General features: G+C 43.9%; 1 protein-coding gene across 1 annotated transcript; it reads right to left on the minus strand.

Moving 5' to 3' along the window:
- Nucleotides 1–27,315: 27,315 nt before the first annotated feature.
- On the minus strand, nt 27,316–58,799 carry PDGFRA (platelet derived growth factor receptor alpha). The gene is made up of 23 exons (XM_058023973.1): nt 58,627–58,799; nt 51,274–51,334; nt 49,526–49,840; nt 46,500–46,763; nt 45,693–45,823; nt 44,198–44,369; nt 43,906–44,095; nt 43,289–43,404; nt 42,690–42,816; nt 41,995–42,188; nt 41,447–41,541; nt 41,205–41,337; nt 37,050–37,154; nt 36,266–36,376; nt 35,370–35,523; nt 34,193–34,359; nt 32,920–33,035; nt 32,243–32,365; nt 31,542–31,653; nt 29,856–29,955; nt 29,629–29,734; nt 28,679–28,914; nt 27,316–27,596 (listed from the first exon to the last, which is right to left on the minus strand). Exons 2-23 carry the CDS (start codon nt 51,320–51,322, stop codon nt 27,449–27,451), a joined length of 3,264 nt encoding a protein of 1,087 aa, XP_057879956.1. The 5' UTR covers nt 51,323–51,334; nt 58,627–58,799; the 3' UTR covers nt 27,316–27,448.
- Between the last annotated feature and the right edge of the window lie 13,290 nt (nt 58,800–72,089).

Below are 72,089 nucleotides of genomic sequence, written 5' to 3' on the forward strand. Positions count from 1 at the left end.
TTATAAAATTACAAAATTGCATTCTGACACCATGAAAAGCCACTGATACTCTCTTGGAAGGTGAATTTTCAATAAAAATGTCCTCAGAGACTTTCAAGTAGAGTATTTCAATTTTACCTGAAGTGTGTGTGGTAAAATATTATCACTCTCAGGAACATAGGATCTTTCTATTTTAAGTAAATAGAAAATATAGCTGGTTTGCTTAGCATGCAATACTATATATATCCTTTTCATCTCTAATTAATTCCTTTAATGCCTTTCATTTTCGAGAAGCGCTGCCTGTAGACCTGAATGCTGAGTTAAGCTGGGTGGTTCTCATGGAAGCAGGAGTTAGATTTACCTGTACAGGAATGTTTTGAAACTACATGTGTAGGCCATCTACATATGAAGGCCATATAAGTCTGGCCCTTTCAAGCTTTGCCTAAAAGCCACTCAAGGTGCGCCTCTCTTTTCAGTGGCACTGACTATTCATGCAGTATATGATGTGTTCTAGTGGATGCCTATAGAGGCTAAGATCCTGTGCAGGAGCCTCAGTGCTTACACTGAGTGTTTTTGCCATGTGCAACATGACACAGCATCCGAAATCCTTTGGCTTCTGCTGACAAAGGGAAAGCTTTGCCAGTAGGTGAATGCTGCGTGAAGCACCAGAGCTGTTAGCGTGCACAATTCCGTGGTAGATCCTGCCCTACGGTGTAACCCTCCAAAGAGGAGTAGCTGTGAAAGGAGAGGACACACAGCCTCCATTATCCAGCCTCCCCAGCCCTGCTGGGCCCTCCAAGGCCCTGGCCTCCCACCCTCTGAAGGGCCTGGGCCCCAGGCCATGCAGGGACCTGCTGCATCTCCTGCCTAGGAGGGGGCACAGGAGGGAGGTTTCTGATTGAGCAAAGGGACACCCCACTGCAGAGATGGGGGCACCACCAGCCCTTCTTGGATCACATTGATCACTACACCAGGTTAAGCTGCACCTGCTGTGGGAAGAGTACACGCGGTTAAACAAAAGGCAGAGAAGCAGGCCAGCAACCCAAAAGCAGGAGTGTTTGCCATAAATCCCAGGGCTAGTTTCTGGAACTCAAAAAAAAAAAAAAAAAAAAAAAAAGAAAAAAGGAAAAAAAAAGGAAAAAAGGAAAAAAAAAATAAAATAAACATTTTTGTCTGAAATAAGCCTGCTGCAATACACTCCAGGCTGAGTGGAAGTGAACACAAAGTGACAAAGTGCCTTGTGTACACTCACCCTTACTACTTTTTCTAATCTGAGCAATGTCAACAGTGAGATATTATTATCAGAAGACTGTCATTGTCAAGACAAGCAACCAAAATTCACAAATGTTTAATTTGTTTTAATTAACACAAAAGCTGGTATGTAGAGATCATCTTGTGACAAGCCAGAAGCTTTGTGCTGAGAGAGTGCAGCAGTTGAGCCAGTGTGCTCTTATTGCAGTGTCCAGTGTGAAAACGTGACCGAGACTTCCTGGCCGTAAGTGAGAGGTGTATTATTATTATTATTGGTGCACAGAATGCATTTTAATATTGGTCCACATCAAAGGGCCTTGGCTAGATATTTGCTACTTGACCATGAAGATTCAGAAATGAGCAGAACATGCAAGATTATTAACTCCAGTGAACCCTGAAATGAGAAGATATTACCTAGTTTACAATCTCTTTCTGAGATGGTAGCACGGCTTTCTCTTATAACACTTTCCTTTTCCTTTTGAATGTCCTTTTCTTTTTCCTTTTTTCCCCCTAAGGTTTTTCTCATTTTAGTAATATCATTGTGCCAGTAATTAACAGTGTACTTGACAAAGGTATTTCCTTATCAATGTGGAATTATTGATTTTAAATGTCTGCATTCATATTTTTGTACTTGTCACAATAGGATGCTTTGAAGCAGAAACAAGAAAGTCATTCACATTAACACCTGGACTTCCTGAAATGTCTGTTTGTCTCCCAGTTCAAAACCATTGCTTTCTGGGAAGGGGAAAAAAACTTTTTTTTTCCTCATTTGTGTTTTTAATGGACTAGAAAACCCAATGGATTTATTGTAATTACAGTGCATTTAGTTTCACAAAATTAATGCTAATGCTACAAAGGATAAAGCTAATTTAAATTAGAGCTGTATGACTGGGCTTTTTATGCATTTCAGACCAGGATTGTATGCAGGTAGAGTCCCATCAGAACTGCTAAAACACTTTAAATTCTAAGTTAATTTGACTGTGAGGAGAAATATTGGACTATAATATGTTTTACAGATTTCCTGAGCTGGTTTGCGTGTACCTGAGTGTGTTGCTGGCTATCTTTACCAGAAGATTTGACAATGAAGTCAGAGAGCAGCTAACACTGTCATTAACTTGTGCATTTGCTGTGATTTCTTCATTGACAAACATGTTTGTTGGAATACATATCAGGCAGTGTCATCCTAGGAGGGAAGCAAGAACAAGGAAATTAAGACAGTTTGCTTGACATGCAAATTATCATCTCAACTCCAACCAGCTTGTGAAAAAGATACACTTTACAAGAGTGACACGCACAAGAGAATACACATCAGCCTCATTTTATTTTCAGGAAACTGCTGTTCCTTTTTTTCACAGTATTTAAGGTAAACCCCCTCCTTTCCTAAGCATATTATTCTGGATTCCCTTTAGAGAGAGAAGCTTTTTGCTCTGGCTGCAAGTTTCCGTCTTATTCACCTTTCTTCTCTCAGGCTGTAATTGAATCTGTAAGGCATGCTGCTTATGGTTCCCTAATCCAGTGTCATGGAAACTTTGGAGTCAGCCAAAAGGAGAGCAATTCAGAGGCTGGCAATCATTAAATGGTGCACAGGATATTCGCTGGAAACAAAGGAAACAAATTTTAGACTTCCATAAAGACAGAGAAACAAGTCTCTTTTGAGTAACACCCAGCACATGCACAAGCTCATATACTGACATTTTTTTAGAGTATTGCAATAATGGACACCTGGACCAAAACTACCAGCACTGGTAAAAGGGTTCTCATGAACTGAATTTTTCTAATACCTAACATTTAAGCAACTTAAAAAGTATCCAGGCCTAACAACAATAGTCTGGAAAAAAATATTAGTTTGGGGCTAAACTCTTCATTACTAAAAAAAAAAAAAAAAAAAAAAAAATAAAAACAAAAACAAATTGAAGAAGCCTAGAAGTTGAATTTTTAAGGTAAATCTATACCTTTTATGAACTGGAGCTGTAATAAAAATGCTGCACACATGTGTAAAAGCTATTGTTTTACAAAGAAAATGATTTGATTAGCATTAATGCAATAGATGAGACTACAGCAGAAGAAAAGGATCACAAATCAATGGCTGTGCTTCTCAAGAAATTGAATCTTCCAGAGCAGCACTTTTCATACATACATGTATTAGGAATAGAGACTTCAAGAAGTGAAACTGAACACAGAGAAGGAAAGCTCCTTTGCACTATGATCTTAGTATGACATTGTTACAACTGAACTGCTCAAATAAGGCAGCAAACTTGTCCCTTCAAGAGTAAGAATAAATATCACCAATTGCAAGTGTGACATTATTACAAAAGAAATATATTTTTTTCATTAATAAAGTACACTGAAAGTTAGGAGATCAAAGCTAGACTGATCTGCACTGAATAAAATATCTGTTAAAGGCCTTTTCTAGCTAACAAAAAGTATTCCCAGTTCTCTGTTCTGGAGACAGCTGGGCCCAGAAGTACAACTCAGAAATACATCTTAAAGCAGCATTTCAACTGCTGGACCTACAACTTAGTAAAAAAACCTTCATCAGTCTACAATGAGGTAACAGGGTGAGAGTGACCCAGATTTACTCTGGAAATGGCCTTATCTTCACCTATTTCCAACACACTGGACCACTGAAATGGCACCATGGCTTAACAGCTGAGGAATAAAAGGGCAGAAGGAAATTTTTGTTTTTCTCGCTTTGCCTTAAACAAAAATTATGCATTTAATACAAATTTATATATACTCATTTAATATAAATTTTGCATTTAATAACTGGAAAGACATTGCAGAGAGATGGGAATCAACTCTGAATAGTTTGTTAGTGCTAATACAGTCTGCTGGATAGCCTGTATCTACCCCTGTGGTTCTGGTTTTTTTAAAGCCTACTTTTGTTTGTGAGTAAAATGAAAAGCCAGTTATTCAAACTAGCATGGCACAGGCAGTCTCATGAAAATAGGGCTAGCCCAGCAGATGAGCAAAGATGAGCAGATGAGCCCTGATAATCAGAGCCAGCCCTCCTGAACAAGGACACTGCTCCCAGCTGGGAGTGGGGGCACGTTGAGGACTGGGAGAGCATCCCTAGATCGAAGAGCTCACTCTTTACAACATTCAAATTGCCATCACTACCTGTGGAGGCATTTTTTTGAGCTGATCCTTCCCTCAGTGACCTTAGTGTGACCTTTAACCACATCACAGGGAAAGTTTCAGGCTTTATGTGATTTTTTTTCAGCAAATATCCCTTTAAAATGCCAGCTTGCATTTGGATGCTTCCATTTACAGTGTTTATCCTCTTGGTGATGATCTGACCCAAGTCCATTGCAAGCCAGAACATTGGCACTGATGGGGCTTTTCTCACTTGTAATTCTTTGAAAGAAATAAGGCATGCTATTTGGGGTGCCCTGATGTTAGCATCTGATTTGCTTTTGGGCTTTTAAGCACTGAGATACAATTTTCACAGCCAGTATTTATGACCTGGTGTGATTGATATAAGTAACCATCAATCATCTGGCAGTACCCACATATCAAGCACTGAAGAACCTAAATGAAATTAACTCCCTAACACTTAATTGTGGACAGGACATTTTTGTCTGCAACTTGCTTACCTGCAAATACTGTGCAGGAGGTATATTCTAGGACTTGAAGGTCTGGCCTTCAGGTTTTTGTCTTTTTCTTCCTGTTGTTGTTTCTTTTCCTTCTCTCAGCTTTTAATTCTGCCTTTTTCTGTTCACGTTCAGTAGTGTTTTCTTAAGAGCAAAACTGACTTTTCAATCTTTGCTCAAGTTAGTAATTTCTATGCAGTATCCCATTATTTGAGTAACTATTACTCACAGGTTGGAGACCTTGCTGGTTTGGACTCCTTTCAAGAGAAGAGAGGGTACCAGACAGCAGCAATCTGCTTTCCAGCACATGGCAAACACCAAACACTGTGAGGAAGAATGTGTTTACTTTGGAATATGAAAAACAACTAAATGAAATGAATAGGCATGAGGCATCCATGAGACAACAGCAGGTGAATGTTGTTTTCTTCTCCCCTCTTTCAAAACAAAAGGATGATGTCCAGGAGAAACAAAATCATGATGCCAAATGGTGTCTCAGGAAGCTGTACTTGCCTGATGCTGTGGTCAGCATGAAGGATGACCTGCTATAGCAATGGCCTACGTTTTCCCACTGATGTTTTAGTATAAGCACTCATATAAAAGAAGAAAAATACCTGTAGCATTTTTTTTTTATAAAATAAGGATTTCTCTCTCTTACTTCCACTATTAAACATGCTATCTTTTTTCTAAGAAAAACACAGTAGCATACTTTGTATTTTTGACATGTATAAAATGTAAATATTTTAACCAAATTGACACAGCTGCATGGCAGAGATATGCTTGGTATGGTTACCTTGCTTGTCAGTGGATTCACAGCTTCTTTTTAATTTGTTTTCTGCTGTGGCACCATGCACATCCTCCCTCATTTCCCTGGCAAGCAAAACAGAGCTCTTAGGGCTCTCAGGGATGGTCCCAGTTCCATGGAACCTGGGCTGACTTTCCTGTCCACGTGTGCCTGCTGAAAGTTGTTCTGATAACACTGCTGTGGAGAGTTTCTGCCAGAACAATGGCACCCTATCACTGCATTTGAAAGTAACTGGAGCTGCCAAGAGAAGCCTCTGCAACATGCAAGCTAAAGCATACTTCATTTAATATATTTTCTTTAATTACTCTTCATGGTCAAAACTGAGTTACAGATGCTGAAAAGTCTGTGTTCATTCCTGCAGTCCATCCACAAACAAAACTAACCATTCACTGCTGAGGATGGAATTATTCAGTGCAAATAAATTTAGTGTGTGCAAGAAATTCCAGCTTAAATAAGTTAATAGCTTGCAAACTGATTCCCTGCTATTCTTGAAGACATTCTGGCACATAAGGATTTGCTGGGCACAGCATCTTGGCTGGTGGGCAGCAGCCACAGACCCCTCCCAACACCCACCAACTCTGCCAAGCTACCAGCACCTCAGCTCCTGGTGCCTGGAGTGTGAAAGCTGCAAATGGCAAACTGCAATGACAGCCATGAACCTTCAGCACCTGCAAGGGCAAAGGACCCAAGGGCTCTACCCATGCCCCACACCCAAGGTCAGACATGAGGGGCTGCCCTAATTTTCTCCTCTGCCCATGGAAAATATTCACAAATTGGCACATCTGCTACTTGATTAGCTGATCTGCTTCACATGTGCATGTGTGGGGAAACAGGGAGGAAAGGAATAGCAGCCAGGTCATTGAGGAGCTGAAATTATTGAAAGCAAATTTGTCCCTGCAAGGCTCTGCACTTAGCCATGTCCTGCAGGCCACTAGCCACCCCAGCACTCATCTGTCTTTTAGGTAATTACAAACACTCACTATCACCTTTTTGATTAAGTTCTCAGTCCTCAGTATAACACTAAAAGTAGCAACATTCTATTATTTTTAGAAGATTTTTCATCCATGAATAAGGAATCTCTGATATTTGCTTCTTAACCAGTAACTCATCCCAAAGGTTAACTAGCTGCCCACTTTCCTTGGACTTCCTGTTGTCAGTGATAATTCTGTATTCTAAATGATAATGGCTTCAGATTGACTGTGTTAGAGGCAGAAATGTTGCTGGGGACACGGGTGCAGAATGAATATGTTTGTATTTTGTGTATGCTTGGAGAATTAGCTGAAAAATAACTGAAAAATAAGTGAGGAATAACAAACCACCTACTCAAGTCAGCCTCTCTAGATGTATCCAACTAACTTTAAAAAGTGCAGTGTGGAAAAAAAAGTTAAACACAAAATACACTTTCCAAGTGAGTCTCTCTGGTATATCTGGCTTTTTTGCATACACTAAATCATTTGGGGTTTGTTAGGCAGTATTATTTTTATTAAAATGATACTTTGCATTCCACAGCTTCCCATTTCCTGTAAAGGAAAACAGTCTTAAAATACATGGCTAAGCCACAGGAAGACAGGAACAAGCTAATGCATAGATTGGCTCCACCTGTATAAGCCAGAATTAAGAAAAAAAGAAAAAAATACCACCATCACAGCAAACAAATTAAAATTACAAAGGTGAAACTAAAGCAGGCAGCCTACCTTAAATGTTGCAATTGTATTCAATTCCAAGTATCAAGAAGCACAGAACAATACACTGTATAGGCTTCTGAGCTCACACCATATTAGAAGCAGCCTCTTATTCCTTCCACAGGCTTCCTGACTCTGAAATAACTTCTTGCAGAAAAGTGGTGTCTCTCACAAGGGTTCAAGACTCAGGGAAGCTGCTGATTGCAGGTTACCAGGCAGCTGCTCCAGGAAAGCAACCTGCAGGGATATAGAGCTGACCTGGTCTGGACTTTGAATAAACACTACAAGTGACCTTGCTTCACCCCAGTTTTCACAACAAGGTTTTACCTCTTCCCCTGCTGACACACATTTGTTAGCTCCTCCATGCATCACAGACTTTGTGTGGGCACAAGCAGATAAGAAGGCAGAGAAAAACTTTTTGCCAGAGTCTGCAGTCACAGGACAAGGGACAACAGTTTTAAACTAAAAGAGGATAATTTTTGATTGGATATAAGGAAGAAAAGTTGACAATGAGGGTGGGGAGACACTGGAGTAAATTGCCCAGAGAAATTGTGGATGCCTTATTCCTGTAAGTGTTCAAGGCCAGGCTGAACAGGGCTTTAAACAACCTGGTCCCGTGAAAGTGTTCCTGTCCACAGCAGGAAGTTGGATTAGATGATTTAAGGTCCCTTCCAAACTGAAAACCAAACTATTACATGATTCTATGTAGGATGAAGGACAAAGGCCACCCTGACAATGAAACCAGTGCAAATGTCTCTCAATGTTGTGACTGTGCTTGCAGGCTCCTACTTCCCAGTTGGGTAGATACTCAGTGCAAAAATGTCAACAATCCTGCCTAAAATTAAAAATACTGTCACTGCACCTCTAATTCCCTGGAAGAACTATGGGCAAAGCCTCACCAGCTCATGGAGGAACTAGGCTGTGATGTGGCAAAGCCTTGAAGCCAGACTGTGGCTCCCAACACACTTGGCAGAATCTGGAGGACGTGCATCTCGTGATGGAGGCACCTCGGAGCCTTCCCCGGCTGTGCTCAGTGAGTCACACTCGTCTCCAGCTGCTGCCGACATCCCTGCACACATGAGCAGCATCTGAAAGATTGCTTCTGACTTCTGCTGGTGCTTTGGGTTTATTAGTGTTGAATTGAAAGTCCTTCCAAGGCTGGAGCTGGAGTATGTCAGACATCCCCTCCCCACCTGGGATAACTGGGCTCGTCAATGCTGTCATCCACACTGATTACCAGGAGAAAGGTATTTTCAGGGCTAGATTGTAAGGAAGGAGAAGTCCTAGTAGAGAAACTGAGAAGCTAGAAGGAAAAAAACCAACTTGAGAACAGGCAAACCCAGAGCACAGGAATCTAGTTTTGTCTCATACCTTTGACTTTGCTGTGTCTTTTGCCTTCATTGATTATGGAATCAGCCTCTTGGTTTTTCTGACATTTAGTTGTTATTTTCCTTGTTTGAGAATTCTTAAACATGGTTTCCAGGTCTGAACTTGTCAAGCAAAGCATCTCAGAATGCTTTTTTAATGTCAGTTTCAATTGCTTTTTTGTTGACCATTCTCTTCCAGGTTTCCTTACTCACAGCTTTTGCCCACGTCCCAGGATGACAAGAATCTGCAGTGTTCTCATTTCCCTTCTCTCAGATACTCATTCATGAGGGATCTATCTAGTTGGTAACTTTTTTTTTTTCTCATAACAGCATAATAAAAATGTAGCATTATGTTTTCAGAAAGCTGTGAATGCAACAAAAGGCTTCCATATGAATTGAACATCCAGACCAGTAGATCTGTGTGTGAGGTGTCCAAGCCTTTTATTGTGAGGACAGTTACCTCTGTAACTGCTGTGCTGGGACTGCAGCTTGCATGAGGTGTGAGAAGAACAACTGGAATCCCTAGAAACACATGAAACCCAGAAAGCAAGTAGCCCTACAACTCTGTTTAATCCAGTGTCCTCCAAAGTCAGTGAGGAATATGAAAAATCAGCTGGCTTTGGGTCAGCCCCCTGGTACCTTCCTGCTGGTTTGTAAGAGACAGCGAGGGCCAAGCGGTTACATGGAGCCCATTGTTCTTGGTGGGGATCTACATACAAGAAACAGAGCTGCACATGGGTCTGTGTGTGTGTGAAAGTACTGTTCTGCCATGGGAAATTAGCTTAAACTCTTGGGTTTTTTCTAACAGAAATAAAACCAGAAGGTTTTTCAAACTTCAAATATTTATATGAACAGGAGTACTGTACTATATCAATCAAACATTTGTGGACTAAAGACACATTGAAACCTATGTACCTGCTCTCTGAGAGAGCTCTGTAAGCTGCTTGGAGCTCGTTTATGTTAAAAAAAGAAAAAAATCCCTAGCCCAAATGACAATACCAGAGCTTGTTAGTTCTCTGTTTACACTGTGTGAACTTAAGTTACCAGCACGACAGGAGAGGATGTATATTTTAGATAACACAATCTGGTTTCTATCTTTTGTATTTTTAGGTTTTAATCCTATCAGTCTCTTAGTCAAGCAAGTGAGTATCAGATGTAACTATTGTTGTATGGAGGGAAAAATCACAGCTTATCTTAAAAAAACAATAGTTTTGAGCATATATATATTTTTCAAAAAGTTAAACCTAATAATTCCCCCTGGAAACTGAGTCAAATTGCTCAGGCTCTTCTTTTAGTTCATGAACTTAGCAGCGATAAAACAAAAGGAAATGGATTTGCAGAATTTCTGATTCTGGTGCACGCCTTTCACGAACAGAAATAGATTCTGAGAACTGCCTTCTGCAGGCATTATTTCTGAACGATTTCCATAACATTTCAAGTAAAACATTCATTTTTCCTCTGCCTGCCTTGTAAACACCAATCTGAGAGTCAAGCCAGATACTCTGCTCTTTCCATGCAGTCGCAGAGCCCAGCCGCACACGCAGAGCAGTTCCAGGAGCCCGTGGAGCTCCTGGGAACATCTGTGCTGCATGAACAGGCCACCTTCCTTTCCTGCTCAGTTACTGCTGCCTCACCTCACTCTCCTGGCCCCTGAAAGAACATTTCAAGTTGAGGGGGAATATTTTGCAAAGATCTGACTGCTGTCCCAGAAGAATGGACGGGTCCTGACGATGGCCTTACCCAGCTGCGCCTGAGGTTCAGGAAATGGCTGTGTCCCAGTGGTTTGTCCAAACCCTCCCTCACTGTTAGGTCCATATCTGTTGTGATAACATATCTGCCTGCACAGGATGACCAAGGATGCCTTGGTCAAAGAAGGTTAGTGTCCAACTATATGTGTAGGTCAGGGTATCACACAAGTTGATTTCTACTAAAGCAAGCAAAGCCAGGACGCAACAGGAGCCAAAGCCCTGGCGAAAATAAAGTTTTGTCTGAGTAAGGTTTGTAGCTCAGGACTTTAATACAAACCAAGTCAAGAAAAATATGTTTGACTCAGCACCAGGCTAGCTATTTTAAAAGCTTTGAATAAAACCTCTGATGTGAGTGACCTTGAAGAAATTTTGAATTCCTACCGTGGCTTTGCAGGGTGGTTTCCTAGGAAATTTATAGCAGTGGTAGCAAAAGCAGCAAAAGTAATTCAGATAAGCAAATAAGTAGATACAGACCTGCTTTTTTAGAGAGAGTAAAATGTAGAGACAGAGAATGAACAGAATTCTGTGTTACCTACATTATAGTACTTATTAATAGACAAGGTAGCATTAACACATTATTAATTCCTGAGGGACAATAGGTGTAACTATTGTTATCTATCATAACTGTAGTGTATAACAACCATAGCAGCTTCTACTGATGGGCTTCAACTTGCCACAAGGACAGACTAGGTAACCAGCTGCTGTGTATTTTCTCCCTTTGCAAGCACATTCTCCTAGGGTTTTTCTACTTCCCACAGGAAGGCTGCTGCCCTCCCTCCCAGCCACTGCAGCCACCCACTCTGCTCCCCAGCCACATCACCACAAGGTTTGGGTTTCTCTGATCTTTCTGCTCATCCCTCACTTCACAGCTCTGTTAAAAAATGCCCAAATATATCATCTTGCAGCCACTTGATAACCTTTTCAAAATGGTATCTTAAACATACCTTTGTATAAAGAAAAGCAAAGAAATATTCAGGGTCGGCTCCACCTCCAAAGCAATTTTGGAAGAAGTATCTGCAAACCCTGGCAATGTTCACTTAATGGGATTTTTTTTTTTACTCATTGCCACCAAAGTATTTCTTCCAGATACTCCCGCATGGAGTCAAACTTTGGTAATGCCTTAGAAAGTGCAGACATATTTCTGAAGGTTTGCTTTATCCCTGCCTTCATCCTCCTCCTCCTCCCATGCCCTGTGAGCCGTGGCACATATGCCCCCGATGCCAGGGGTTCCTGACAGTCTGATAGGCAGTGCAGGGGCCCTGGGGGGCTGAGCTCATGCCCATTCTGGGGCTTCTGGGCAGCTCACATAACCTCACCACAAGCTCAAGATGACTTTTCTTTGGTGGTGCTCAGCAGCCCCCATTGCTCAGCTGTTTTCAGGTCTGTTACTTGATTTGCAGGGTGATTTACAGCATGAGGAGCATGACCAATAAAAGGATGGGGTCAAGGGTCTTTTTAAGAGGCAGATGATTACAGCCCTGAAGACTTCTGAAGACTCTGAGGTATGTCATCCCAGGAACACATTGACCTATTCATTTCAAGAGATGTTGTCAAAGAAAATTAACTACCTGATGTTTTTCCTTGTTCAGTGCTGTAAATATTTCATATTCATGTTTCATATTTTCCTGTGACCACATATAGTTATACCTCCTTAACACTAATGAACAGCTCTTGTTGCATCCACAGCTACAGGGCCTCAAAGTTTTTTCTAAGAGTGATATTTTGGTTGATCTTCAAAACCCTCTAGGTACAGGATCTGTCTGTGGCACCCTTTAGTTTAACACTTCAAATATGAGGTAAGAGGCAAGGCACTGACTGGAAACTGGAAACACAAATATCTGGGTGCCTCATTTCCCTTTATAAAGAGGTTTAAACACCTTTTGGTGTCTGCAGAGGTTTACGGACCCCATCACCTCTCTTTGCAAAGCCTGAATGTGGCAGGATGCCTGCTATGGGATGGTGTGCCGGCCTCAGAGAGAGCCATCTCCTGGGAAGGCTCAGCTCCAACCCTACAGCAGGGGAGCAAAGGGGCTCCTCTTAGTGTCCTTTACATACTAATGCTGGCCTTTGTGTGCACTGGGTGCCACAGCCCCTCCCCAGGCTGCAGCAGGGCCTGAGGGCCAGCACATCCCTGACACCCTGCTCAGGGCAGTGACCAAAGGCAAGCTGGACATCTTTGAGTGCAAATGTGCCCAAAACATGGGAAAGAGAAAGTCAGGAGGAATGCCTGAGACACAGATAGGTTGAAATTCAGATACAGAGGGGTCTAGAAGCGGGGGAAAGCAAGTCAGATGAATCACTGAATGAATAGCAGCACACAGCAGTCTCTCCTGCCATACCCCATTTACAAAACAATGTGATTTTCTAGTGAGAGATCATGGGACGGACCAGAGGCGAGCCAACAAGTGACTTACATAATAAGTTTACATTAAAGGATGAGATGCCAAAACACACTGTAAGAAGGATACTAGAGAACAGTTTTAATAACATATTCCAAACTTCCTGAGGTTGTTTATACCTTACTTCAGACTGATGAAATACTTTTTCTTACGTGTGGACTGATGTGAAATACCTTTCAACTACTGCTAAAAGACCTGGGTGTAGAACTCATACTTAAGCACCTCAAGAAAACAGCAAGTCACTTAATTACAAGATTCAGGGTATATTCCAAAATATTTCCTTCTATAAATTAACATCTCAAATAGGACATTAACTGTTACTTTTAGAGTAATTTTATGGCATATTTGCAACATGTCCATTCTTCTGCAACACTCTTTCTCAGACATTAGAAGTGCTCTGGAGATCAATGAAGACCTGTGAAACATTGCATGAAAATAATTAGTCTGACCAGAAAGAAGGACAGATTCAATGCTACACCCATGTATGTTCATGCAAACCCCACTGACAGTGGCACAAAGTTTAGGAGTTACAACCAATAGTCATTACAACCCAAAGTCATTAAAATGAAAACTAATTACTAATGAATGACTTGTTTGGTAAGCTATATGAAAAAGGATGGTGTTTTCAGTACAGATCCTAGAAGACAGATGTCCACATTTCAGAAATTACTTCAAAACTGGTGCTACTTGGCACTCTCAGAAGAGCGAAAAAAAGATTTGAAAGAACACTCTTCATCTAAAAACATATTTGTGTCTGAACTATATTTACCTACTAGGGCCTGTGAAATTTTGAAGGAAAGAATCAGTTCTGCAGTTGTGTTGTTGATTGGGGCAATTTTTAGACCTCAGCAATATTTAAATGGATCTCACCTGAACTGATAAAAGCCAAAAGATAATGCAGCTTGTCTTAGTTTTAATTCTTCTGCAGGGTGTGGCAGCCCTTTACTTCAGCATCTCTCCACTTGTTTCCAGCTCTTCTGATTAGCTGAATTTCCCCAAAGTTGCCAGGTGAGGATGCTAGTACAAAGCATTTAAAATGTTGCCTGCAGGCTCAGGCTTCTTGAGCACTTTTCATGGTCCTTTGCACAGCTTAGAGACTGGAGAGGTTTCCACACCCAAAGGGGAACTCCACAGAGCCTCAAGCTTGGCACACATTCAGAGTGAAGGAAAACCCAATTCTGCCCTGCTTTCCTCTGTACAAGGAGATTCATAACTGCATCCCTTCCCCAGGAGACTGTCTTATCCCTGCAAACTCTTGCACAGCACTGGAAGGCTTTAGCCACCTCTCCCCTTGGTGTGCTCTCGTTTTGCACGTTACATTGAACACAAATTGCTCCAAAGGGAGCTTTACAGCGCAGGGATTGGGGCACCCACGTGGGAGCTGGGACACAGAGAACCATCAGCACTAATAAATATTTAATCTTTGTATGCAAAGTGTAACAGCTTCATTGAGAGAGACTCTGCACCTGCCAGCTCTGCTCAGCCCAGAGCCTGCTCAGCAAGGGCTGCAGGAAGACGAGGCTTGAAGCAGATGGTGGAGTTGAACTTGGATCACCCAAACCATAAGCATGTGCTTTAGTCAATCTGTACATTCAGCCCAATTAGTGAACAGTGCCAGATCTGCCAAAGCCACGTTTTTCTCACGCTAAACGATTGATCAAAACAAAAGCAAACATCTCACCCAGGCTCACCAGTCAGCCTTGCTGCTGATCACGGCCCCACAGGCAGTGCCAGTGTTGCACAACAGCCGCTTTCTTCAGCTGTCAGCGCGCATCCTTTAGACATCAGCAGGAAATAAAGCACAAAACTGGAGACAGGAAATTGTTTAATGATAGAAATTGGCAAAGACAGGTGTAATCCTCAAGCTACATTTAGCTCATTTTAGGAAATACGCAGGTATCATTTTGACAGCACACTTATAACAAAAAAAGGTAGAGATTTACAAGGTAAGATGTGCTTTTCTTAGAGGACCTAACCTTCATTCTGTTGGTAAATTGACTGCCAGTCAGAGCTGGAATGTGAATTTTTGTGAAATCAGTCTAGAAAAGGATATTTTAAATTCAGCTTTCAGTGCCTTTTAATGCTGTTGTTGAATGAGATCTTTGGTGTAATACAGATTGAAGGAAGTCTATTAGTACCTGCCCTTGGTTTCACAGCCTCTGTATAAACACCACCTTTGCCTCTGGTACTGGCCTTTCCTCATCTACAGCTGCTCCTTTGCTGCAAACTTTGAGCCAGGTTTAACTTTGGTTCATTTAATCTGTAACACCTTCCCTAGCTGTGGACTTGTCTCTGCTCTTTTCCTGCCTCTTCTCATTAACCCAAGACACCCAGCTTTTTTTCTCAGTTCCCCATTTCTCATTAATTTATTTTCCAAGAAGCAAAAAGGGAAAATAATTATACATCGAAAACCCCAGGAAGTACCAAATTAAAACCAGGGAGCTGATTTGTGTCCTGAGAAGACTCCAAGGTCACAGTCCTCTACTGTTCCTCATTGTGACCAAGAAGCCTCCTTGACAGCTTCGACACACACAGAGCAGCTGTAGGAAAAAAAAGGACAAACATCACCCCTCTCCAGCTGTGCCTTCACATACACAGACAAATCCTGCTAGGAAATGACAAGGAGCAGCTAAGGGAAATGGACTTCAGAGATACAAAACACTCCTCACTGCCTGGCTTGGAATGGATGGGATGAAAGAGGAAGTGTCAGATCCAAACCAGAGCGTGCACGTACACCTGTGGCTGTGTACACACAGCCATCTCAACCTGCAGAAGATGAAAAGCAGACCAACAACTCCCTTTGATAAGGGAATTTAGCTATCTATGTTATTACATGCTAATGACTGCACAGGACACAGTTTAAACCTGACTTTTTTGGAAATGGGAGAGATAAATAGAAATTAATCATGGCTTTCTTACAGTTCTGCTTTATGGGTGTGAATATCTGAGACTGAAGGCAGTGCCTGAATATCCTATTCAGTATAGCTCCTGAACTTTCTTTCAGTTTTATTCAGACTGCTGCTAGTTATTAAAGCTCAACAGACAATTTCTAGAACTATTGAGCAGATTCCAGGATTCTCATTGTTTAAGTTACTTGCAAATTGAAAAAGACAAGAGAAAGGATTTTTTTTCCCCTGACAAACCATTTAACCAAGTATACAACTCTACTTAATCAGCTGAATGCTGGTGGTTTTCCCACAGAGAGAATTTGTGGAGAAGCCCTGTAATCTGTGAGCTCCTGTGGACTTCTGGGAGGAGAGTGAGACTGGTGATGGGCTGTACCAGATTCCTTTGCCATGTCTTTGTGATGGATGGTGAAGTCCCACCTGCTGGAATCACAGATTTTTCACTTTCATTTGTGCATTGCTAATTGTTAAAGATAAAACAGACACAAACCTGAAAGTCCATCAAGTGGAACTGAAAGAAACCAGCATGTTTTTAAATCCTGCCTTGGAGAATCAGCTTATGGCTCCTGTTATTTGGTGCAGCAGTGCTTCAGGTATTTTCTTGAGCACCATAATCATTTTGCCTCCTAGGCACCAATGAGGGTTAATAAGGTCAGCCAGAAAGGAGCAGATTGCCCACTATGTAATCAAGACAGACTTTGAGTCAAAATCTTTCTATGCCAGTAGGAATATTTCTAGACTTGTACTAGAATATGAATAGGGATGAAACGGCATATGAGGACTTTTTTAATAACCCTTCGATAATATTTTGGAAGCAGAGATGAAAATGTGCCTTAATTTACAAAGGATTATAGAGTCATGAATTCAGGAACTGGAGAGGATATTGGGACACTGATGCATATTGTCCATTTATGATTTTGATAATTCGGTTTCTCTGCTTTTCTCTGCTTCTCCATTTGGCACATTTTGCATATGCATTTTGCATACATATTTTTAAAGATGCAATCCCAGTGAGTTCCTGCACAGTTACTCACATGTATGGCACTTCAAAACCTGTAGGTTTTAAACCCAAGGCCAATATGTGATTCAAAGTATTGCAGTGAGCATGGAGCAAAGTACCTCAGTAAGCAGTGAGCAAAGCATTTGTGTCCTCCAGAGCAAGGCTCAGGCAAATGACTCACAGCACCTGCAGGGAGGGAAGGAGGAGTCAAACTGATTTTCCAGAGTACTGACCACAGACATATCAGGGGGGTGATGTGGCCTTAAGGGAGAGGAAGGACAGGAAAGGACAACAGTGCTGTTAGTTTGTGACTTCCATAATTGTGTGTTTGCAGAATTAGAAGGGAGGGAGGGAAGCAGGAAAGACAAGTATTTATCAGTTGCCACTTTCTGCTTGTTGCATGCAAAGGAATATTTCTGACAATTTCTTTGCTAAAAGAGCTGAGCTTGCTGAAACTTAAAGTGGGGGGATTATATTGGGATGGGATATAAGCAAGCCCAGCCACTGCCCAGCTCCTCCAGCTCTCCCAGAACCTTCTCATTACCTAACATCCTTTGCTTTCATTGCTCTGTCCAAAACAATAACTGCATTTTCATGAAAAATGTTCTCTGCTGAGAAAATGTGGCCCTTTTGTGCAGATATATAGCTGTACATTCACATAATTAGCAGAATTTATTATACAGAATTCCTGACAAGTAAGATCACATGCAAAGGTTGATAAGCTAAAACTGCATTTCAACAAGCTGTTTTTGATGTAGTCATGACAATGTAATGAAAAGTTTGAAAGATGTCCAATTTCTGTAATAAATGAATATTCACTTTTGTTCTGAAGTATTAGTACTTGTGTCTAGACTTTGAGTGCTTCCAATCATAGAGCTACTAAAGCCAGAATTCAGGTGGTTAGCAAAAATGGTATGTCTTCTAGATGTGCCTGCTGTACTAAAAAGATTTTATCTCAGCCTAGGCTGTGGGTAATGTGAAATAGATAATAATTGATTTTTTTATTTACTTTATTTATTACTATTTTTAAAATTGTTTAAATTTTTAAGCTATGTTTAATATCTTCTTTTTTCCAGATTCATTTAAAAATTGGGAACTTGTAAACACTCCCAATATTTGGAGTGCTTGTCTATTCAAAGAGAGAGAAGGTATAGTCAAGTAGATATAAATATAAACAATCCAATCTCATTACATCAGATCAGATTCAACAATATAATGACATAATAATCTGACAGTATTTTAGCTGCTGCATGGCTACTGGACATAAAACTCAAGATAAAATGAGGAATGGGTGATTTGGGGAGTTGACAGGAGGGTCAGATGTCAGCTGTTCAAATCCAGCCCAGGCTGCCCTCAGCAGCAGGGCAGTAATGGAACCATCACTGCCCTCACCTTCTGGCAGCTGTTTGGCTGCAGTAAAACGGGACAGTGCCCTACTCCCTTTGTTTTAGATTGCCCATGCCTCTGTTCTCCTGACAGGGCCAAAAATCTCTCAGACTACTCCCAAGGAGAGAGATGTCAATGCACAAAACTCAGCAAGGATGTCTCGAGTGATGGTAAGGCACATCTAGAAGTTAAAAGCTTCATGCCAGAATCACAACATTCTCTGAGCCCTAAAGGAGCCTCCTTAGTTTCTTTTAAAGTTTTGGAAGGTGTCCTGGTGATAACCTCAAGGCTAAATCCTTAATAGTCCCTCTTGGTGGTCCACGAGTGTCACACTTTTGACTTACTGGTCTTGACTAGAGTCTTGGCCAATGCTCCTGTGGGAGTGAGAACAGAGGTGCTTTGTCCTGGGCAAGGTGACAGGGTTTAGTCCCTGCTAGCACTCTAGGATGTGCCATATTATAGTGTTTATCCTGTCTAGTGCTTACATGGTATGGCTCCCCCTCCCACCATCTACAACTGTGCAGGGGTCCTTCTACCTCCCTCACCAGCAGCAGATCCTCTTATTGGAGAGGTCTCCTGGAACAGAGCTGCTGTTCCTCCCACACCATGAGTCAGACAGATCTCAACAGTAGGGCCAGCAGTATGTGTGTGGCTGAGAGACCTCATCAGGAGCCTGGGGGCAGCATGATAGAAGGCTGCTGGAATCAGATATAAAGTATTGGAGAGAGGAGAAGACAGGGAGGCAGGTTTGCCGTGAGCTCCATCACCACTGCTCAGCAGACGTGTAAGAAAATTCTTGCCTCCTGCTCTCTCCCTGGTGAGGGAGAAGAAGATAACCTGAGCAGTATTGAGCCAAAATTCAGTGTGGCACAGCAGAGCTCCATGGCTAAGATGGTCTCAGGATTAATATGCTGTCAGGTTGGAAATGTCTTTTATGAGCCCCATCCACACGGCTGGCAAAACCCAGGCAGCACTGGCGGTGTCTCTGACCAGTGTGAAGTTGCAAGGCTGTGGTGGGGCTCAGAGCCCTCTTTATCATTACTCCTGAGCCATAAAGGTGAGGTTCCTGCGGGCAGAGAGCAGCCAGCAGGTAGACATGTGCCCAAATACACGGGCCACTGCATTCTGCTCACACATTTGAGCCCTTGTGTTGGGGACCCCCTTGGAAAAGGAGGCTCCCACTGGCTCCCAGAGCTGACTACCACAGGGCACAGCAGGGGGAAAAAAGGCATCTTTCATGCCTGGGTATCCCTTATCCACAGTTTGAGCAGAAACCCAGCAGACAAAGTTCTCTATCTTCTATCCTCTATCCTTTCCCAGCATTTATTTGGAACCTCAGGAGGAAGGCGGTAAAAGTGGATTTCAACCAGGTCAAAAAAAACCAATAGCTTGCTTTTTAGTCCACAGCAAAAAAGGAATTTTCAGGAAAAAAATCTGAATACCAAAATATTCAAGCCAAAAAATAAAGTTTTTAATTTTTGGCAGCTCAGGACAGGTTTGGGCTGCTCAGTTTTTGACAGTAAAGCAACATATATTCGCACCATTTTTTTTGTCTTCTTTTACAGTATGCTGACATTTTCAAATGCATTTTCTCTTGAAATGCAGTTTCTCTTGAACACTTTCAACAACGCTTTTTCACGGTATTTAATTCTCAGGGTTTCTCACTGCCAGGGGAACAGCTGAGAATCCAGGGAAGAGCCATGGAAATGCATTAGCAATGGCAGCTCTCAAGAGCAGCTCAAAGTGGCACTGGACCCCTCCAGCTCTGGCCCTTGGCAGCAGCTGGTGTTGTCCAAGTTGGAAGTGGAGCAGAGATGCAGCAGAGCTCCCAGCCCTCATCCAGGGGAAGCTGAAAAGGGTAGCACAGGAGAAAAGGGACAAGTCAAATGCACCCTTGATCAAATGGTGCAGTCTTAGCAAGACAGCAGGAAAAACAGACTGTGTCATGTCCCAGCACTGTCTCACTATTTGTGCCAAGCCTTGCAGTCAGGAGAGAGCATCTCCTGACCTGCCCACAGCTGTCCCTGTACTTGCAGCCAAAGGCAGTGTCAAAGCCTCCGTGTTGCTGCATTACACTGTAGCTGGAAATGCTATGGAGGGTCCTCTATACATTCCTGCTTTTGCATTCATAAAAGCCAAGTGCAAGCAGCTCTGACCCAGCCCAGGAGGGGTTGGCAGTGGCACCCCTCCTGCTCTTCACTGAGCAATCTCTCTGAGCCAACAACAGGGAGACACAGCTCAAAGAAGCATGGAAAGGTCATATGATAGAGTGGGAAAACACATTTAACTAAATTCACCTGCATGTTTTTACTGAATAGAAGTATTGTGTTATTTTTTTTCCCTACAGGCATCTTTTCTCCTTCAGGGCAGTCCACCTCGACTAACTTCTAGCCAAAGGAGTTCCCACTTCATACACAGAGCATCGGTGTTGCACACATGTAACCAGGACTGCTGCAGGCAGACACCAGGAACTACACTAAAAACAACTAAAATATGCTGATGAAATCCCACTTTCCTGCTCATCCAGCCCATCAGACTAGAAATGATAGGGTTTCTGAGCTCCTCTGAGCAAACAGTGTGAAAATATAAGTCTTGGTTTGGTGCATGCCCAGAGTGTTGAACTAAGAACACTTGTCTCATATGTAAGCAGCTGCAAAACCTGATATTTACACAAGGATTCACAGAGATGAGAAAAGCCTGCGTATTTTTTTTCTAGATGGCAGGCTCTGATTCAAACGGGAATTAATTTGGGAAAACCCTCTGGTTTGTATCATACAGCATGCCAGGTTAAATGACTAGAGTAGACTCTATTTTTTGTGTAATTGAAGATTAGCTTTAGAGTATTGACATTGTTCCCACATCAATATAGTAGCATTTTTGCCTACCAAAGCACCCATCATTTTGCATGTCAAATAGATTGTGAAAAAAGCAGAACTCTACCTTTAAAAGCACTCAATCAACAAGATCACAAATGCACTTGGTATAAATACGATTACACTTATATATGCTTTTGTGCAGAGCTGCCTCTGGGAACCCACACTTGCTTGGCTTACCTTAGACAAGGTGACTGCAATTTCAAAGCTTAGAGCTGCCTTTAAATGGCTTTCTTAGACTTGGGTATGAGCTGGCACATGCTTCTGCTGGCAACACAAGGGCTGTTGTCTCAGCTACCCAGCAGTAGTATGCAAAAGAAGGCTTTTATGAGGCCAATTAGTAGAGCTGGAAAACCCAACCCAGGTTTGGCTACCCAAGCCCCACCTCAAGGGCTCGAGTACCTGATGTGAGTTTCTCCTCATTTTTTTTCAGATTTATCAGGTGGTCTAATAAATTACATCCCCCTTCTTACAAAGCCTGGATCAATTTTATGGAGAAATGCTGAAGCAGACAATGCTCCGGTGGGAGAGGCCAGCAGAGCTGATGGCAGGGTGGTACAGCACAGTGGATACATCAGATTACTGCAGGGAATAGCTTGCAAACTGGAGCTAACCTCCACCCCCCCATGCTCTCTAGGGGTTACATTTTGGGGGTCTTGGTACGTACCTCAGGCTGGTCCCAACTATTTTTTTGAGTCTCACAAAGGCACATGAACCTGGCCCTCAGCTCAGCAGTGCTTTTAGCTCCCCATCGAGCACCAGCACAGCACTAAAGCAGCAAAAGAATGAATGCAGAGAAAAAGACATCATCTCAGGTGATATTAGGATATCTAAGGTATCACTTCTTGCCTCATTTTAAATGCTATTTTATTTTAAATCCCTCCCTCTCTCTCCACAAGAGGTACATTTTTTGAGGCAAAGGCAGAGTGCCCTTCAGCACCATCAGGGATAGCAAGGCAGTTGCCAGTCTCATCCTGCAAAAAACCACAGCTATCACAAGAGGTTCAAAGTTCTTCCAAATAAAAAGGTGGAGCTGATGGACACTGCGTGTTCCTCCTACTGTTTTAAGAGCTCCAACTGTTCTGCCTCTGCAGTGGCAATACATCTGTGTTGCTGTGCAAGCAAAAACAGAGAAAGGATGAGGAAAAGAACAATTTCACATATTTTTGTCTGTTGCTTCCATCTTGTGGCCAACTTGGAAAAGAAAAAATTGGGGGTTTATTTCAGTTAAGTTATTATTAACAAATGAATGGAAACACTGGAATTTTTAGAGGTGGTTCTAATCCTTAGCTCCAGTTGTTTGGATGGGAAGGAATTGGGGTTGGAAGCTAGGTTTTCCCTTTGAAAAGCATTGAGCACCAATGCCAGCAGAGGAAGGGGCTGGTGCCTCCGCTGCCACACACTCTGTTTTGGTCTCACATGAGCTGCTGTGCCAAGGGTGCAGGACAGAGATGGGGTCAGGAGGACAAGCCCATGAGTGCTGAGCCCACCCTCACCCTGCTGAAGGCAGCAGTGATAGGACTCCAGCAGAGCATGGACTCTGCTTCAGCTGCTGGCTTCAAGAGCTAGCCCAGACCCATGAGGTGGATTGTCTCTTCTTTGTTTTTGAGCCTACAAAGTCTTTTCTTTGTCTCCCTTTCATTCTTCCTGGGGGTTATGCCAGCACACAGCTCCCATACCACACAGCCTCTAACAATGGGGATGACTTGATGGGACACAGCAAAATTGCTGAGACAGTTGCAGAGGCACCATGCCTCAGGTTTCCAGAGCCATGGGGATCATCTCAAGGGGGCTGGATAACTTCTTCCTGGCTTGTGAACCCGCTGCTTTTTCCACTCATAGCAACGCAACTTAGCCAAAAATCTTTTTACCTGCATAACCTGTAGTAATTCTCTTCCCATCCTCCTGGCCAGAAGACTGCCCTTCTCAGTGCTGCTCTCTCTCAGCTCCTGTTTCCTGGGCAGGCTGCCTCTGCCTTGTGCCATTGCATGCCCTCAACACATTTGCAGCCAAATACTTGCTGAAGCCTTGAGACAGGGAGCAAGATGATGCATGGAACTCATGTTGGACCCCCAGCCTGGTGGAGCAAGGAGCTAGAATTTTGCCCAAAATGGGTCTGCTTCAGCAAGAAGGTGAGAAACTCACTCTCCATGCTCCCCAGCATGGGCAGATATGCTCACAGGCACACACAGCCATTCCCTGTGCTTGGGAGGATGCTCTGTAGCCAGGCTCTTGCATAGAGAGGGATTTTGGTACCCCACACAGCAGAAATGACGATTCCATTCGTCCTTGTGTCTCACACAGCTGCTGAGCTGCCAGAAGAGCAGGTGCACAGCCCAGCAGGATGTGAGGGCACAAGCACTTCCAGGGCTCTTTCCTGTGCCCCTGTGGTGGCAGGAAGTGCTGTGTGTCTGTGCAGGATACAGGATAAAGGCTCCTTTCAGCGAGGACACACAAAGGAGACACAACCTACTGTCACTCGTATCCAAGGCCAGGGCCCAGGATGCTGCACCCCATTTGAGTGAGAAGGGGATGTTAGATGGAGAGTTCATGTCCCAGCAAGTTCCCAGCAGAAACAGTGGCCACCCCAAGGACAGAAGGTTGCTAACCTACCCATTCACAGGGCATTCCCACAGCCAGCCTTGCCTGGCTCCCACTGGAAAACCAAGACAGCCTTTTGTGCAGGAGGTGCAGCTGCCAAATTTAACTCTGATTTCAGGTTGAAATCTTGCAAATCTTCTCAAATTCACATTCAGTTACATATGCTGTGTAAAATTGATTCTGTGGGAGCACAGAACTGTACTAAAACTTTAGTGTGATTCACAATGGTGGTGAGTTCAGCACAAGCTGAAAAACGCTGTAGCCAGGGGCCTTTTGTGAGTGTGTGCAGAGAGCAGGCATCAACCCCAGCACACATGGTGCCAAGGCCAAGGGTCTCATCTTGGGCAGGGAGCACAGTGCCCACCCACTCACCCACCCAGTGCTGGGGCACCATACCTGCTGTGTTTTGGGAGATAACATGACTGCCCACAGATGTCGCTTGGTATCCTGGTCACTTGCTGCCAGCGCTCCCTCACTGTGTCCATGGAAGGGCTCGGAGACAGGGTTGTCATTACTGATTGGTGGCTTCACAGACAGCTCAAAGTCCTCTTGAGGGAAAAAATCCCTGAGCAAGACTGATTCTTTATAACCATCTTTCAATAAGTGAGTATAGACCCCTCACATATCCTTAAATTATATATCATTTATTGAAATATAAAGATCTTCATTTACAAGATTTTTTCAAAGACAAAATATCAACAGGGGCATTTTTGAAATACATTTTGTGCCTACCATCATTCAGGCCAGTTTGCCCTTCTTCAAACATTTCACAACAGCCATCATTTTGGAAACACTTCCTTTTTTTATTATTCTAAAATATAACTTTTGGACATTCAAAGTGCAACAGTTAACGTGCCTGTGGAATATATCACAGTAGAAAAAAATATAAACAAAGGCAGTGATATAGCTGTCATAAATGTTTTGGCAGTATTCTAGAAGTCTATATAAAAATACTTATATACATATTGATGTATAACATCATCATATCTCACGTCCTTCATCATGTAATAGGACCATTTTGTACAAGTCGCAGACCACGCTGTAAGGAATTGGTTGGCCATTCCAAATCAAAAGCTGCATTTTGTAGGATAACACTGATTGTCGTTATACAATTACTGTAGCAAAAGGTTTGGGAAAATCTCTTCCAGTGGCTTCTCAAAAAGTAAGCCATAAAAAAAAAAAGTCTGTAATACTGATAATATTGTGAAACTAAACAATTCATTCTCATCCTTTCACACTTCTCCCTCTCTAATAAATCCTCTCTCTTCCTCTTCTTCTCATTCCAGTTTCCAGGCCAGCTTGTCTGATTCCAAGCCTGCAGTGAGCTGGGTTTGGCTAGACCCCTGCCAGGGATGCAATTGATCTGTACAATAGTCATGACAAGATGGAGAATTAACATTACCATGTATCAGAAAGTGAGCCAGCTCTGGTTCATTGGCTGAGTCTAGCCTGAGATGCACTGTGAGATGCAGAATGAGGCTGGTGAGGGGAAGGCAAAGCTGCACGAAAATGTCCTTAGATTCCAGTAACTGATATAATAAAACATGCTGGGGCTGATTTTCAAACCCTGAAGAACACCAGGCCATGTGCAAAAATGCAGGTGAATCTTGCCTAATTTGAATGTGTAGTTGTAAAGACCACACATGCAAATTAAGGCACATGTCATCTTGAGTGGCCATTCAGATATCTGGGATATCCATAGACAATTTGCGTTTCCTCAATTCATGGTTCATAACTGCAGGGAGATTTCACACCATCTCATCTGTCCTGGCTGTACCAAGAGTCTATGTTTCACAGTTGTCCCCGTACAGAGCTCAGTGACGTGTTTGGCAAAAGCATGGTCCCAGGAAGACACTTGTTCTTGATCTGTCGAATGCGAGAAGTAGAGGATGCACCATCAATCACCATTCCTCCTGATTGTCAGCTTCCATCGGGGTGGAAATGTGGGGGCTCGCTTCAGGTCCTGTTTCCACATTTGCTGTGATCTTGTGCATGGCCTCAGCCAGGTGACAGCTTGAAACTCAGACCCAGAATGATTTGCCTGTGCAGTGTCCCACACTGTAACACTGCCAAAATTGCATTTGCTTTTGTTTGATCTGTAGCTGTCCACAAGTGAAGTCAAGAGGACTTACAAAGCTTTTTGTAGGGCTATTTGAAGGTAAACTGTGGTTTAACATGGGAGCATGTTCTGTCAGTCACTCTTTCACACTTTCTAGGAAAATACTTCAACACAGGAATGAGTTTGCACCACATTTGCATTGGTTGTATCGTAGCAGAGATTGGGCATATCCTACGAGGTGCTCATTGCACTAAATTAAGGCAAAGTTTGAAAGCTGAGTACCAGAAAGGATGGAGCCCTTGGCAGCGATATAATTTTTTTCACATGTAAGTCTTCCAAAGTGTCATATCTCAATAACACATTGTACAGTGATAGCAGTAATCATAATACTTTGTTCATATAAGTGGTGTCAAAAATCAACAATTGCAGGCTGAGAGCAGATTCATTTTCATGCACTTTTTTCCAAAAAACACTCCTAGAAGCATTTACCTTTTGTTGTTACAGTCTGCAAAGATAGCAGAGATTTCGCTCCTGTTTTAAACTTGAAAACTAAGACAAGAATATTTTCTGCATATTTATTTTTGCTTATTTGAAGTTGCATTTCAGGCTAGGAGAAATATCTTTGTTTCTTGAACAGTTTAAATATCAAATCAATTCTTCACTAACCTCAGGATAGCTAACCTCAGGATAAGATTTCTTTTGAGTACCATGAAACACTAATAATGAGGTATTGCTGGTGGTTTATCGTAATCTTCCATTCTCCAGCATCTTAGAAATCTGGTATAATTTTTTTTAATTAAAATTTTTAGGACCCCACTTAATCAGAGGAAAACTAATTGCTTCTAGTACATGTGATTAGAAAAGCTACTCAGCTCATGAAAGAAAATATCTGAAATTTTTTCTCCATGTTAAAGTAGTTTTAGCTAACCAGAACAATTACCATTCGGTGTAGATCAAAAAAAAAATTAATAAAATTTTTTGGGCTGGAAATTTCTCCCCTGCACTTAAAAAAGTGTTTTGATATTGTGCTTTTACTGAAGGACAATGGATTGTAAAATATACATTTAGTGTTACTGAAAACAGTAGTAGTATTATTTTGAAAACAGCTACCTTCTATAGTTAATAAAGACTTACTAGGTTTCTAACACCTATTATAGACTGAATTTTAATTATCATTATTATTATTATTATCATTATTATTCCCCTTTACTTGCATTAATGGTGGAAAGTAACATGTTTTATAGTACCGGTCAGTCCCTTGTGGTTTTAGACCTTTTTGGTCCAAAAGTGGTTTTTGCATGTTCTTCAATTCACATGATAGTTCAACAGCAGCTGACATTAAGATTGAGGGAGGAAGTACACAGAATTCATGAATGACCTCTTCTAAAATCCATGGCATTTGTTCAATGTGCACCTCAAAAGATCCTTGAGTAGTCAGTTATTTACATAATTACAATGGTGAAGTATTGCTGCAGTGGAAAATTGATCCATCAAAGTCATATGAATGCCCTTGAAACACAAAACCAGTCTGTTTGTGGCCTTTCCCTTCATCCTCCTACCAGTTGGAATGGCAAACAACACTGAGATGCTACTGAAGTACTGCAAGAAGCAACACTAAAATATCCATCTTCAACATGTCTCTCATTTATATTCAGGCTGTGGATTTCTGGGCGTTCCTTTCTACAAATCCACCTCCTCTTCACATCCTTGACGTTGCAATAAAGTGGTTTTCTGTGTGGAGCAGAAGTCTGTGGAGAGCTGGGGAAGGTTCCCTGTGTGCAGAGCTGGCGGGCGGCCGTGCCTTACAGGAAGCTGTCCTCCACCAGGTCTGAGGAGTCGATGCCAATGTCGTCCATCATGTCAATGTCCTCAATGGTCTCGTCCTCTCTCTTGATGAAGGTAGAGCTACTGGAACCGGTTTCAATGGCACTTTCTTCAGATGTCTGTGAACTGGAAGAGACAGATATCTCAGAGATAAGGCATGTGGTGACTCTGGCTGGGTAAATACTACAGTCTCTGGCAGAACTGAACGCAGATGCTTTCTGACCCCCAGTGCAATCTTAGGTGACTATGACCACCAGTTTCTTAGGACATGACATACCTAGTATATCAAAAGTAGAGAACCACCTTGGAATTCAAAGGAACATGCTGGCACTCTCAGCCAGATACTTGTTGGAGAAGTAGTTTTATGACACTACTGTGACAATAGGTCACTTAGTCAAATCTAGGGAGGTCAGGTGAAAACAAGATAGCAATAACAGCAAGATAAGAATAACAGACAGAGATAATATGTCTTAATTTTGATAGTACTTTTAGGGACTTCTTTCTTCCCTCACTTGAATAAAGCACAAAAATTAAAAAAAAATAAAAGAAGAATAAGAAAATGAAAAAAGGCATTTCTAGGTTGCTGAATCTATACACTGTGAATTAAGGGCTGAATTAAACCTCCATCGTTCACGATTAGGGTCAGGCAGTGCTGTGTTGTAGTGGCATTGGTCATGCAAATTGACAAGAAAGAAGTAAAAAGTTCTGGGCACCCTGCTTTCATAGAAAACTAGGAGATATAGAGACATAGCACATAGAAGATATTATCAAAAACTTCTCCTAGATTTAGAATTTGTCTCACACAAACAAATCAATCCTTTGAGGTCTCATATGAAGCTGCAAGGAGGCAAGATGTGATGGAAATTCTGCCCACAGATCCACAAGACAACCACTGTGACTTGACCAAGCTATTAAAGGAGTCCCAAAAACACACAGAAGCCCCCTACCAGCATGTAGGGGGGCCCTACATGTACCAGCCCCCTACCCCTTACCCTGTCAACCACAAAACAGGAAAAAATAACTTTTTCCCATTGAAAACACTGTGGGCAGTCATATTACCGTGTTTATATGTGACTCCCCCAGTAAGTAGCTTGAACAGAGCTAAGGAAATCATTTGCAGAGTACTGTGCTGGAAAGGGGAAATGGACATTGCCGAACATGACCCCAAGTGGTGACTATGGGCTAAGGGATCTGTAAACTGCACCTACCTGTGTCTGTTCCTTTTGCCAAGCTCATCTTCAGAAACAGGGTCAATGTCAGGCAGGGGAATGATGTATCCACTGTCAGCACTCAGTCTCTGCTCGTCAAATCCACTCTCCCTGTCCTTTAGCTTGTCTTCATTCTTGTAAGTTACACCAATGTAAGCATTGTCACAGTCCCCTCTCATGCGTGTGACAGCTGGGTGATCACTTTTCAGGAAGTCCAGATGAATCTTCTCATAGCTCTGAAAAAATTCATTTCAACTCTTCATTAGATGCTATTCACTAAGGCTGCCTTTCTTCAGATGGGCAGCTGTGATTCATTAGCCTAGCAAATATTCTGCCCTATGAGCCAGCAGTACTGGATAGAGAAGTCCAGAATGTTCAATTGCTTTGAAGGGAGAAGTGTCATGTAAGTGTGACATCTAGATGATGCAGGAGCAAAGCTTTGTGGCAGCACAAAGCAGACACGTAGATGTAGAAGAAGGGTAAGGAAAGGGGAGTTAAGGTAGGTCAGAAAAATGAAACACTGAATGATGGGGAAGGCACAATTTGTCCAGAGCTATCAGAAATGTGAGGGGAAAATTTGCTGGTGTCAGGATCTGAAGAAGAGACAGGGAAATTATACTCATGGGCCAAGAAGTCCCTTTTATATAATTATTTCACAGCCTACAAAATCCCATGAAAATATACAGAACTAGTTCTCCAGTAGAAAAATTGAGTTGTTAGGATTTAATTAGACATAAAGGGTTCTGTTTCCCAGTTAATACTGCAGAACTGCTTCTCTCAGCTAGTTTGACTGAGGAAACCAAACATGCAATGTCCCTCTGCTAATCACATAATTCTCATAGCTTAGAATGTGCCAGTTCAGTGCTCATGGCTCTCATGGCTGGAACAACGCTTCTAATTCCCTCTGAAGCAATATACAGAAAACACAGAGAAAATTACAAAGAGCAAACCTTTTTGTACTCTCCAGGCAGCAAGCTCTCCACAATTTCACTCAAATGGTAGAAAGAAGGTCTTTTCTCCGGTTCACTGTTCCAGCACTTCACCATAATCTCATACCTGCAGATAAGAAGGAAACCAGTTTAACCAGCTGGTAGAGGAACACAACTGATCAAACAGAAACTGAAGCCAGAATTCTCTGGAGACTGGGCAGGTGTGGAAAAGCCAAATGCACACATACACTTCATTGGTGGCATGATCAGGTTTGGCCATTCGGTATCCACTCTTGATCTTATTGTAGAAAGTAGAATCAACCATCATGCCAGGATAAGGTGTGCCACCTGCAGAAAAAAGAGAAGCAAAAGTACTACTTTATACTTAAATATCCATGCAGAGTTCCCAAATACTGTCTTCTTGTTGATGTTAGCACTACAATTTAACATGGCATCAGAATTATTCTTTCCTAGCCAGTGTTTCACATCAGAGCTATTGTCTTGGTGACAATAGCTACGTTAAGCCCCAATGTGAAATGCTGGCTAGGAAAGTTTGAAGTAGATGCTAGTTAGAAAAAATACCTTTTCAGTGTTTATAGAATGTATTTGGGACAGAGATTGGATAATACCTGGATCAGGTCACCAGCCTGCTTTGGCATGGGTTGTCAAAAAGTTTGGTCTTAGCTAACACAGCTAACTGATAATTTGGGGCTGCAGCACAGAGACATCATTGCCCTCATGCTCAGTTGTTGCTGATGTGTAAAAGAGTAATTTAAGCTGAAGTCAACATGGTATCAAGATGTTATAATTGACCTTTTTAACAAACACTACTGAGGATATATTTTGCTTTCCAAAAAGGAACAATTTTCTCAGATGGAGGAGGTGTACTATAATATTACTTCAGAAATCTCTGCCCTTTCTAAAGCAGGATTTTCACCTAAAAATGAGCTTCAGAACCTTCTTTACAGGTAAAGCAGTGAAGTTTAGTGCTTCAGTTCCTGAGCTGTCCAATGTCTCCCAGGGATATCAGGGAATGGCTATTTACAGGAGCCTGTGATGCCCAGAGATTACAGGAATCAATACCATAAATAGTGGTGCAACTGTTGTTTTCTGAGAAGCAGTTATGTGACAACTTGTTCTAGCAAATAACATTAGGCTTGGGGCTGCCGTGGGGCAGGAGTAGACACCACAGAGGCATGAGTAATTCTGCTGGCAGTAAATCTGGGCAATGCAGGCTCGCTGGAGCGGGCCATCCACCCGTCCAGGAGGCTAATTAATTAACTAATGAGGCTGAGGAGAGAGCCAGGCTGCTCCCAGCTGGGAGCTGTGCGTTGTCTGGAACTGCTATATATTGTCATAACCACTTTACACTGCCATAAACCAACTGTGTGAGCAGTGTTGACCTGGAAATGAGAAATCAGTGTCCCAGAAGATTGACATTTATTTTCATTCTGTAATGGGACTAAGACAGGCTCTTTTGAAATGTGTATAGAGACTGTTCCAAAGCAGCTGCTGAGCTGGGCTGCAGCCCCAGGCACCCCATTGCAAGGGAGAAACATGCTCCTTCTCATATTAGACAGAAAATCAATCCTGTTGTGCACACCAATACTTTTCCACAAAAGATTTTCACACAGTTCTTTTAGTTTTACAGCAAAAAAACGTATATTGCAAAAACAAACAAACAAAACTAAAAAAGCAAAACCCTCAAACAAAGGAACAAAAAAAATCCATACCAAAACTAAAGAGAACTTTGGGAGAGTATGGACATGTCACTTCACACCTAACACTGGAATCTGAAATGCCATACAGAAGAACAACTAACAGTGGATTTCATGTGTATATTTTTATATGCAGAATTTTAAATACTTTGTGTAGAACAGTTTGAATTGAAAAAAACTAATCACTATGCATAGGAAAATATTCACAGTACATACCAAGAGAAAATATTTCCCACAGCAGAATGCCATAAGACCAGACATCACTTAATGTTGTGTACAGGTTGTCAAAAATACTTTCAGGTGCCATCCATTTTACTGGGAGGAAAGTCTGTAATAAAAAGAAAGAAAGCCCAGGCACACAGATTGGTCATTAAATAAATTATTATTATTGCAATTGTTGTTTGATAGCCAGGAATAACATCTCTCCATAAGAAAAGTTAACCTTGCTAGTGTTTATTTTTAATTCAATTCAATTACATTTAATACAGAGGTACCAGGATTATAAGCAATGCTACTTGTTGCTCCCCACAAAAACTAGTTAAACCATAGCTGAATTCATTTCATTACTGGCAAATGACCAGGTAGCAAATGATTGAAAGTATGATGCAAAATCTGGCACTGCTGAACTAGGTCTGATATGTCATTGTTTGACAGTTCCTTAGTAATTTCTCCAGTCACAAAACCTGCCTGTTAAAAATGTCAGACTGAAGTGGAGTACTGAATGTGTACTTTTTCACTTTAAAACAGAGTTAGAAAAGTTACAGAAATTAGTGATTTGAAGATAAATTGTTCTGAGGCACATTCATCCCAATGGTCAATTACTGTAACCAACACTGAATGGCAAGAACATGAAATAGCATTTAAAACTGACAATTTTCATTTCAGTTAAAGCAGAGCTCCATAGATTAAGTACATACACTGCCCTTGGAGACATAGTTGGAATCATGCATGATGTCTCTAGCCAGCCCAAAGTCACAGATCTTCACAATTTTTCCTTGAGCCAGGAGGACATTACGAGCGGCCAAGTCACGGTGCACACACTGTGTGGAGAAAAATGGAGTTGTTCAAGGACATGCTTTTTCCATGAGGGCCACTGCCCTTACAAAAGGGTTGGCTTTCTAGGTGCAGTCCTAAAAAGACCTTCTACTGAACAAGCACCTGCTGACAGGGGCAGGGAGGCACCAGGCCTCAGGACCAGCAAGGTCTCACACAGATGCATTTTAGGGGGGAGGAGGAAAAAGTGAGATCACCCTTTGCCATTCCATCCCTCATGTACTAATGATATGCCTGTGCTTCTCACCATGCTGGTTTGTGACTGCATGGACCCTTCACCCAGACCCTGCTTTGACCCTCCACCATCTCTGGTACCCTGACTCCAGAAATGTCACAGGATGAAGCAGGGGAAGACAAGTGACTGCTGCTTTGATTTTTTCCCACCATGGTGATCTCCATTTCCAGGTAAGTGAGAAAGCTGTCTATATCTCCAAAAATAATACTATATTGTGTCACATGCTCAGAATCTAAATTTAAAACCATAGCTGCAGAAGACATTTTTGCACCTTATTCCATTTTGCTTACTTTTTTATTTACTTACATTTTTAGAAGCCAAGAATTCCATTCCCCGTGCAACCTGGTAGGTGAAGCTCAGCAAATCCAATAGGCTGAGGCCCTCTGAACTGTCATCTGAAAGAAGGTTTTTGACTTCTGATTCTATCAAAAAAAGAAGAAATACGTGATTTTGCTGTGGAGTGTGAAAGTAGAATCCATCTTCCCCTACCTATCATGATTCCGAGCTGATAATTTTAGCAGAGTACCATGACCAAAACAGTCTTTTCATAGTAACTATTACCACTTCTAATGTCTGCATCAGTCACTGACACATACTGCATTTTTAAAAACAGCCAGTGTTAAATAGCAAGTTAGAATTTTTTCCTGTCTGTAATTTTTTTCCCCTGTCAACAGCAGGAAAAAGTAAGGAGAGAAAGAATTGTTGCTGGACATTACTGGGCTGTCACACAGGTTGTTTACTCATTGTGTGGCACAAAAATATTTATTTAGAGGTGATGCCTTCATTAGGGTTTTGTGCATGCGTGTACATTCTTATCCATTTACATTTGCTGAACACTGCTGTTTCCCAGGAAGTATCCACTGGCACTAATCCAATACCAGCAAAAAGGGTCAGGAATTCATGGCAACAGTTCTTATTTATTTTATGAAAAATGCCGGAAAAAATCCAGTCAAAATCCAGTGATTCATTTTCCCTGACTCTCCTAGAGCATGAGTGCATAAGTCTGCCATGTAAATCTGGGACTGGAGATGGTTCCATTTCTGAGGCCTGGAGGCAGAGGTGGCGGTGTCTGTTTTTAAACAAAAGCATATTTGGGTTCTGAGAACAGGGACAGGGAATAGGATGCATTCATTATTTTCATTACATAATCCAGGAAAATATTTGGCAGTGTTCTGCATTCGCTAAGTGTCAGTTAATGTGAAATGTAAGTGGAAACAGTACAATAAAAACTACTATTAGCATTGGTCATTGCTAATGCTCAAAATCCTTCAAACTACAAGACTAATAAAATCTCTGCCTCCAAAGAGAGCCTACAGCCCCACTGCTGAGCACAACTGCCCAGTGCTTCAGCACAGAAACAGACACACAATGGGACCCCTTCTGCCCCAGCAACATGCTCTCCTACCCCCAGAGCAGGGTGGAAGAACACAACCACAAGATTTTGCCTTAAAGCTTATGCTCACACTCTTGCTGAACAGAGCTAAACAGTTTGTGTGCATTTAGAGGACAAAACTCAGATACCTGTGTACACAAGAGCGATTTGTACCAATGATATATGCAGAAGGGACAGTTACATTACCTGACATGGATTTCTTCTTATAGGAAGCAGGCCGATCATACACAGATCTCTGGATATCAGAGTATTTAGAGCCCTCCTTTCTTTCCAGCATTGGCACATACTGAGTGGTATCAGCTTGTTTCATGTCCATGTATTCTCCGGTGTTTTCAAAGGATAGTATCACATAACTGAAATTGAAAAAAACCACAAGTGTATCAGGTAGTGACTTCCCTGTCAGAGCATGTGCATATCTAACCATTCATTTAATGTGTACCATTGTATTGAGGTGAAATTCAACAGCTGGCTTCTTGTTAGGAAATACACATATATAAATATCATTACCAGATATCGTATGTATTACATAACCATCACTTATTAATACATGTTACTGTGAATTACTGTAGTCAAACATAAGTACTGCAAATTTAGGCTTTTACCAGCAGTCAGGTATGTAACCATGCCTTATTTCCCAAAATCCCACTGAATTCAAGTATCATTACCTAGGGCTTTTAGCTCAAGGTATTCCAAATGATTGGTGTAATTTATTCGCACAGTTTGCATCAAATCCAGTCCTGCCAAACAAACCCATGCCCAGATGAATGGCACTGGCTTTACTCAGCTACCAAGGCAGTTAATCTACTTCTCTGAGTGATGTTTTGAATGAATCTCTGTCCACCTTTTAAATCCTGGCTCATTTTATGGTATTATATTATTGCTGAATATATGATGACAAGCTTCCTCAACCATCATCTGGAAAAAGTTCTGGGATGAACATTAGCAATTAGGACACTTTTGATACTGGCTAAGCCATTGGTAGATAAAGGAGAGAACGTGAGTTTGGAGAACAAGCCCCACCAGGTTGCTTGGAGGGAAGGAGTTTTAGACACTGGAAATTCCCCAAGCATGGAAACAAGGAGACAGGTAAGTGCACTGGGGCATCTATGGAGAAACCACAGGGATCCTCAGACTGCAGGCATGTCTACATGCAGGAAACACAGATCTAGGACACATGTCAGGGAGATTGAATAAAAATTGTTGAAACCTTCCCAGACCTATGAAATGTGACAAATAAAAGTCTAACAAGAAAAATTGAGGAGGAGTTTAAACCAATGAATGAGAGTAATGCTATAAGGGTTTATAATGGCTTAAATCCTTAAGTTACAGGTCACTGATTTATTTTTTTCATTTTTATTCCCACCTTCTTGTGCTTTCATCAGCAGGGTTCATCCCAAAGATATCCAAGTCTTTTTTAGGCTTTTCAGGGTGTCGGTTCAGGAAATTGTCCCTATTCTTATGCAGGTAGTTCACAAGATCACCATAAAAACAGTATTCAGTAATGATGTAAATAGGACCTGTTAAAATAAAGCAAAATTATGCATTGATGAGTGGCAGTTTTGAAAAACAGAAACAAATACAAAGAGCCTCCAAAAGTATTGGAAAATATAGTTGCGAGCTAATTCATTTCTATCTACTAAGTTATGACTGCAATTATTACCAAATATCAAGAGGTTTTCTGAAAAACTGTATTTGGTTATATTTATTGGTAAGTCCTCTACTTGAAACCTATGTTGACGCCTGAAAATAGAACACAAACTTTTCCAAATAAAATAAGAATGATAATATAAAAACTTTCAAATACGCAGTATGGCAAAAAAAAAAAGTGCTCAGAATTAAATTTGTACAGTTTTATGAAACAGGGCAATTAGAAAATTAGAATATCTAGCCAATATTGTCCAATTTGAGGAGCAGTTGGTTAGGAAACCTCCACCCTGGGTTCTGCCCCACTGGAGCTCTCTCCCCGATCTCCTACCCTATCTTTCATGTGTCTTTGATGACATGGTGCAAAATAAAAGGTCTTCAGTAAATTAACAGGAAAGACTAGATAAAATTTAAGGAATGCGTCAATAAACATTTGTTCATTGTGGGTAGAAAGCTGGAAACATACTAGAAGTTATACCTAGGCATTTAACAGTCTACAAAGCTACAAATACATGAAGATTACATAAAAATCTAAAAATCCTTAGGCGCCAATGTTCCTGTTAAATACTGAATGTTGATCCCACAGCAAACCTTTATTTTGTCAGCCAAACTCACCTGATTTTGTACAAGCTCCAAGCAGATTCACAATATTCAGGTGGGGGCCAAGATGTGTCATTATCTTCAGTTCAGACATGAGTGCCTGTTTTTCACTGGATCTAGCTGTAGCTGTTGAGAAAAAACATATTAGCCACCTGGTGGAAGCAGTTACCTTTTTCATATTTACAAAAAAATTGTCGTTGCTTGCCTCATTGAAGCATTGCTGCCAGCATGTCCCTTACTTGATACATGCTTTTCTTAAGACTTGGAGAGGAACCCCAAATGATTAATAAGGGACTGTCTTGATGCAGCTCAGTAGCTGACTGAGTCTGTCTGTCCCTTTCCAGAGGTGTAGTGGATTGCCACATGGCACAGAAGCACTCTACAAGCTGCTCATTCAACACAAGCAAGCTCCCCATGGTTCCTACAGAATCACTGCATCAGATTCTCAGTTCTCATGAAGCAGGAAATCTTCAGTGAACTTATACAAGACCTGCCTATTTCCCCTTGTTGTAGAGCCCTCATTTGTTCACAAGCATTCATGGTTACTTTATCTTTCTCAGTATTTGTTGAGTAATTGTAGCTGTTCAGCTAAACCTAAACTTTGGATGCTTTCAAAAGCCTGGGTACCTTCAGGCGTGAAATGCCATCAAGCAATCTAACTTATAATTTTAAAATCCCACCATTTCACCATTCATTTTCAACTTCAGATATGATGAATTAATTTATAGCAAGCAAAGTTTGAATAACCCTCTGGGAACCTGCCCTGCCTGGCTTGGGAAATGGAACCATGACAACTTACGTTTCAGCATTTTCACAGCTACTTTCATCACCGGTTGGGAGCGACTCAATCCATATGCAGTCCCTTCAACCACTTTTCCAAATGCACCCGAACCAAGGATCCGACCTGAAAACAAGGGAAAGCATTGTTCATTTCAGAAAGTAACAGCAATTCAGCTCCTTTCCTATCTCCATTCCTCTACAAGTTGATTCTTGTGTGGAAAGGGCACATTCCCTTAGCCAGACCACCAGTATTATTGCTATTATTGTTGTTTTCAAGCAGAAAAAGCAGATATGAAGTGCTATCATTAAGTACAATTTTTAATAAGATGCCAGCAAACATCAAGAGCACACCTGTAAGCTCAACTCATTCAAATTCATCCCTTCCTGTGCTCTGCCATCTTCACATTATCCTCTTACAACATGGATTGTCCTAGGCTTAAGCTGACCTCTTTGCCTCAGTCAACACCTGATTAAAATACAGGCGTGTTCCTGACTTACAAATCTTAATTGGGTCCCTCAGCTGTAGTTTTGGTCTTTTATATAATGCTGGATACATCCAGCAGTAAAAGGGACTAAAGCACATCAACAGCCCATTCAGACAGGCAGCATCATTTCAGATCTGCAAGAAGCTGAAATACATGTTGATCACATATGAGGGGAAATTTCTCTGAAGTCTAATGTACAAGTGTGTTTCATCTGCTGGAATAAATTGTATTGCAAATTTCCAAGTGCTGTAATGAAACAGTTAATGTTTATAGACCCTTTACTCTTGCCACAAATCAATTTAGACAAAAATTGGGGATTAATATATCCTGTTTTCTAATATGGGTACAGTCTCCAGAATAATTTTGTACAGATTGAGATTTTAGAGAAATATGAACTACACGAACATTCTCCAAAATGCTGTATTTCATAGCTCCTGCATTGAAAACCAAGTTCATCAAGGGAACACTTAGTGAATGAACCTGTGTATGAGGTCCAAATGCCAGAATATAATCACATGCCTGACAAGCTGTCACTTTGGTTTTATGTTAGTTTTTAACTTGAAGCACAGAAAGAATGAGTAGTAACTTTTACTGTGGAGATACACAGCATTTTGTCTTTGACGTTCGTTTGTGGTTTTAACTTGTCACCTTTTACACTTCTGAAGGTGTTATCTGGCATGCAATGCCATATGTTTCTGTTACCCTCCAGCTACTGCCCCCACTTTTATTGTGCACATGCTTTCAAAAGAAAATTTCCAACCAAACAATATCTACATTATTAAAAAGCACAAGAAATGGTTAAAGAATGCTTAGCTGAGTTAACACTGGCGAACCTCTCCAAGATTATGACAGCATAGTTTGTCATGCACACAGAAGCTATGTGATTTCTTTTCAAGATTCCCGTGCTCCAAAGGTTATCCTTCCCAATCAGGATGTGAGAAAGCTTCACACTAAATTTTAGACTAATTCAAACAACCTGAGTTTGAAATTTGGCCCCTGAAACTCTTCAGGCTGAAGGTCTGGGAGCCATATGGCAGGATGCAGCCCTTCAGAATGTGATGGCATCTGCTGATGCTCCTTGATCTTCTTGTCTTCACAAGCCAATTCCTCCCCAAAACCATATTGTCAGCTGAGCACGAGGCACACATCTCCCTCTCCATCACCTCTGCTGGGCTGGGGTGCATGTGGAGGCAGTGAGAGCACTTCCCGAATGGCAGGGAGCCACCACTGCTATTTCCCCTTTCCAACCCTCTCTGCAGATGTAGCTCAAGCCCAACGTCTTTTGCATTTGAAATTGGGAGCCAGGTGGGAGCTAACTGCCCAAGAACAGGAAGCATCTGTAATGCCATCATATTCTTGGTGAGTGCTTCGTTGAGGCTCAAAATTACAGTGAGAGTTTACTCTTCAGTATAAAGGCACGGCTGTGATCTGCTCACTGGGGGAGCAGTGCTGCTTCACCACCACAGAGGGATTGTGCAGACACAGCAGCAGCTCAAGATTCCTCCAACTAGCGGAGGAACAGCAGCTAATTCAGCCTCTGTACTCATCCACAGAGCTTATCTGCTGTGCCTGCCAGAGAGGTGCTGCTTTTCTGCTCAGAGGATACAAGGGTGGGGTGTGTGAATCTGTTCCAGATGCAGCCATCTCAGCTGGATGCTTCTTTTTCTAAAATTGGCCTGGGATAATCAACCCACCCAAAATGAAACCATAAGTCTCTTGGGCTATATTTAAAGCCAAACAAGTGTCAAGCATTATAATTTACACCCAGTTTCTAGACTCATTAAATTAGATACTACATCTCTGACTGATGTGTGACCTGAATCTTAACTTGCCTTTTCAAATAGGCAAGGGTCAGATTCTGTGTCAGACCAGCATTTCATTTAATTAAGGTCACCAGGACAAATAAGTGTCTTGCTGGGAAGTGATGAGAGCAATTCTGCTGTCTCTGTCCAGCCACCCTGGTATCCTGAGCAGCAGCACTCTGACCCATGCCTCAAGAGGAGCTGCTCTCAGCTCTGTCAGCCAGATGAGGAGGTCCAGGTCCTGCTGGGACCTCACCAGTTCTCAGCAGAGCCAGGAGAAGGCTGTGGTGTTCAAACAGCTCATGGAATTACTGCATTGTTCCTTCTGGTACACATCTCCTGGACTTGCACTGGTTTGGGAGCCCTTTAAAGAGCAGTGCGCTGCATATACAGTGGATCAGAGATTGCAAAGGGAAATTTGCAGTGTAACTCAAATTTATCAATTGAAGCTCCATCCAGCCAATGTTCAGAGATGGCCTTTAACACAGCACTGCACTCCAGGCACTACTGACTAGAAAAAACAAATAAATGCCAGGTGGCTTACACAGCTAGGATGGAAAATGCTCATCTTGGCAGAGCCAAAATGGGTTTGTGACCTGCTTCAGAGCCTCCCTGAACTAAAGGTGTAATTGCTTTGCTGTGATCTCCCACTTAGATAAGAGAAAATCCATACAAATCAGAATTGTCATCCCTAGAAACAAAAGAGGGTCCCCCCTCACCAGAAAGCATTTAATGCCTCAAAAGTGCCAGCAGGTGAGAGTGTCTAGAAGAGCAGTCGTGCAACCCAGATTGACAGGAGGATATGGAGCACTGGGTTTTAAAGTTACTGACTATTCTGAATACACTTGTAAACAAGAAGGCTTTGAAGCAGGCTGTGCTCATGAGTCAGAGGGAGACAAAGTCACAGTGGTGGTCTTTAACAACTCAGATCTGACAAATCCTATTTAGGCATATAATTAAAGTCTGGGTTGTAATAAAATAATTCCATAAAACATTCACCCTCCTCTAGTCTTCAATTAGCAACATGAATTTAATTAAAGGATATTGTTCCTGAACTGGAAATTTTTCTCTTGCTTCTTTCAAGAATTAACTCTTTCTCTGTGATGGTGAAGAAATACACCAGGGGAGTATGTTTCTTGAAATATATCAAACAAAAGACACATTTCAACTTCTCCTGTGTTTTGCAATACAATTTGGTTCACAGATCTCTCCAAGAGAGAGAAGCCTTGTATGTTTAAAGCACTATCTTGATAAAGCATTAAAATTTTCTATAGTCATTACACTTTCAATTGATATAAATGAGAGGTTGGGCCAGCCTTGAGGAAATAATTACAACTGAATTTTGTGCATGAATTCCAATAAGGAATAGCAAAGCAAGAAAGTAGAAGGGGAAGGAAGAAAGAAGGACAGTAGCCACAAAAATATGCAGTTACTCAGCACTGATATGTGCATGGCATGGATTAATAATTTTTAAAATATTTTTAATAAAACTACATAACTAGTTGCAGATTTTCTTGGTCTCTGCACGTAACTATATAAATGTCTTGCAAACAAAAAATAATTATGTCCTTCTTGTGGATGCCTTAGCAGAAATGAGGGTTGAAAAGGATGTTTAACACTGAGAGACTCCCCTAAGCCGTGTAGGGGTGGATGATGCACACAGGAAGAGAACAGGAACGCAGGCACAGGAGACACTAACACAGGGACCTCAGGGCTGATGCCACTGTGGAAGAGGATCAGGAAGGAGAACTGATGAGAACTGACAAACAGAGACTCTGGACTTGGTGGCCATAACTTCCATGGCAAATCCTGCAGACACCTCAGAAGGGTCACTGAATGTCTTTCTCCCCAAAGAAGGGTGGGGCCAGCCCCTCACAGAAAACTTACCAAGCACTAACCCATCTCGAGGAAACTCCCATCTGGAGTCATAAGGCAGTTGCATTGGGTCCACATAAATGTACTCGTGGCCATCAGGGCTGATGGACTCAATGACTCTCCATCTGATCTCATACCTGGGCTTCTGCAGAGCACATTGAATGCAAAACCAAGCATTAGTCCTGGACCTGACTTTACAGCAGATCAAAACCCAGCAGAGCTCAGCACCCAAACTGAAATACTTCTCTACATACCTGTTTCCATATGATGACCAGGACAATCAGTGAAATTATCACAATCACCAACAGCACTAAGACAGCAGCAGCCACAGTTAGCTCTGATCTCAAGGCTGTGGAGTAAAAAGATAGACCACATTTTCCTCATGAGCCATGAGGGACATCACACACATAAGACACCCACCTCCCCTCTCATTGCAGTTCCTGTGTCCTGCAGAAGTGCCAGGAACAGTTCCTGAGGCTGGTGACTTTAAAGTTTTTCCATGCCCAGAGCTGCTCTGCCATTGTGTTCCAAAACCAAATGCAGATTGTCTAGAAGAATTTCCCATAGCCAATACTAATAAAATGATAAAATTAATGATGGAAGCACATAATAAGCAAAAAGCAGATGCACCATAAAGACCTGTAAAAGGCATCATCTTCAGAAATACTGGGGTAAAAAAAAATCCACTTTAATGTAGTATCTACAACAATTCATATTTTTAACCATTAGGACTGAACTGGGGGGGGTTAGAGCAGGGCCAAACTGGCTGTTGTAATTGCACAGAAGGACAAAGCAAACTCACTGGGAGCCACAAGCTTCAGCTCTCGAGTAACGGCACCAAGGTCATTCCTCGCCACACAGCGCACAGCCAGGGTTTCCTCCACCTTCTGGAAGGTCACCCGGCTTTCCACCATATTTTTCTCATCCAGGTGGGCTTCCATGTGTATATCAGAGATATTGTTAGTCAAAAGGGTCCATGAGGTGTCATTGTTGCACCTGCAGAGAAGAATAATGGAGGAAATTGGCGTTGGGTGCACGTATGGATGAATAAGAGTGAACAGAACAAGAATTACCTTTCCCTGCAAATTTCTTCTGACAACAATACATTTAAGGACCAGAAGGGTCTTCAGATTGCATCTCTGAAAAACCTGCACCTTTCTTCCTTCAAAATAAAAATACTCCCTAAATGGAGAGACAGCTACTTTTAAAAATCTTTACTCAAATCTGGACTGTGAAATCCTTGGAGTCAGCTTACTGAACATAAAGCTTTTATGAGAGAAAGCTGAACTGGTGCATTGCTTTGTGTCCTATAGGATGTAAAAAGAAGGGCACTGACAACATCTCTTGAAGTACAAAACACATGCCTCTAAAAATAAATAAGAATTATCTGAAACTTACTAGCTCTTGATGAGGAAAACATGGTACAGTAACTAATTATGTTAATATAATTGAGGATATAGGTCATATTTCAGGTAAGAAAACATCCACTCCTCTTACTTTTTAATGTCCTTGCAAACCAGCCATTCCACATTGGGAAGTGGGGTCCCTTCTGCCAAGCATCTCACAGTCTGCCCACCTGCAGAGCCATGGTGATCATCCACGAGGGCTGAGATCAGAGCTGGAACTGGGAAGGAGTCGGGAGTTTGTTAAAATATTTGTCAGTGATTACAAAAAAGCAGCTTCAAATTTCAAAGCAGGACAGGTGTCCTTTGGCCAACACCTTAGCAAGAGCCACAGACACAGACTCAAGCAGGAGGTGCTGATCTACTGTAGCACAGAGTGGATTCTAGGCTAGAGCAATGAGAAGGAAGTGCTGCAGTTGTGCCACGTCTTCATGTCATGTTAAATGAGCTATCATCCTACTGTCAGCTGGAATTACTTAGCTGGATGGATAAAGTTTCTTTTTGGCTCAAGGCCAGTACAGAAGTGAAAGCCAGGATCAGGCTAGAGGAGCTCCAGAGACTAACACGCACTCCTCTACTCAGCCTGGTTCGTGCCTTTCATGGCTCCATACTCCAGGCAATGCAGTGTGCCAGTGGATCAAGTCTTTGCTGTGTGCCAGGAGTTCTGGTGGGCAAGGCTTTGGGGCTGCTTACCTTGTATCAGCAATGAGAAGGTGTATCTTTTAATCTCATCTTCATTCTCAGCAACCAAGGTATAGTATCCACTGTCTTCCTCCTTGGCCCGTATCAATTTTAAAACACTCTGAAACCTGCAGAAATGCAAGTTTTTGTTTGTATTTTTTAAGCAGGCATAAAAAAATCATTTTAGGGCAACATGTAATCTGGGTATGTTGCAATTATAACATAGTGACATTTAGCATTTCTAGCATGCCTTTAACTAAGTCATTACTCAAGTGGTAAATAACTATCAACATATAACTGAGAAGGAAGTGGCCTTAGTTACTTTCTGCAAGGACCTGACAAAGCCCTGATTTTACTGGAAACAGCCAGAAATTCCTGGTGTGGGACGTGCTAAAGGGAGTGATGAAGTTTCTTGCTCAAGAACCTTGAAGAGGTTGATGTTATGAAGGTAGTAAGAAGAAGTAAATTAGGCATTGCCCTTTAGAACAAAAAACAACTAAACTATTTCTAAATGCCACTGAGGAAGAAGCAACAAACTGTGGTGTAAAAAGTGAGCAGGAGTAGCGCCCAGTTTCCTGGGGAAGGAGCTCAAGTCAGCATGGCAAGGTAAGGGTCAGAAGGTTTTTTACCTTGTTTCCTGGACTCTTCCTGAAGTAGTAACAATCTCTGTAAGATTTTCAATCAGAGTCACATTATCCTTCAACCAGTACATTTTTGGTGCTGGGTAAGCCTGCACATCAACAACAAAGTTTTTTACTTCATGCAGGTTGACAGCTTCCAGAGGTCTGAACTGAGGCTCCAGGTGAACAAAGCCTTTGTCTGCAAATGAAAAAGCCTTGTGTAAACAACACTATGCAACATTTTTCAAGAATGATGTTTTCCAATGTGTTGATAATTTTAGGCACTGAAATCAGACCATACCATGAACTGTAATGGCTACTTTCTTATTTTCTTTAACCTCCTTGGTTGCATGCCGAGCAGTACATTCATAATCCCCTGTGTCTTTCACCGATGCCTCAGGAATGGTCAAGGTGTAAACCAGCTTCTGTGATGGCACTTTGATATCATCAAGCTTTATCAGACCTTTTTCTTTCTGTAGTTTGGAGAAGGAAAAAAAACCTTGCTTAAGTAACTGAGTTGAAAGCACATCACCAAGGATCTTTGATATCCCTGAAGTGAGAGCAAACATCTAAATTCTGTGTGGCAAAAGACTTGTTTACTCAGACAAGGATGCCTCTTTCAGCCACAACAGAAAAACTGTGCCTGTGAAAATACACCCTTTTGTGTTTTGAAAAAACACAAAAACAAAAATACCTTTGAAAATTTGGGTAAGCAACTTGACAGAGAAATTTACTCTTTATGCACTACCTTTTCCTCAGATGTAAAAGCCCCTTGAGTCCCCTTTGTTCAATGTCCATGAAGTAAGATCAATTTTTATCCCCTTCATCAGACAAACAGTAACCAGTTAATAGATGCTATGTGCTGCCTACTCTCAAAATAAGAATTATTTATTGACAAGGAGGAAACTCCTGAGAGTAAAGGGATGGTGAAAATGACACAACATGTTATCATGAGGGGCTGGTACAAAAATATGCTGGGGCTAGTTTTGAAAGGTGGCATATAGCAGAGACTATACTGATGTGTAAGATGGAAAACAAGACAAAACTTGTTCAAATAATTTTTCCTCTTGGGTTCTTAACTTACTTAAATAAAAAGTTGGATTTGGAGTAACAACTAAGTACACTTCAATTGCATCATTCCTTCAACAACCAGACTTTTTACACTGGATACTCTGAAATTGCCTGGGACTGGCCCTAGCCAAGTTCCACTGAATAAAAGTTTTCACTGCAAAAGGATGTTAAACCAGTTAAAAAAAATTCAGGGTTCTACAAGATTTTCTTACTAGATGTTTCTCATTAGTAAATTCAGTGACTGTAAGAATTATTTCAGTTTACATCTGCATAATGAAGACCACTTAAGATTATAGACTTGATTCTTCATTGTCCTTTATTATCCCCAAGAACCAGGATTTAAGAGAGCTGTTTCAGAGGCTCAGACCTTCAGCAGCTGAACTCTACTCAGATGCCCAACATACCTAGGTCTTTCAATTTTCACAAGATTTCTTTTTCTGGCAGCAGCACAAGACCTGAGAGACAGCATTACTTCCTCAGCCATACCTCACCTTCTTCTCATGCTCTGCTTAGTTACTAACAGAAAATTTACCTTTTGGGACTGACTTTCTTATATGGTAACCTAAAATTAAAAGAACTTACTTGGTTTTCTCTCCTCAGCAGCCCTCATTCAGATAAGAGAAGAGTGCTTTACAACCTCACTTGCTTGCCAAATAAATAACTACAAATGTTGTGAAAAAAAAAAAAAAAAAAAAAAAAAAAAAGAAAGAAAACGAGATATTTACCACTTTCCCTGGGTAATTCCACTGTAAATTAACCACCTCATTGTCAAAGACCACACAAGTCACTACGATGGTCTCGCCTGTTTTGTAGACAGTTTTAAGAGCTTCAATTTCAACAGGCAGCTGTGAAGTAGCTAAGAGAAGAGAGAGAGACATCTCATTTAATTTTTAAAAGAGTACAATTTTCACATGGTGCAGTTTGAGAGGAAGATTTCCCTTTCAATTCCTCTACTGAGGAATCACCTTGAAAATTCATTAAAAGTACTGCTGATCTACACTGATATAAACAATTTGTATTTAAAGCATGAACTGCAGTTCAATCCCACAAAGAAATGTTCCACAAATAAAATTTCAATTAGAGGTTCCTATCTCAAATCCCCCTGTAAAAAGGTATTGGGAATAAAAACAATGTCCCATTTTGCTAATTAGTGACTGTCTTTGAGGATTCCTTGATGGCCAGGAAAAATGTTTTCAAAATAATTAAATCAATATGTTTTTCAGGCTACCCAGAGTTCTACAGTTCAAAGCCACTGGTAAACACCAGCCTTTTAAGTTGTGTTTCAGCAAATAGATTGAAAATATATGGACTACAAAACATTTTTCTTGCAATAATTTTGGGGAGAAGATAAAGACATGTTATTCTCATCAAAATTGTAAGTAAACTTGCAATTAAGTGTCAGTACTGCCAGAGGAGCAAGGAGCTCATCATTGCAGAAATATCCTATATAACCCTATGATGCTGGTGCTCTTACAGTGTGAAGAAAGAACACAAGCACTTTTATTTTTAAAAAAATGAATAGAAAGAAATACCTCTTATAATATAGATGAGGAACTCATCAGACTTGAACTCCACGCCTTTAACCATTGTTTTGCATGTGTATGAGCCTGCAGGAAAATTCCCTATGAAGCCTTGTTTGGTGTCATATAAAGCATGCACAGCCTTGTCTAAGCTGTTAACTAAAGTCACTTGGGCCTCTGGGTCACTTGTCCGACAAGGGATAACTGCAGGATCACCTTCTTCCACCAGGATGAACTGGTCTTCAGGTATAGAAGGAACAAAAGGCATGTCTGGGTCTGTAAAAAAACAAGAGGCAATCTTACACTGTCTTGTTTGCAGCAAGTCCATGTACAAGCATTGCATATCAATGACCACTTATAAGTGAAACTTGCACAGTTCGTTCTCCCTCTGTTTCAGATATTGCAGGTAAGGTTTGCTAATTTCATGTGGTATCTCATTTTAGCTACTTGATGTGATGTGTAATGAAACCTTTCTCCTAAGGACAAAACAGGAAAGGGCTTTGTGACAAAGTTCCTTTGTGACAATTCAGGATGCAAAACGAAAAAGACGAAAGATCCCCTCCCCAAAATGTTAAATGTTATTATCCACAACTCACATGACTTTAAGTTAGATTTTTTTCACCTTTTTTAATTAGTAGCTGTCTGCTAACCAATATATAAGCAGGGGGTAAAATAAAAATAAAATAAGATAAAATAAAATAAAAATTCCAAACACTTTCCAAGTAAAAAAAAAAAACAAGTTGAAGTAAGTCTCATGTTGTTTATGTTGAACACCACTAAAGCCACATTTCATCTAAAATAGTTCAAGGTACTTATCTTCATGTATTTCTAACATGTCCAACATTACAGTTATGAGACATAGTTAATTATGGTCACAGCATGTGGTTTTCAAAATACAGTATTCAAGTAGGAAAAAAAGCAAACAAGGACCTGGTAGTTTTATTTCTTTTAAAGTCAACAAAACACATGCCAACTTTGCTATCAAGCCAATCCAAAGTCTGAGTTTAAAATATAATTGCATAACATTATGCACAAAAAGCATAGCCCTCAAATCGTCTCCATTTGGCTATTCAGAATAAACAAATAATCCCTGCTAGCCTGAAGCTCCTGTGCAAAGCTTTATAATAAAATTTATTAAATAGCAATCCAAATCCCTCCAACAATAGACATTCTGCTGCACTGGCAGGCTCTTTGTAGCAATATTCCAAACACAGCACTCCATCCCAAAAATGCTGCCAACTCCATGTATTCATTTTCCCACTGTAATTTAAAACAGAAACAAGATTCACCTAGTTTGGTTTTCTATGTGCTGTTAGTGAAAATAGGATATTGTGTGAAGTCCCAACGTAATCCTCCCTGGCTAAAGTGGGTTGCTGCCACCCATTGCCCTCCTAATTCATTGCAGGAAAAACAATTGTAACGACAAAGTTTATAGTGGAAACAGAGACATTCTCTGTAATTTGGAGAAAAGGATATGTTTCTGCCTTTATGACATCTTGATGGTTAGCAAGTGGAAAAAATTACAGGATGTCTCTCCCTGCGAATCTGGTAGGCTGATGTCTAGAGGCTTTCGAAAACCAAACCAAAAAGTCCTCTTGAAGAAATCTTCCAGCTCCTGCCTTTATATTCCTCCACTTGTTGCATGACTGCTTAACATAAACAACATCTTCTGGCAATTTGGTTAGAGCTGCTTGGATATTGAGATATATGTGCCAAAGCTGGCAGTATACTCCTCTGCTGAAACATCTTGCTTCAAGAACGAAGGCAAACACATTACATTTGTTGTGGCAAATGGAAAGTCTTGGAAGAATCACTGTCCTTGAATCACACACTGTCGACAGCAAAAACTTAATGCCACTGCAAAATAGCCTTTAAACATGTCCTGTTATTGCCTCCTGGCTTTTTGCTCTTCCAGAATCTTCCTTGCCATTGCAGACGTCATTCCTTCAGAACACGCTGCAGTTTTGCAGGATGATTTGCAATCTCTTCTCCACTCTTTTGTTCCCTGTTCAATGTGTTTACTGCAAATCCAGTGGCTTGATCTCTTCTGGCCCTGCAGTTGTGACCCTCACCCCCTGAAGCCCTGCCAGTGCTGAGGAAAACATCCAGACAGGGCTTTACAGGAGCAGTCAGTCGTGGCTCAGCCTCTGGTGCCTATCTCAGATATGACAATAAAGATTCTCATCCCAGAGAGATTGTGGAAAGCCTTTAAGCTGATTTCCAGTCAGAACAAGGGGGTGGGAGGGCAAAGCTGGAAATAGACACTTCCCAAAAGAAGGGATGCCATTTCTTCTGAGTCCAACAGTTTTCCACCGCTAAAGAGAAACGCAATGCAGGGCCTGGGAAGGCTGTGTTTGCCTTGAAAATTACAGGGCACTGCACAGTAGCACCATGTGTTTAATCTTGTGTCAGACTGGACAGCAAGAACACTTCTTTCCCCTCCCTCTGACAGTCACCCCTAGGACATCTCCAATGCTTTATGCTTCCCAGGCCCTGTCCACCCATGAGCTTTTTCCAGTTCTCAGTTAAAGGCTTATTCAGGTTAGGAACAGGACACGGCCTTCCTCACCTGGCAGCAGCTTTAGTATGGTTTGGTCAGTACACACATTGGGTTTGTCAGTACACATCCCAAGATAGCCCCCCAAGTGCCCCCTGAAAAGCCTGGAATTTCTGTTAATCCCCACCTGGCAGCCAGGCAAACCTGAAGGCTGGACATGCTCCCACAGATGAGCTGAGCTGGCCACCAAGCTCGGCCTTCCAGCCCCCGGGGGGTCAGAAGACCTCAGCTTAAAAGTTCTGAGTTCATCACTCTTATCGAGAACCCAAACTCTTCTCAAAAAGTGAAAACCAATAGAAAGAAAGAAGAACATATCCATAGATTTACAGGGGCTGGCCTTGGTTTACACATGATTTAACCCTGGGGTTATTTCTCTTCCTCGGACAGTAAACTGCCACCAGCAATTTACACCTCTTCTGAACATCCCTGGCTCACCTCTCCCACCCCAAGCCCCCTGCACAGCTGTGGCACCCCCACTCACCAGGCACATAGATGTAGATGTCCCTGCCTTCCACCTCGCCGTCCTCCACCTGTGTGTGGTTGTAGTAGCAGACATACAGGCCCGTGTGCGCGGCCGAGGCGTTCCCCACCTCGAGCACTGTCACGAAGAGGCCGCTGTTGTTCTCTTCGTGTCTGAGGTCTATCCTGTGGCTCCCCTCGGTCACCGGGTACTGCCAGCTCACTTCGCTGTCTCCAGAGCATTTGAGTGTGAAATTGGAATAGAGCTGTACCACCATTTCATTCCTATCGGGAACAATATTTGGCAGAGGAAGCTGGCAAAATGTTAGGAATGGTCCTGCAAAAAGACACAAATAAACAGCACGTCAATACACAAAACAGCTTCAGCACAGGGATGTGAAAGGAAGGGGAGAGGGTCAGAGCAGCTTTCTTTCCTGACTGCATCAGACCTGCTGATGTCCCAGGAAATTTGCCCTTGTTAAAAGCCAAAGCTTTGCCCGAGGAATAGCAAATGGCTTTCCTTTGAAATGTTAAGTGTTTGCTTGCTGACTTCTGTTTGTCAAATCAAGAGGTGAAAGACAGACAGAGCTGAAGTTAGAGATAGCTCCCAATCTTCTCCGCAGTTTGCCAGCCCTAAGCTGTACACAGCTCTACTGTAGACCAGTGAATTCCACACCCCGGCTGCTGGGTCACAGGCATTTCACACCCTCTTACAGCCCTGGTCACAAAACCAGCAGTCCTGTCAGCTTTCAAGCAAGCTCACAGCTGAAATTTGGAAACCACTTCCCAAGACTAAAACCTGCATTTTACATCTGACATTGGTTTCTGCAAAGGGCTGGAGCAGGAGCTTGTACATCAGGCCTACCTCTAGCCAAAATGTACAGAAGGCTTGTAGCCAGATAAAACTGCAATTCACTGAACTAGATGTTGTAGATGGAACTGGTTTTCAGATGTAATCTCCAGTTACAGGCTCAGATTTGCAAGTCTAGGTAATTTGCAGGTGGGTTGGTGCAGGTCCAACTCTCAGAAGGAAAATTAGAGGATCCAAACCCTACAAAACGAGGAACTCATCAAGGAAATATGTTTGTGGTTCCAGTCTACAAAATGGCCTGTACAATAAACAAGCACCTAGGCCCACTGAGTGGACTTGGCACTCTCTGCAATAAACCCGCACCAGGAATCCAGACTCTTTGAAATAATTTTCAACTCCTGCCCAGAGTTACCTTGCTCTAGGGGCCCTTTCTATATTTGGCACGCTGTGGCCCAGCCAGCCCTGCCCTGCCATCCCCATGGCACAGCAAAGCCGGAATGCTGGGCGGGGAGGATGCAGGGAGCCCACCCAGCCAGCCCTGCCATCCCCATGGCACAGCAAAGCCGGGATGCTGGACGAGGAGGATGCAGGGAGCCCAACCAACCAGCCCTGCCATCCCCAGTAGCGCAGCAAAGCCGGGATGCTGGACGGGGAGGATGCAGGGAGCCCACCGAGGCAGAGCCAGCCCGGCCGGGATCCGCAGGTGGGCAGAGCACTGTGCCGCACATTCCCGCTCGGTGGGAGGCTGTGGCAGCTCAGGAGGGACAGAGAGGCCGATAGGGGCCGGTGAAAGTACTGCGTTCTCAGTAGGGCTTGTCATAGCCTGCCGGGGGGGGAAAGCAGAAAAAAACAGCTGGCAAGCATGTGGCATTTGTTATTGTGGGCAGAATGAAAGCGAGTTTAAGCATGGGTTTGTGAAGAACTGGGATAGGGAAGCTTAGAGGATTGAGGAACATTACCTGTGAGAAAACATCCCAGGATCAGGAACGCCTGTGGGTAAGTACCCATAGCTGCCAACAGCTGAAACAGAAAGGAGAAGGCAGGAGTGAGACAATTAATGGACTGACAAGTGCATAAGGCTTAGCAGGACCCCTCTTCTGCAGTGCCCAAGTGCAGCTTCCCATCATTACACACAGTGCCACCAAGAGGAGTGGCCCAGGGACCCCAATTCACAGCCACAGCGCAGTGAGACCCATGCCACCTACTGCCACAAGATGTGTGTGGCTACAGACTGATCACAGCCAGATGAGACACCATGACTCCTTCTGCACACTGGCAGTGTAAGGAACCAAGTCCTGGTGGGAGGTGCCAAATCCTCGTGTAAGGAACCAAGTCCTGGTGTGAGGTGCCAAGTCCTGGTGCATCCCCTCTCCAACAGCCTGCAGGCAGCTCTGCTCCCACTGTAGCCTCTGGGAGTGAGCCCACAGAAATGCCCCTGCACAGAGGCAGCACCCTCACAGGCATCAATGAGGATGCAACATATTCATGCAGTATGTTCTGACCTTTCAGCTGCAAGCAGCTTTTATGGGAGAAAAAGTACATTTTTAAAGCCACTCTTATTACAAATAGTACAACCCTGAGTGATATTTTTGTTTTGCCATTGTACATGTGTGTATATATAGCTTACAGAATACAATGTAACACAATAGTGCTTATTGCTTATTTAGCAGGAATTCCCTTGATCGAGAGACACGCTATTTAAAACACATGCTGAAATTTTCTAATGAAATAAATCCATTACAGACTCTAGGCCAGCAGTGCCATTCATAGAGCATCTATTCTCCCCAACAGTGCAGAGAGTCGTAGATCACATGCAATTATTTCAGCTTTCAAACATATAATCCTAAAGCATCTGTCTTATAGAGGCAACAATAGCAATCAGTATCTATGTAATTTTTGTCCCTTGTAATGACATTTCTACATAAAACCCTCTAGCAGCATGCTAGGTAATTTCTAAAGGAGAAGACCCTGCAATCCCTGCCCCCATTGAAACCAACAGATGTTTTGTTGGTGACTTTTAACAGCAACTGGATTTGGCCCAAATCCAAAAGAGATTAAATAAGCACTGCACAGAAGAGCCCCTAATTTGAAACACTGACCAAGGAGTAAAATAAAGGATGATGTGCCAAGACAGGGACTTTTTTTCAAAGGTTCTGGAGAGTTTCTATTCATCCTCTGGTATTCAGTTCCTGATGCTGAGATATGAAAGCACCTAGGTGCATCTACTTATTACAACTGTGGCAGTGCCATATGGGATGCCAAGGAATGTTTTTGATCTCGTCCTGCTTTTCTCCTGCAATGGGGGGAGCAGACAGCACCCCTTTGCAGAGCAGAAGAACTTTATAGTCAAACATAAAGGTCTCAAGAGAAGGATTAGAAGACTACCTTCCTCAAAAACGTGTACAAACACCATCAGAAATCTAGCTAACAAAGCTCCAGCAGAGACAAGGCATCTTGCCTGCTTCTTCAATTAGCAATAATTGCCATGTGTTTATGAGTCTGTCTCCCACCAATAACAGACTCTTGCATATCAAATAGTTCCCTCACTTTCAGCCTCATTTTAATCACATTTATACCCTGCATTTTTTTCTAATAAAGTAACCCTCTGTAACTCTTTACAGACTTACCATGGTCTGCTTTATTGATCTGACTCCTGATCTCCCAAGATCCACAAGACAATGTTATCCCACTTCTGCCAAGTTCCCTCCCTTTTCTGACTGAAAAGGCAACTCTCTCCCCCTCCTGTGTTGTTTTGTCAGACTATTCAGTGCAAGTGATGCAGCAAAGGAGGAGAAAAAACAAAGCTAGTTCATCTCCTGCACACCAGAAGCTGTGCTGAGGGGGACTTGTTGCAGAGCTGTGTGTGTAAGTGAGGACTGAAGCCCAACGATGGAAATGCAGGTGATGGCATTTCCAAAGCGCTGCTTTGAACTTGCTGTCTTGGCTGGGCTGACGCTGAAATCGATGAGTGTCTCAATGTAGCATTGCAGTTTAAAAACACAAGGACTTAACTAAACTTGCTTTCTCCATCTGGCTCTTCTTTCGCAACCCAGAGCTTTGATCTTTCCCCAATGACCCGTTAATCTCATCAAGACCCAGAGCAACAACCTTCGCTGTGAAAGACAGGATAATGTACTAAGGATTCACATCATTCGTGTTCAAAACCTGTCTGAATTCAGTTACATCACGCATCTTACTTAAGAATGCACCAGCATACCCTCACACATCCACGCCGGGCTCGAGGTTTAACACAGGCACCATTTCACACTCATGTGCATGAGATTTTACTCATTCCTACAACACCAAGCAGGCACATCTATCCTGGGTTTCTATATTTACGTTTTTAGCTCCTTTACCTTCCTAATGGCAGACCAGTCGTCTTTGTCCCCAGCTATCCAAATCTCAGCCCTGGATAAATACCTCAGGTTCAGTTCCTAACACTGGCCTATCAACCCATAACTTGGTGTAGCCTTGCTGAAGCCAGTAGGCTTATGCGAGTTGAAACCATGTATTAGCATGACATATACAATGTGAGTTTGAGCAAACCTTGTTTTCTTGCATACTTAGGACATTGATGGCTAAAATAGAAGTGTGGGTGTGTATAGTAAAAGCAAGGTAATGCACTGGCAGATTTGCCAAACTCTTTGCAAGGGTTTGCCCTGGGTTGGACAGTCATTGAATTTACACAGATTTTGAAAGGTTCTGACCGAAATCCTGGTATCTCCCTTGTGCACTTTTATGGTAAAAAAAAAAAAAAAAAAAAAAAAAAAAAAAAAAAAAAAAAAAAAAAGTCAGAAAGGTAATTCTAAAGAGCTGTTATCAGTCAGTATTCAATTTTCCAAACACTAACTGCCAAGCACTGGCTTCCTATAAAGAAAGATTTCATTGACTGTGCCACAAAAGACAAAGTAAAATCAATGTTCAGAAACTCAACGGAAATTCACACTTAGAAAATTACGATATGCCTAGGCGAGTGCTCTACGTGACCTGAAGAGAAAGAGCGGAGGGGGACCAAGAAGAGCCAAGGGTAAATGCTATTTTCACACTGCTGTGAATCCACCGAAGACCCCTTCCAAGGCAGAGAGCCGCCCATCTGCCGAGACGCTGGGCTGCTGGGCTGGTTCCCGCTGAAGTTCGCAGCGGCGGCCGCAGGATGGCAATGTTGATCCGCACTAACCAGGCACAGCCCCTGCCTGCAAAGGGCTGCGCTGGCCTCCAGCGGAGCCGCCTAAACTGGGTCTCCGGATCAACTCAAAATTCAAAATTCCTGCATTTTGAATTTCACGTGATTAAAGAAACGAAACGAAACAAAACCAACAAAACAAAAAATCCAACAACAACAACTAAAAACAAAAAACCCAACCAAAACCCCAAACAAACAAACAAAAAAAAAAACCCAACAAAAAATCGAAATCCCAACAACACAGCTACCCTGGTCCCATTTTCTCTGTATTTACATAAGTGATAGGAGAGTATTTGGATTGTAAATCTTGGCACGTAATGATATGATTATCCTTGTTGTGAGAGGGCTGGGTAATTTCAGTAGTGATTTTGTCAGTGTGGCAGTCTGTCCTTCTGGGAAAGCTGATCTTTTCCCGGAAGAGCTAAGGCCAGCCCAAGAAAAGACATTTCTTTCTTGTGGTATATGTCACCAGCTGAATGTAAATGTTCAGACAGGACCTTCTGAAACATTTCTTGGTCCTCAGTTCCCAAAGTGCAAACTCAACTCTCCACAAGAGCAGCGCTGCCCTGCAGCGCTAACATATGGGTCTGATGGTTTTGCTGGGGAAAGGCTCAAAGCTCTTCAATGAAAAAGACTGGCATAAATATTCTCCCAAAATGAGGCTTGCTCCACGGCCCTTAACAAATACTTGAATCCAGCATAGCCTGTACACATAAAAACTATGCAGCAAGAAAAACCCAAGGAACAGCCATGCATCAATGGTAGCCCAGTGCTGGTCTCCTGCTGAGTACTTTGTGCCCTGCAGGACACAGTGAGGCTGCCTCCCAAGGAGCCTTCTAGTCAGTCCCAATTCTTCAGCCTAACCCTCCAGGACAGAGTCCCTCAGAGTCTAGGAGCTAAGGGTGGTGGGGGAATTGCAAAGCCTAAATTTTCCCACTTGATCCAAGGAGGGTTTTCCAGACTGTCCCAGAAAACAGGAGGAAAAAGAAACAAACAAACAAACAAACCAGCTAGCACTTCCAAGTAATATATCTTCCTATCTTCCTTAAGTTCTCAGAATCAAATCAAAAAACACCTCAGATCCCGACTCAAGTGCTGAGAAGCACTGTGCGGAAAAAAATATCCATCTCAGTTGACCACAAGAGCTAGGAAGCCTAGCTACTGCAAACTTTTCCCTTGGGCACCCACACAAAGCTTCGTAGGCTTGAAAGAGATGAGTCAAGCAGGAGAGCAAGGCATAAGGGAGAGAAAGGATCATTTGCTTTCTTGTTTGTTTTTCTTTAAATTACCAGCAATTCTCATCACCACCAGGAAAAATCACCTCTCAGAAGTCATTCCTTTGTCTTTATGTCTTCAAAGGTAAAAAAGGAAACATATCCTATTAAAAATTTTAGAGTTCATGTACAAAAGTAGGTACAATTGTAGTCACGATGAAATGAAGAAGCAAGCAAGGCAAGGATTATATGAAGTTATAGATTTCAGCCTCCTTTTTAGACCAAAGGGTATAGCTGGAAATTATCTGTGAGGTCTGGGCTATGCAAGACTTTCTGTCTAGATATACTGTACTTCAATCCTAGCCCAATGCTGTAGTAGAGAATATTTTATTAAAATATTTATTACTTCCTGCTTTCTTGAAACCTAATACCTATGTATTACCCTCAGAGCCACATGAAGATTTCCCATACATCAACAAACTAGTAACAGCAAAGATGTCCCCAGCACCCGACGGCAGCTGGACTGGCACACCTCCTGCCCCTCAGTGCCTGAAGAGCAGGACCACAACAAGGGATCTCATTTAAAAGCAGCAGCAGAGTGCCTGCAGGCTGAGAGAGCTGCTTTGCTCGTGGACTCCTAAATCCCAGTGTTTTGTGAGGTATCATTTTTCTGCAAACTTTTTCCCCCCAAGCTTTGAGGTTGGCTACACCGCTGTTTAGCTGCGGGCCGTTCTAAAACACTCATTGTTAACTAGAAGCTAAAACCAAAGTCCCTTGCTGGGAGATCTTTTCCTAGCGTTTCTATACACAGAGTTAAAAGTCGGATCTCCACAGCTCAGATTTTGATAAGACGATGACACAGAGATCTTTGATGCCTGTCTCCTTGCTTTGATCCCGTGTCTTGTCCCACCTAAGGACACAGAGCTTAGTCAGCGGAGCTGGGGCTCCAGCTGCGCTCTACACCCGCCCTGGAGACGCCGAGAGCGCAACAGGCCATCCCGCTCTCCCCGGTGCGTCCCGTCGGGGGGACAGCGGCCTGCAGCCGGCCGGATTGGGGTGCGGATGGCGCTGGGACGTTCCGTTCGCACCCTCCGGCCCCCATCGGGCTGCAGGAGCCCGGCAGACCCTGCGGGCCCGCGGGGAGCCGGGCGCAGCCCCCGGGGAGCGGGACAGCGGCGCTGCCGCGGCTGCCCTCGGCCCGCCCACCGCCGGCGCTGCCCGACGGCCGCTGCACATCAAAGGCTGCCCGGGACACCGAGCAAACCGAGCGGAGACGGCAGCCCCCAGCCCCTCCACTGTTTGTCTGGGAAACAATGGGAAAGCCTTTGCCAAGCTGGAGAGACCACTTTTTTTTTTTTTTTTTCTTAATGCGGGGTGGCCGGGGAAAAGAAAAAGCGGGACAGGGGAGACGGACAGGAGCGGAGCCCAGACGTGTTTCCCTGCGGAGCTGGTGCTACGACCCGACGCTTCTCCTCCAGCCCTCTCCGTCGGGCGAAGCACGGAGCCCCGGGCGCGGGGTCTGGAGAGGGGCAGGGGTCCCGGCGGGGGACAGAGGCTGTGTCCCCGGGAGCTGTGGGACCAAGGGGGAGCCATGCGCCCGCAGCCCCGGGAACGGGCTCGTGGGTTCCCATCAGGGCGAGACGATGCGCTGCCTTCTCCGGCCGTGCAGACTTGGGCCCCGCAGGAGCGCTAGGGAGCTCGAACACCGGCGAGAGACGCGCCGGGAATGCCGTCGAGGGGCGCTGGGAGCGTGCCCCCGGCACTGGTGGGGGCCAGGGCATCGCTCCCGCCTCCCCGCCGGGGTGCGCACGGGCCCCGGGGACTGGCGGCTGTGCCCTGGGACTGCGGCTGCTGCCTTGCTAGATCAGCCGCTGCTGGCTCCAGAAAAAGCTGTCCAAGTCCTGTTCTCTGGAACGGTTCCTGAGCTATGGGATCCGCGTCCAAAAATGTTGAGCAATGCCGCGGACAGCCAAAAAGCCATTTCCTACTTGCTCCTAGGACTTTTCCAGGGGACTCCAGCCTGGCAGAGGCTGGCAGGTTTGCAACTCTGCGCTTGACAAAATCCAAAAGGTGGCCGCGAAGACTTTGCCCTTCCCGGGGTAGGAGGCAGTGGGGTCCAGCAGTCCGGCAGGGCATACGGCAGGGCTGGCATTCCCGTCGAGAGAGGGGCTGCAGGCTGGAAAGGCTCCAGGTACCAGCCCTGTCTAAATTCAGCATCTTCCCTTTCACTGAGACACTCAAATAAAAAGAAAAGACGGGGCGCGCAGGGATGGAGGTCGGGTCGCCTTTCGGGGGCTGTGTGCGTGCCTCCGCTCGGGATCTCGGGGCATTTTAGGCTACCGGGTCAGGGGGAGCGAGGTGAGAACGGGGATCTAAAGGAGGGAAGGTGATTTAAAACAAAGGGTGGGGGAAGGGACGGGAGGGCAGCGGGGTGAAGGGAGAGAGGGATGCGAGAAGAGACGGAGCCGCTTACTCGGTCGGTGCGCTTCCCCGCTCTCCCCCCCGGGGCGGGCGCTGCCGCTGCCCGCGGAGCCCCGGCGGGTCGCTCCCGCCCCCGCGGCAGGAATGCGGTGCGGTGGCCGCCGCCGTCCCAATGTGTTTGTCATTAGCGCTGCCCGCGCTGCTGCCGCCGCACCCCGACGGCCGCCGCTGCTCCCCCGCTCCCTCCGCGGGGTCACCAGCGCCCGCCGCCTGCACCCCGAGAGAGGAACCCCTCCGCTCGGCTCAGGACATCGGGGGAAAAGAAAAAAAAAAAAAAGAAAAGGAAAAAAAAAAGAAAAAAAATCAACATAAGAAAACCCCCAACAAATAAATAAAGAAAACCTGATAAAATAAACGAGGAAAAAACCGCGGGAGAAAAGATGCAAAAAAAAAAAAAAGAGAAAAAGGTGGGGAAAATGCCCCGCACCTCTTACCTTCTCCTTTACAACCCGCAGCCCCAATCCTGCAGATTGTAAAACATCCAAAATATGTCCACGTCTTTTGTGACTTTCCCTGCTCAGCCGCGCTCTTTCCCTCTCGCTCGCCCTCTCTCCCGATCCGACTGTAATGGTCTCAGAAACCGCGTCCCGTAATTGATTCAATGTTATAGACCATCCTTCCAAAACTAATCATTTGCTTTAAGTAAATAGCTGTCAGGAAACGAAGCCCCCCTCCGTTCCCTTCAGAATAAGAGCTGCTGGCTCGCCCGGCGCCCCCAGCCCCGCGGGCGGAGGCGGGCGCGCCGGCGGGAGGCTCTTACGCAGGCAGGGGGGCCAGTCTCTGCCTCCAGATTTCAGGAGCCTCGCAGGGGAGGGGGAGGCTGGCCATATGGCAGGGGCGAGGGGGAGGAAAGGGGGAAGCGGGGAGTTTTGCACTGCAGGGGGAGAAAATAAAAAAAAATTAAAAAAAAAAAAAAAAGAAAGAAAGAAAGGGAAAAAAAAAAGACCCAAAAAACTTTCATGAAAACTCAGAGTGCTCCCAAATTTCATGAATGAGTCTTCCCTCCTCAGACCCTCCAGGATGGTGGCTCGGGCGCCGGGCTCGATGTCCACGCTTACAGTGTGAGTTTATGGATGGGGAGTTTGATTTGGAAACGAATTCGCGGCTTCCTCGTGTCCTTTGTACACCGCTGCGCTCGGGGTCAGGCTAGAAAGCTGGACGGACGGCCGTGAGCCAGCCGGGACAGGAGGCACGGAGAGACGAGGGGAGAGACGAATCACTAACATTTATGAATGAAAGACACAACGAAAGGTAACCTTCACCAGGAGAGAGCATCCCCAAAACCCTCAGCTCCGACGGGACCGAGAGCACTCTTCTCTTCGTCTCTGCCTTCGCTTTGCCCTGCTCGAACAGAGCCCAGTAATGACCAAGGCAGGGACCCGGCCGGGGCCGGAGGTGCCGGCGGAGAAGCGGGCAGCGCACGTCCGAGCCCGTCCCGTTTGAGCAGCTCCCGACGGAGCTTTGATCCCCGCCGGGGAGCAGCGCTGGCTATCTCTGCCTTGCTGGCCGCTATCGCTGGCGATAAGGGGTGGCCGAGGGGCTGCCGGGGAGCTGCCCTCGCCGCCCTTTGGCTGCAGGCTTCGTGCGGAGCGCGGCGATGCGGCGGCCGCGGGAGAGGGGGCACTGCAGCCCCAGGAACGGAGCCGAGCGGGTCCCTGCCCGCCGCCTGCCTTCTGGGCAGGGCACGGGCCCCCAGATGCCCCTGGGCCGGGGCTTCTCCCTTTTCCTTCCTTCCCCAGCCCAGCACCACACCACCCGCACCTTTTTCTCCCATTTAGTATTAAACAAAAGTTTGTTCTCGAAGTCAAGAGCCAGGACCCAGTGGCTTTTCTCTTTCCTAAGCGAGGGAGAGTTCAGCCTCTGAAACGAAGATGCCCCGGAGAGAACAGAGGCAGAAACGAGAACCACGTCCCAAGGATGCGCGCTCAGGGCTGAGGTGCCCCTGCCTGGGCTCTCGGGGCTCCCGGCCCTTTGCACGCCCTCCACCAGCGCGTCCTCGGCTCGGGCGAGAGCACAACCCCGCTATTGCTTCCACATGTTCCTTCAGGAAATCATCGGAGTCACATCTATGAGCAGCCCCTGGTCGGAATGCTAACAGGATACCGTAATGCTTGTGAATAAACAACAGGCTCCCAGAGAGTCAAAAAAACATGGAGAGAGAAAAAAAAAAAAAAAAAAAAGAAAAAAAAAAAAAAAAAAGAAAAAAAGCTAAACCAAACAAACAAACAACACAGGAGAAAAAAAACCCACACCGCACCCTGGAACTCTCCATCTGAGAAGGCGAGCGCACCCAGCACCCTGAACCCCTTAATTTGAGGAGGGAAAAGCTTTATCATTACTTGGATCAGAGCTGCGGGCTCTGGCAAATTTAAACCCCTCGAAGATGAGCATCAGCTGCCTGAGCGCCGGGGCGATCCTGCAGGGCTCGGGCCGCGCTGTACCGGCGTGAGCGTGTGTGCTTCGACGTGCGGGGTGATTCCTGGCGAAACACCATCAGGATGGGATGTAATGCGAGAGTTACTCTTTCCAAAAGAAAGGAGCGAAAGGAAAGGGGAGGAGATGCCTTCTGGTTGCAATTACCTGCCTTATTTGAATAATGCCTTTGTCACGATCATTATCGAGAGGTCGTTAACGGCTTCCACGTGGGATCTCACAAGACCCAGCCAAAAATAAAAATTGTGAACTGGGCGACTGGCGAGGCTGCCTGCTAGGCCAGTCTGGCCCTTCTGGCGGGGGCCCGACGGCTCTGTGGAGACAGGGACGGAGGTGTTCCGTGGCTCAGGGACCCTTGTGGGAATGGTGGCGCTTTCCCCGACGTAGCTTTCCCTTGCCCACACTAAGGGCCCGAGCACGGGGCCGGCGGGAGCTGGGCTCTGCCCGCTCTGGGCCGATCCCTCTGAGCTGTGCCTATGGTCCCGCGCAGAGGCGGTGGTAGTTAAAATAAACCCTCCAGGACGGCTGCTGAGCTCTGCCTCCCGCCCCGAGTGGTGCAGGGGGTCCCGTCCAGGGAGGCGAGGGCGCCGTGGGGTTAGCGAGAGGACAGGCTGGGGGTGGGGGGATTTTTTACCTCTCCCTGTCCTCCCGCCTTCCCCTCCCCTGAAGGGCTGCAGCATGCAGCATCCCGTTAGCCGTGTTTATGTGGTAACAGATGGAAGCTGTGCGTCTCAAACAGAGCGCGGCGCCCGGGCTGGAGCCGCTCTGGGCTGTTTGTGCTCCCAGCCTGTCCCCGGGCCGGGCGGGGTGTGTGTGCCCCTCCCCGGGCAGCGGGAGCACCGACGGCCCGCGTTATTGCGGGGCGGGCTCTCGGCTCTCAGGCCCTTCCAGGGGGGCTGGGAACCTTCGAGGCCCCTTCACACCCCCCAACCTCCCCCGCTCAGCATCCCCCTCCCTGGGGAAATCACAATTTGTTTCAAGTAATAAATCCTTTCCTGCGGCTCTCTCCCAAGGGTGAGCCGGGGAGCGCTTAACTGGATAAGCCTATTGAACGAGCTAATAGGTGGCTTGTGTGGCCACCGGCGGGACCGGGCAGGCCCGGGAGAGGGGATGCCCCGGCCCGGGCTCCGAGGCAGCCCCGCTGAGGGGCCGCAGCCTTCTGATGGGAAGGCTCGTCTGGGTTTCACTATCGTTACCCACGTTCTGCGATGCACGGAGCAGTAGTCACCCTTTTTACCTTTTAGAGCAGGAACCCCTGCGTGAGGAGCAGCTACAGCCCGGAGCAGAGACCCCTCAAACCCCTGAGAGAGGGAGAAAACACAGCGGCCTCACATCTGTGCTCACATCCACCGCCTAGGGAGGGAATCCAGCGGCGAGGGCTGCCCCACCTGGAAGGAGAGCTAAGCACGGGAACTCAAGGGCCCGAGCCCCTCTGGAAAAGTGTTCTGGAGGCGGCAGGGTCTTGTGTACACTTACAGTCCTACTAGATTTTTAGATTTTTATTTCTTTCCATCTTTCCACGAGTACAGATTCCCTCATTTTGTTTGTTCAACAGAATTTGGCTCTGAATGGCAGGGATCCCGTGTCACTGGGAGGACAGGCAGCCAGACAAAAGAAATTAACTTTGCCCAGCCTGCCCTCCCTAGCCTTTATTTTTGTTCGCCACATGGCTGTTTGAGGTAGTTCCCCGCGCCCGTCGTTTTCCTTCCCCATGCCCGTCGTTTTCCCACCGAGGCCGCTGCTGCCACGACGTCGAGCTGTTTTGCTTTCATTGTTGCGTTTGGCTCTCGACATTACAAGATGCCAGAACAGCCGTGGAAGCCTTACTCTTTGAAAAACAGACTTTGTTTTTCCTTTTGCTCCCGCCCTGACTTTTTTGACTGCGACAGAATAAACACGTCGCTCCGGTCCAGAAGCAGGCTGAACGCAGTTTAGGGGCGAGGCAAAGCCAGGGGGAAGGGGCTGTTCCCCGCCCGGCCCCTCGCCGCCGCCTGGCTCCGCGCTGCGCTACGGGCCCGTGCGGGGACCCCCGGCCCCTCGGCGGCACCGACGGGCGGGAGGCACCGCAGCCGCACCGGGGCACCGCCGCCGGGCAGTGCCACCGCCCCGCGACACTAGAGGGCACCGCAGCCCGCGGGAGCAGCCGCCGAGCCCGGCAGGGGCGCAGAGACCGGAGAATGCGGCCGAGAGGGGCCGTCCGGGAACAGAATGACTCCTGCCCCGCAGGTCCAGCCCGCACCCGGCTCGGCAGCTCGGGGGATGTGGCGTGTTGCGAGCAAAGCAGAGAGATAAATTCCTCCCGTGCCGCAAATGATAAGTTTTCCCTCTGAAATCAAAGGATCGTCTGCTGATTCAGCCCAGGTTTGCCTTCGTTTCGTAACTCCCGAGACCATTATCCCTGCCTTTGTTCTTTCGAGCTGCAGCAATTAATGGATTACAGCAGGACAAAACCACAGCCAGACCAAGCTGCTTTCGTTCTGCAGCTATTCGCTAGTAGTACCAGCTTTGCTCCCCTCGGGCTACTGTGCTTGGGAGCCCAGCCCTGAGTTCCGCACGGGGGGCTGGATGGTGTGCAGGCCACCCTGGACGTCGCGGCCGTGCTCGCTGTGACACGGTGGGCATGTGCCAACATCTGTGTCAGTGTCCGTCCCCACGTGCTCCTGGGCTGATCATGTCCACCATACATTCCTACCATGGAAGACCCAAGACAGGCTGAGCATCACAAAGAGTCAGACTCAGGAGAGAAAGGTCTCTGTTTACCGAGTACCCAGAGTTGCCCATGCTCCAGGCAAGGGATGACATTATTCTGCTTCATCCCACAACATATTTTCTTCTGACACTTAGTGATTAACACACACCTTTGGGGTGATTTCCTGTGGAAATGCTGGAGCAACAGCCAATGTTTATTAATTGCAATTAGGTTTCTAAAAGGATCCTTCTCCTCACCCGATCTTTCATGCTCCAAAATACCCCTGCAAACAAAACATTGTCCCTCTTATTCTGTGGCATGGAGTGTTTCTGAACTTGGAGCTGCCCCATCCCAAGGACTTGAGAAGATGGAAATGCATTAATGCTTCCTAAGAGCTTGCAGAATTGGAGTTTGTGTGGAGCCACCACTAGGAGTTGCAAGAGCTGCAAGGAGTTGTCACAGTCAGCAAAATGTTCCAGACCTGGAAATGAAAGCAGCCATTCCTCTTAGTCATTGAATTAGTTCACTCCTTTTACTCGTATTTACCGAGATCGTGCTGGAGGTATGCCAGCAGGAGGCACAAATCATGGTCATTCTCCTTGCAGCCCTGCATGTCTCCTGTACTCAAGGTTCTATGGCCCTAACCAGTGATGGAAGAAATCAAGCAGGCAGCAATCACACCTCAAGCCATCCCAAGAAGTGGCCAATGCCCATGTCCTCATTTTCCTTTTTTTTTAGGTTCAGGGACAGGAGAGACTGAAACATTGAAATGTCAAGGGAAGCAGTTGCTCTCTTTTTTTACTTCTCTAATAGACTGTTTGGCCTTTTTCTCCGAGATCCCCTTGTTTTAGTCTGCACCTCATGTAATTCTGCAGAGAGCACTTTCTGCCTCAGTTACATGATCACTTGCCTGTTTGTTGTTGACAATTCTCCAGAGAACTCAGTTATATACACTTCTCTTGAGCAAGGTGGTTGTGGAGAGAGAAATGAGAGAGTGAGATGAGAGGAAAATGCAGCTAAAGGTTCCCGTAACCATGCATGAGAAGTACACTTCAGGCTTTGACAGGAAAGCTCTGAAGTGGCTCAAGAACAGAGGATACAGCAGCATTTTAGTTGCATTATGATCCTTAGACTTCTGGCTTTTTTTTTAGTCAGATATTTTTCTTTTTAATCTACATTATCTTTTGAGAAAGAGTCTAATGTGGAAACTGGGCCAGATTCTGCTTTGTGTAAACCTGGTGTAACTCTAACTTCAAGGGAAATATTCGAGATTGAATCTGGTATAATTAAGATTAAAAATTGGCTCTGGAAGTCTTTTCTTTGGCAATAAAGTTAGAGAAGTTCTGCAAAGAAAAATAATTAAAACCAGGACTTTATTTCAGCACTCTTTTAAATAACATATGCTATAGACACTTTGAAGGCATTTGTTCTCTATGACAGCAGTATTTTAAAACTTTCACTTAGGTTCCACTGACCAAGTTAACCCTTGACAACCAACTGTGCTTAAAATGTTATGTACAGAAACTTTTAATTTTGCAGGATATTGTCCAAACAAAAAACAAATTCCATTAAAAGGATACAAATGCTGCTGTGGCAGTTGCAAGCTTCTGCTTGCTGCTGAAGTAATGAATTTCACTGCTCTAGCCACAGCACAAGCACTGAAATAATTCTGAATTTATACTTTATTCAACATGGGTTTTTTATGGTGCAAACCTTGTTATCTCACTGCTGAACACAACACATTGAGAACGAGCAATTGTCTAGTTCCTTAGTATCCTTGGAAAGCTACCTCTGCAAGGAGTTCCTAGAGGAATGCTGAAATGTTATAAATTGCTACCCAATTTTCTGTAAGAAAATGAGATGACATTTAACAGTTTCTATGTCCACTGTCACTCTATTTGTTAGGTCCATGCCCATCGTAGAAAATATGTCACCATAATTTGATTGCAATTGGTGAGAAGGTGCTGATCTATTTCTGTTAGGTCTGCCTTTCAGCCTCAATGAAATCACAAGGATATTTGTCATTCTCTTGACTGGCCCCAGATTTTAATAATGGATTAATCAGATCTCTCTTTAGGGTGTGTAGGAAAAGAAGGGGTGAAGGGGAAAGAGTAATTTATCTTTGATTCCTTCTTGTGGGGTATGAAGAATATGTATTTGGAAAATGTATTTTGCTCTTTTTAAATGGGTTTGGCATGTAGAAGGAGTCAAATCTATTTTTTTATTTCAAAAGTACCTGAGTGTCAGGCCTTGTCAGCCTTCTTTTTTTGACTCCTTGCTCAATCAGTGAACAAAGACACCATGGTGAAGCTGACTCTTTCACAGAGCAATCTTTTAATCTCCCTGTTGAGCAGGTTTGTAGAATTAGGAAGCACCCTAAAACATCACATCACAAAATCTCCTGTGGCAGTGAGCTTATCCTTTCTCTGTCCTGTATGGGTGCCTTGGGAGGCTGCAGGGAGCAAACACAGGAGGAGAAACCAGGCTGCAGCTTTGAAAGAACATGTACTGAAAGAGCCAGGAAGATGGAGCCCATTCTGATTTTACACATTTGAGATTTCTTTCAGAGAAAGGGAAATGTGGGGTAACCCCTCACCAACCTGGCCCCTATTCCCATCCACGTTTTTCTTCCTTTGTCCCCTGTTAACAGGCTAAGTGCTGAAGGAATAGCAGTAAGGATACAAAGCAATGCCCAGTTCAGAACAGTTCTCTTTGTCCATCAGTCATGGACACCAAGAAGAAGGAATAGGCAAAGGTCACTTCATCTCTGTTTTTTATTTCACAGTCAAAGGAAATATGAGCATGTTCCTCTTATTGTCAAGAGAGTACAGAATATTCTCTCCCTCTCTTTGCAATAGCAGAAAGCATTTTTAAAGCCAACATAAATCCAAATAAATTCTTGCAATTCCTTTCCATCATTTCCATCACTAAACTTATATTTTTATTTTCTTAGTTATTTTTCTCCCAATGCATCACATACTACTGCAGGAAAAAGGTATTATTGAAATCCACACCTCCATGAAACTTGGTTGGGAATCTCTTGCTAAGCAAGCTTCAAGCAGAATCTCTGGTAGGCTGAAAGAATCTATGAAGCCTGTTCAGATTATCCCTTTCCGAAACATTGTAGGATTTGGTCAACTTGACAAGATGAAGGGTTGAGGAAATGCTTTACTCCAGAAACATTAGCAGCTGTACAGCTGGGGGCTGATCAGAACAGCGCTCAGAAGCATAACCAGAGCCTCTGCATTAACAGGGATGCTGGAGGCAGCTCTGCTTAGGAGAGGTTAAAATGTATAGGTAGTTGGACAGTTGGAGTGGACAGAAGCCATTGTAAATATCTGAGCAGTATAGTGCTTTTTTTTTTGTGGGAGACAAATGGTCCCCCAGCCCACTTAGCACCTGCCAGCATCCCTCTGCTGCCCTTTGCCCTGTGAGGCTGCTTGTTCTGACAGCTTCTGCAGCTCTCCTGGCTTCAAATTCTTTCTCCGTGTGTTGGCCTTTTTCATTGCTGCTTATACTAATATTGACTTAGGGAAGGAGGAGAGCTAAAATAGCTGGCTCCCCTACTGTCTACAGACCTTCTGCCTAGCTTTGCTTTAGGCCAGTGAATCACAAACATTGGTTTAAACCATCATTAGCATCTGAATGAAGATAAAGGGACGAGAGGAGCTAGGGTAGGCAGTCACCTTGTGTAAGTATCACTCCTCAATTATTTTGAAGAGCAGGAGAGAAGCAGGATCACAGTGGAGGATGTTTGCTTCCCATTTCAGCAGTGAGGATTATTTGGAATTAGGGATGTAACAAACCGTCTTTCAAAAAACCATGTTGGATCCCTCAAAGCATCCACTGGAGCCTGAGTAAAACCTGCTGTCATTCTTGGGTAGCTTTGTTTCCTCCCTTCTCTCTGCCATCATTGTTTCTGAACTGCTCTGCCTGCCCAAGCCAGGAGAAGCAAGGCTGAAGCCCCAGGTCACAGGGGTGTGCAGCGAGAAGGGGAATGTGTGTGACAGGGGGAGGCAGTCATACTGCAGTGGGTGGCACAGTTTTATGAAGGTCAGTAAAACTCTGCTCCATCAGACCACCAGAGAGAGTGGGTTTCCCAGCTGGAATCACTCGAACATGTGGCCCTGCACTGAAAAACACCCTCGCTCCAGTCCCCAGGAATGCATCTCTGCCATGGTTAGTAAAAGTGTCCCAGAATATCTCAGCGTCACAGTGTTACACAAGAAGAGAGCCAGACTCTGAGAAAGACACATTCAAATTGGGATTGAAACCAACTGCTGGCTTCCCACCCAGAAGCAAAAATAAAATTAGCATAGTCTGTAAGCACAGGCACCATGGGCTGCCTCCACCCAGCTCCATGGCTTCGCCAGCTCTGCAAGTCCTGCAGCATCTCCAGAAACCACAACAGAAAGGACACACCACAAAAGTCAATCCCAAAAGTAGTCTTGTGGTGAGGTGTTCCTTTCAGGAGAAAACCTTTCAGATCTCTACAGAGGTTAAAAAGTGCCAGGGGTGATGGTTTTGAACCTGTTTGGATTAAAAAATAGCCCTTTCATTATGAGAGCAGGTAATGAATCCAAAATATGGCAGCACTGTGGCTTTGGTAAGGAGTCAGTGCTGAGAAATAGGATGTCATCCTGATGTCAGTTTGGATGTGTCTCATTGGTATGGCAATGTAATGAGTAACTCCTGTGGACCTGCATCTCTACATTTGCTGGGGAGAACCGAGGATCCATCCCACCACATCTGAGCCCATAGATGTGGCCAGAGGGACAGGAGAGTAACACATCGGAGGGCAGGCTTTCTGTTGGAAAAGACCTGGATGCAGTCTGTGGTCTCCTGAGGTCAGGGATTCTGCTGAGACCTGGAATCAGAACTGGACCACAGTGCAAGAGGGTACAGGCAGGGTACCTCCTGGTCTTTAAGGTGGTGATCTCCAGGCATATTGAAATGCGTTGCTGCCACTCCTCAAATCCTCCATTTGGATGGAAAGTGGTTTTGCTGATGATTGGATGATTAGGTCCACATTGGTGGCACAAGTATATCTCCAGCAGGGCAATCCAGGGCAGACAGAGCAGCTAGGCCTGTGGAGAAAGCATAGGCAGAGGCTTGTGCCCTCATGCTGGCATTTATGTTAATTATCCACTTAGCATGCACTAAAGCAGGTTCAAGGCTACCAAGGTGAAAGTTCAGACCACCCACTATTTCTGTTCATATTAGCTCAGAGAACTTTGAGCCCATGTGTACCAACACATGAAATACCCTTTGGAGTTATGGTCCAGAGACTGGGTTCAACCAAGTAAATGGAATGGATCAGCTCATGTCAGTGCCAGCTGTACAGGGAGAAAGACCAATCACTTCACATTGATTACAGTAACTTCACTGATGTAACAGAGGGATAATGGTTGAAATCCACCAAAGTTACATTGAGAAAAGAATGGGACCAAGAGGGTGTCTTTTTTCTTTGAATTCATAGTGATCCTCCACGATGTTTTTCACTGAAATGGTAAATCAGAAAATCTGTAAGGACAACATTTTATGTAACAGGCTGTACCTACAGGGATCTGTTAGACGTCTCTCAGAAAAATCAGTATATTGGAGGTGGGGTCCTAAGAAAAGTTTTTAGTGTTTCTGTCAGGAATATCACCAAAAGGACTTTGTTTTGGAAACAATAAAAACCAGAGCCAACTTTCCACTTCCAGCATCTCCCATTCAGAAGGAATGTGCAGAAGACCTTGATATGATATGAATTAAAAGGATTCTGCCTTTGCCAGCCCTAAATTCCAGGAAGTGAGACACAGCATCCTCATCTGCTCTTGCAGGCAACATTTGTTTTTACTCTAGCCTAAATACCAGACTGTTTCCTAAATCTCCAGAAGCTGACAGTTCACTTGGATTCCTCAGGCTCTCAGAGCACAGGAGAGGAGCAGGCTGTGCACAGGCGTTGCAGGCGCTCTGCATGCCATCCAACATTGACTCCTGCCCCTGGGGATTTGGAGGCGCCTCTGGAAGAAGCACAACAGGATTCCAGTGTGTGCAGAGCTGGTGGGACAGAAGGGCCCCAAGGCCCCTGGTGGCAGTGCACAGAGTGATGGGGCCACGAGATCCTTTCCTATCTGCAGCCTGACCAACAAAACAGCTCATGACCCTGCAGGGAAGTGGATTTCATGAGGCAGATTCAGAGGGGGTTTTTTAATCATTCCATAGCCCTGTAAGGGCTGCTTTCAGATTTTGCTTCTTTTCTTCCTTTTCATAGCATCTTTCATTACTCTCCTTTCTGTTCACAGGCAGCAGGCATCCTACTTGCTTTGCACACATACTCCCAAAAATGTGCAGAAATTCTCTGGCTCTGGTTTCTGACCTGGCAGATATTTCCAAGCCAGTCTTCACTCCCTGCAGATCAACTGGGCTGGTGCTCTCTGGGTTTGAAGTGCACTGTGCTAGCAACATCTGACACTCTTCAAAGAGGCTGTGCACTGCATCTGGTGGAGTCACTGGATCTGCTGCTATCATGGAGAGGAAGGATGCAGATAAAGAGGCTTCTGTAGCCACCAGACAGCTATTAAAATTTAGAGGTCCTGGTCCTGAGGAAAACACGGTCAATAAAAGTCTTAAATTTGTTGGGATGCCTATGCCTGCTACAGACAGGTAAACCACCACCCTCCTGCTTCCCTCTCCTCTCACAAAGTAGTGCCCACTCTGGTATAAAGTAGCTTAAAAAAATGTAAAAAAAGTACTGTAGCATACTGAATATTTTACTAAATACTTCCTGAAGTTGCCAAGGGATTTAAGTAATGAGCAACATTACTCAGAGGTAGTATAGTAGCTTTTCATCTTGAAATGTAATTTATTAGATACAACAGAATATTTTTGCAAGCATTGCTCTTTCCATAACATAAAAAATATATTGTTATAATAACTACATAAGAACCAGTCAGGGACTCCATAACCCATACTTCTGCATATCATATGTAAACAGTCTTTCTGCTTGGTCATACTTCGTGAAGCCTGACTTAAGGTCAGAGTTCCTAAAACTTACTATAAGGTGGTTAAAAAATCTCAACAAGCTGTACCAATATGTACATCTCATGTCAGTGACTCTTTTTCAGCATCAGTATGGAAGAAACTCAGAACATTGAATGTAGCTTTTCAGGTCAGGATAGATATTCTACCATCAAGTAGGATGTCTTCCATCCCAAATCCCTCTCTGGCAAATAGTGCAAAATCACTCCTCCAAATGGGCTTCTGGCAGTTAACATAAATTAAAAAGCTTCAATAAGCCAAAGCAGATCACTGCTTTTTGCGGGAAATTTTTAATTGACTCTCGTGGAAGTTTTTTCTTTTTCTCTGAGAAATCTCTTCATTTTAGACAAAATTAAAAAGATCCAAATCATAGCCTAGGGAAAAAAAACAACCTTATTTAAAGCACTACCAGGTTCCCATCTTCCATATTTCTTTGAGTTTCCTTTTTTTTTTTTTTCTCTCACAGAATATAGAAAAAAACAGAGAGAGAAAGAGAGACAAGAATGGGAAACATCCCTGTGACATGGTGACTCTCCCCAGCTTGAGAGCTGACACTGAACATTGGGGTTATCTCAGCTCCATACTCCAGTTGAGCTTGTTTACTCCTTTGTGCAATGATGAAGTTTTGCTGGCTCACTTTCAAGCTCTTGCAACAGCCACATCCTGAGACTCTTCCTCCATCTGTCTGTCTTCAGACTGTAGCACATTCCCACTTATTGCACCAGGGACAGAGGAAAAACTGGGTCAGGAGCAGGACAGGTCAGTGCTGGCTCCTGTGGCAAAGCCAGCGCCAAGGCACGGGCAGAGGAGATTATTGCTGCAGTTGGGGACAGAGGCAGCAGATAGACACCTGAGAGGGAAGGAGGTTCTGGTGGATTTGGCCAGCCTGGGGATGCAAGGCTTCTCTAAACAATTTTGAGAACAGAGAGTGGCAAAAAACAGGAACAGGATCAAAAAAAAAATGCACACATTTCCTTTCCAGGCTCTTCTGCCTCCAGTATCATCTGGTTGGAGTTGATGTGGCTTGCTATGGCTGGAACAGGCAGGGTGATTGCAATCCTAAATGTTCCTATGATACACAAGAATACGGGAAATTTTGAAAAAATGCAGAGTTTTATGAAAATATTGATAAGTGTTTGGTATGAGATATGCAGCACTTTCAGCAATGCAGGTAATACTAATACAAGGAAAAATTAGGAAATATGACTGCATATGACATTTGGGCTATTATTTACTTTATTTGACAACTGCTTTGAACAGAAAATAGCATTTTAGAAAGATTTTTCAATTCTTATACTCATATTAAAAGGATTTTGAGGTGCAAAGGTCACTCATTTTTTCTGAAGGGCATGGTGACAGATCAAAAAGTGATATTGTGGCATTAAATTTGCTTCATTACAAACTTTGATCACTATTGGGTTGTTATGATTCTTATTGGAGAAACCCTTTGAAAAAATCAAGTCCCACTAGCACAGTTTTGAAATGCTATCTCAAGCATCTCTTTTGAAATTCCTTTGAAACATTTTTGTCACGTTATTTGTTCATACTAGATTTTTTTCTAATATTTGTATTTTATATTTTCACAAGGAATCTTTTATCAAAAAAAAAAATTAATCACTCCCTCATAAAAGAAAAAGATATGCCAAGGTTGCTAAGTATATTGTATATTACTTGCCACTTTGATAGTTACCTAATATGCAGACATGGGCATATTTTCAAGTTGGTAGTGTTACCTTATATTTTGAATTC

Source organism: Melospiza georgiana, chromosome 5 (assembly GCF_028018845.1).
Source record: "Melospiza georgiana isolate bMelGeo1 chromosome 5, bMelGeo1.pri, whole genome shotgun sequence".
Classification (NCBI taxonomy): Eukaryota; Metazoa; Chordata; class Aves; order Passeriformes; family Passerellidae; genus Melospiza; species Melospiza georgiana.

Excerpts from the sequence above, each read along its gene's own strand:
- PDGFRA (XM_058023973.1), bottom strand. The coding sequence starts at position 51,322 with ATGGGTACTTACCCACAGGCGTTCCTGATCCTGGGATGTTTTCTCACA. Across the intron at positions 41,338-41,446 it reads TGGTCATCATATGGAAACAG|AAGCCCAGGTATGAGATCAG; the intron begins GTATGTAGAGAA and ends TGTGCTCTGCAG. Across the intron at positions 35,524-36,265 it reads TGGAGCTTGTACAAAATCAG|GTCCTATTTACATCATTACT; the intron begins GTGAGTTTGGCT and ends TTATTTTAACAG.